Genomic DNA, 72089 nt, shown 5'->3' on the forward strand with positions numbered 1-72089 from the left:
AGGCACACACAAAATTACACAGTGGATCACCACACCCAGCAACCAGCCCCGCAGCCGGTGTTGGGGGGGGGGGGGGTTGGTGTTCCTCGAACATGGCGGGGATGAACGATTGTGCCAGGATAAATGCGTCATGTACACAAGGTACAGAAGTGCAGGATCTTCATCTGGTGGTCACAGACCACCTGAATGTTCATGGAGTAGGTCCCCTTCCTGTTCATGCACACGTCCCTGTTCTCCGCTGGTGGCCGCATGGTGACGTGCTCCCCATCAATTGCCCCCTGTACCATGGGTATCCTGGCCACGGCAGCGAATTCCACTGCCCGGCCTTCTGGTGGGCACGGACCACTGGGAACTATATGTACCAGTTCGCGATGTCATACAGGGGCGTCAGTCACTACATGGATATACCTGTGCACCAATGGCTGGGAGATGCCGGACAGGTCCAGCTCAGGGCCACCGTAACCTTGACGGCCACCGGAAGAGCATGTCCTCCCCCTGTCCCTCTGCTGCAGCCCGTCCCTCTGCTGCAGCCTGTCCCTCTGCTGGGCAGCACGGTAGCATTGTGGATAGCACAATCGCTTCACAGCTCCAGGGTCCCAGGTTCGATTCCGGCTTGGGTCACTGTCTGTGCGGAGTCTGCACATCCTTCCCGTGTGTGCGTGGGTTTCCTCCGGGTGCTCCAGTTTCCACCCACAGTCCAAAGATGTGCAGGTTAGGTGGATTGGACATGATAAATTGCCCTTAGTGTCCAAAATTTCCTTTAGTGTTGGGTGGGGTTACTGGGTTATGGGGATAGGGTGGAGGTGTTAACCTTGGGTAGGGTGCTCTTTCCAGGAGCCGGTGCAGACTCGATGGGTCGATTGGCCTCCTTCTGCACTGTAAATTCTATGATCTATGATCAGTGCCACGCGGTGCCTGGTGTGCCATCAGGTGGCAGATATGTGCGACTGTTTCCCGACTCATCCTGAGTCTTCTCCTGCATGCCCTGTCCAGAACGTCCTCAAAAGACAGGCGGCGCCGGTAGGCACGAGGCCTCATTGGACGCCTCTGGTGCCTTGGCACCACCACCACCTGCTCCTCCTCATCCTCCCCCTGCTCCTCATCCATATCAGTATCGTCATCCTGTGCATCCCCCTCATTGTTCTGGTCGTCGTTTGCCTCCTCCCGCGCCAGTCGGGCGGACGGCCCTGCAGCCTGAACGGGTCCACCTGGTCTGCTGCAGCCTGTCCCTCTGCTACAGCCCGTCCCTCTGCTGCAGCCCATCCCTCTGCTGCAGCCCGTCCCTCTGCTGCAGCCCGTCACCCTGCTGCAGCCCGTCCCTCTGCTGCAGCCCATCCCTCTGCTGAAGCCTGTCCCTCTGCTGCAGCCCGTCCCTTTGCTGCAGCCCCTCCCTCTGCTGCAGCCCCTCCCTCTGCTGCAGCCGTCGCTGCTGCAGCCCGTCCCTCTGCTGAAGCCAGTCCCTCTGCTGAAGCCCGTCCCTCTGCTGCAGCCCGTCCCTCTGTTGCAGCCCGTCCCTCTGCTGCAGCCCATCCCTCTGCTGCAGCCGTCGCTGCTGCAGCCCCTCCCTCTGCTGCAGCCCGACCCTCTGCTGCAGCTGTCGCTGCTGCAGCCCCTCGCTCTGCTGCAGCCCCTCCCTCTGCTGCAGCCGTCGCTGCTGCAGCCCGTCCCTCTGCTGCAGCCAGTCCCTCTGCTGCAGCCCGTCCCTCTGCTGCAGCCCGTCCCTCTGCTGCAGCCCATCCCTCTGCTGCAGCCGTTGCTGCTGCAGCCCATCCTTCTTCTGCAGCCCGTCCCTCTGCTGTAGCCCGTCCCTCTGCTGTAGCCTGTCCCTCTGCTGCAGCTAGTCCCTCTGCTGCAACCCGTCCCTCTGCTGCAGCCCGTCCCTCTGCTGTAGCCTGTCCCTCTGCTGCAGCCCATCCCTCTGCTGCAGCCGTCGCTGCTGCAGCCCCTCCCTCTGCTGCAGTCCCTCCCTCTGCTGCAGCCGTCGCTGCTGCAGCCCGTCCCTCTGCTGCAACCTGTCCCTCTGCTGCAGCCGTCGCTGCTGCAGCCTGTCCCTCTGCTGCTGCCTGTCCCTCTGCTGCAGCCAGTCCCTCTGCTGAAGCCCGTCCCTCTGCTGCAGCCTGTCCCTCTGCTGCAGCCCATCCCTCTGCTGAAGCCCGTCCCTCTGCTGCAGCCTGTCCCTCTGCTGCAGCCCATCCCTCTGCTGCAGCCATCGCTGCTGCAACCTGTCCCTCTGCTGCAGCCCGTCCCTCTGCTGCAGCCGTCGCTGCTGCAGCCCCTTCCTCTGCTGCAGCCGTCGCTGCTGCAGCCCGTCCCTTTGCTGCAGCCAGTCCCTCTGCTGAAGCCCGTCCCTCTGCTGCAGCCTGTCCCTCTGCTGCAGCCCGTCCCTCTGCTGAAGCCCGTCCCTCTGCTGCAGCCTGTCCCTCTGCTGCAGCCTGTCCCTCTGCTGCAGCCCGTCCCTCTGCTGCATCCCATCCCTCTGCTGCAGCCTGTCCCTCTCCTGCAGCCCGTCCCTCTGCTGCAGCCCCTCCCTCTGCTGCAGCCATCGCTGCTGCAGCCCGTCCCTCTGCTGCAGCCTGTCCCTCTGCTGAAGCCCGTCCCTCTGCTGCAGCCTATCCCTCTGCTGCAGCCCGTCCCTCTGCTGAAGCCCGTCCCTCTGCTGCAGCCTGTCCCTCTGCTGCAGCCTGTCCCTCTGCTGCAACCGTCGCTGCTGCAGCCCATCCCTCTGCTGCATCCCGCCCCTCTGCTGCAGCCTGTCCCTCTGCTGCAGCCCGTCCCTCTCCTGCAGCCCGTCCCTCTGCTGCAGGCCCTCCCTCTGCTACAGCCCCTCCCTCTGCTGCAGCCTGTCTGTGGTGAATTATAAACCTAGTAATTCACACTGTGTTGTATTATGTCCTTGTGGGCTCTGTATACGAGCTGTTGCGTGTCTCTGTCCATAGGGGGAGATGAGGAGTTTGTACTGGGCTCCGCCCATGGCTCCTCCCACTAACCAGAAGTATAAAGCTCTGCAGTCGTGAGCCTGCTGCCAGTTCATCTCGTCGCAGGCAGGTTCTGTTGTAAGACTATTAAAACCACTGTTCACTTCTAATCACGTGTCTTGTGAATTGATGGTCTCATCAATTTAATAGTCTTAGGAAACTTGAAGAAAACTACTATGGAATCAGCCCTCAAACCTGACCGACTAGAACTCGACCCGCAGGCTGCAGAGGCGAAAGAAATCTTTCTACACTGGCTCAGATATTTCAAGGCCTACCTGGCTGCATCAAGCACCTCAGAAACTACGGAGGAGCAGAAACTCAGCCTACTGCACGCAAGGGTGAGCCACCGTATCTCTACTCATCTTAAGAGTATTACCTCGTATACGGAGGCCCTGGCCATGCTCGATCGAATGTATGTGAGGCCCATCAATGAGGTCTACGCACACCACCTTTTTACGACCCGCCGCCAGCGCCCCACGGAGTCGCTGGACGAATTCCTGTGCGATTTAAAAGCTTTAGCTCGGGACTGCAATTATCAAGCTGCATCAGCCGCCCAACATATGAAGCTTGCTGTCCGAGATGTATACGTGGCAGGGCTCAGGTCCAACTATGTGCGCCAGCGGTTGCTTGAAAAAGGGACCCAAAACTCGGAGGACACTGTAGAATTAGGTACAACCATGGAGGTCTCGTTCCGCAGCCTCACCTCATTCCCCACGGGCCATGCGACCCCATCATGGGCCCCCAACCAGCGACTGCCCCAGGCCTGCGCCGCGCGGCCACCCACTACGCAGCTCCAGTGTGCCATTTTTGTGGGCAGCCCCAACACCCACGGCAGCACTGCCCGGCCCGTAACGTGACCTGTAGCAGCTGCGGTCGCAAAGGACACTATGCCCGGGTCTGCCTGGCGAAGAAAACTCCCACTCCAAACTCTCCTGCAGCCCAGAGCACTTGCTTCCCAAACTCGCATGCCCGCAGGCCCCGAAATGCTGCAGCCTGTATGCCGACTCCGCCCCCATCTGACATGTGCGACTCATGGGGGCCGCCATCTTGGCAATCCTCCTCCACGCGGCCGGCCATGTGCGACCCATGGGGGCCGCCATCTTGAACGCCATCTTCCTCGCCGCTCGCCACGTGTGATCCACGGGGGCGGCCATCTTGGGATCCATCCTCTTCAAACTCTGAAATTCACCTCGAAGACTACGACCTCAGCGGACAGTCATCAATGGGCCACTCCAGCACAGCTGATCGAGCCGCCGACTACCCGCGACTCAGCGCGGTCACGTTGGACAAGTCGCGTCCGAAACACCTCCGCAACTCTATGATGACTGTTAAAATCAACGGGTACAGTACACCGTGCCTCTTCAACTCTGGAAGCACCGATAGCTTTGTACACCCTTATCTGGTAAGATGCTGTTCACTCCCTATTTTCCCTGCACGGCAAACTATCTCCCTCGCTTCGGGCTCACACTCTGTTCACCTCCAAGGGTGCACCGTCGCGACCCTAACGATTCAAGGCGCCAGCTACTCGAACTTCCAGCTATACGTACTCCCCGAATTCTGCGCCACACTCTTACTGGGACTCGATTTCCAGTGCAACCTCAAAAGTCTCACACTCAGCTTCGGCAGACCCCTACCTCCACTCACTATCTGCAGTCTCTCAATGCTAAAAATCGACTCCCCTCCACTCTTTGCTAACCTCACTCCGGACTGCAAACCCATAGCCACTCGCAGCAGGCAGTACAGCCTGCAGGACAGGGTGTTTATCAGAACCGAGGTCCATAGGCTCCTACGTGAGGGGGTCATAGAGGCCAGTAAAAGCCCCTGGAGAGCTCAGGTGGTGGTCGTCAAGACTGGGGAAAAATTCCGAATGGTAGTGGACTATAGCCAAACCATTAATCGATTCACGCTCCTCGATGCGTACCCGCTTCCCAGGATTACAGACATGGTGAATCAGATCGCCCAGTATCGCATTTTCTCCACGGTGGATCTGACGTCTGCATACCACCAGCTCCCAATTCGCCCGGAGGACCGCCACTACACGACATTCGAGGCAGATGGCCGCCTCTTCCATTTCCTCCGGGTTCCCTTTGGCGTCACGAATGGGGTCTCGGTGTTCCAACGAGCAATGGACCGAATGGTGAACCAGTACGGGCTGCGGGCCATGTTTCCGTACTTGGATAACGTCACCATCTGCGGCCATGATCAGCAGGACCATGACGCTAATCTCCATCAATTTCTCCAAACTGCCCAGAAACTTAACCTCTCATATAGCATGGAGAAATGCGTTTTCTGCACGACCAGGCTAGCCATCCTCGGCTGTGTCGTGGAAAACGGAGTCCTGGGCCCCGACCCAGACCGTATGCGCCCCCTCTTACAACTCCCTTTCCCTCATTGTCCCAGGGCCCTCAAAAGGTGCCTAGGATTCTTCTCGTATTATGCCCAGTGGGCCACCCGGTATGTGGACAAAGCCCGCCCACTATTTAAGGCCACACTCTTTCCTCTGTCAGCTGAGGCCCGCTAGGCCTTCACCTGCATCAAGGAGGACATCGCCAAAGCGGCCATGCGGGCGGTGGATGAATCCATCGCTCTCGCAGCCACTCTAAATCAGGCAGGGAGACCAGTCGCCTTTTTCTCCCAAACCCTCTCCGCTTCGGAACTTCAACACTCCTTAGTCGAAAAGGAAGCACAAGCCATCGTGGAAGCTATACGACACTTAAGGCACTACCTTGCAGGTAGGAGGTTCACCCTCATCACCGACCAAAGATCAGTTGCCTTCATGTTTGACAACTCACATGGGGCAAAATTAAAAATGATAAAATCCTGCGGTGGAGGATCGAACTCTCCACCTGCAAGTACGATATTATGTATCGACCGGGGAAGCTCAACGAACCCCCAGATGCCCTGTCCCGCGGCACGTGCGCCAGCATGCAAGACGACCGCCTGAAAGCTATCCACAATGACCTCTGCCACCCGGGGGTCACCCGGCTCGCCAACTACATCAAAGCCCGAAATCTGCCTTTCTCCACCGAGGAGGTAAAAGCCATCACCAGGGATTGCCCGATCTGCGCGGGGTGCAAACCGCACTTCTATAGACCAGACAAGGCCCACCTGGTAAAGGCCTCCCAGCCCTTTGAACGCCTGAGCAAAGATTTCAAAGGGCCACTCCCCTCGACCAATCGGAATGTGTACTTCCTGAATGTCATCGGCGAGTTCTCCCACTTCCCCTTTGCTATCCCGTGCCCCGATATGACCTCCCACACAGTCATCAGAGCTCTGCACAGTATCGTCACCCTGTTCGGTTTCCCCAGCTACGTACACAGCGACAGGGGTTCGTCCTTTATGAGCGACGAGCTGCGTCAGTACCTGCTCAACAAGGGCATCACCTCGAGCAGGACTACCAGCTACAACCCCAGGGGCAACGGGCAAATCGAAATGCTCCAGCATCTCAACAGGGGCATCAGTGCATTCCAGAACACATGTATAGTAGACACCCTTTACATATCATTAGCGGGCTCGACCTGGTATTCTCTGGGACTTCCGTGATTCTTCATCTCCGATGGGTCGAGTTCCTGCCGGCGCGGTTCACTTGTGCTTTTAAATATCGTGACACCGGCGTGGCGGATGCTGAGGGAGAGAGAGGTGGTATGGAAAATGTCCAATATCGCCATAGTTTGCTGACAGTTGTTCCGTTTGCCAGGGGCTTCTGCCATGGCAAAACTTTATTAGAGAGGTGGAAACTTTTATTGGGAAAATGTCCACCAATTCCCTGAGATATAATGGCCTTCGGGAGCTAAAATATACCTATCTGATAGCCAGTCACCAATATGGCCATAAATGAGACCTTATCGATCTCCCTCTGAAGAAGCAGTGTTTTCCCAGATTCTCTGAGTAGCCGGGGCTGGCCAGAGGGTGGGCTGTGGGGTCGGGCTAGACGGGCATGGAACACCATTGTCGTAGCCAGCAAAGCAGCCAAGCAGCTGCGCACACTGCTAACAGCCCACTTTGAACATAGTGCCATGCATCATATAGGGTTTCCGCAGGGCACACCCCCCTTGGCTCCATCTGTGCCCAGCTGACCCATCAGCTGTATGGGTGTGCTCCAGAACAACCAGTGCCATCTTGTTAGCTGGGATAAGTGTGTGTGTAGGGATTGTGATGCGAATGTGCAGCTGCAGCTTGCCAGCCTCATTCCTTTAAAATCCATTAATATTTTGATAATGTTCAAATGGCAGAGATTGGTCCCATGGGCAGCAGGGTTGCAAACAAAAGGACACTGATTTAAAATAATTGGCAAAAGTCCAGGGCAGAGATGATGGGAAGTTTTTTAGGCAGAGCTTCGTTATGATCTGGAATTAACATCAGAACATAGGAGCAGGAGTCAGCCATTCAGCCATCAAGCCTGCTCTGCTATTCTATATGACCATGGCTAAGCATTCATGTCAATGCCTTTTTCCAAAACTATCCCCATATCTCTTTATATTATTGGCATTTAGAAATCTGTCCATTTCTGCTTTAAACATACTCAATAGCTAAGCTTCCACAGGCCTCTGGTGTGGGGAAAAAAAATTCTCCTCGTTACGTGCATGAAATAGATTCAATAAGTTAAATCTATCGGGTGGCAGGGTTTCCTGCCCTTCTCAAGAGCAACTGAGGATGGGCAACAAATGCTGGCCAACCAGCGATGCCCACTCCCCGTGAAATAATAAAAATTAAAACTAAAGAGTTGGTGCGGAACTCACCCTCGCCAATGCTGGCTGCTCCTCAGCCAATAATTGACCACTTAAGGGCCTCAAATGGGACCATCGCCACCCCCCCCCCCCCCCCCCAAAATTGTGGAAAGGTCGGGAGGGTGTTGGTAAGGCCACTGGGTTATTTAATTGCCCCATCCCACCGCTTACCACCAGCAAACCTACCGTTAGGGGAACATTAAATTCTGTCAGGTGGTTACTTTCCAAGAGGAATTCAATAAATAACTGAAGGGAAATTATTTTCAGGGCTCAGTGCAAAGAGCAAGAATGTGTCTAGTTTTAGTTCGCTAGCAAAGTGCTGGCAACATATGATGAAATGAAAATGAAATGAAAATCGCTTATTGTCACGAGTAGGCTTCAATGAAGTTACTGTGAAAATCCCCTAGTCGCCACATTCCGGCGCCTGTCCGGGGAGGCCGGTACGGGAATTAAACCGTGCTGCTGGCCTGCTTTAAAAGCCAGCGATTTAGCCTGGTGAGCTAAACCAGCCCCATGATGGCCTGAATGGCTTCATTCACTGTGGTCTCATTCTATATTGTATAAACCATCACTGGTGTCCTTTTTAATTTAGATGAAGCATGTCCCCAACACAAGTTTCCTGGATTCCAAAATGATTGGGACAATTTTGAACCTCTTAGCCACTGGTACAGACACCATCGCCATCACCCTATGCTGGGCCCTGTTCTACATGATGCTATATCCAAATCTACAGTGTAAATATAAATTAGACTCAAATACCTGCCGGGGTATGGGGGACATTAAGGACAGTGGGAGAGGGGAGGAGGGACCCGCCAGTGTGAAGACCCGCCAGTGTGAGCTGAGATGGAGGGTTTGGGCACCAGTTAGAGTTGCAGGAGGGAGGAGAATAACATTCAGAAATACATTTGGAAGCAGTGGGGTAATTGTTCATTTCCTTTATTCAGCACTGACTGGAATGATCTAATGATCACTAAGGCAGGTTTGGGATTCTCCATTTGCTATTCAATAAGGCAGATTACCTGATATTTATCTCATTGATGTTGTGGGAGCTTGCTGTGCACAAGCTGACTGTTGGGTTTCCTGCATCATAACAATGATTACACATCAAAAGTTATTTATTGGTTAGGGCTCTCTGAGACATTTCCAGGTTGCAAAAGATGTTAAGAATGCCCACATTCTCCACTTTGATTTTAGGGTGGCACAGTGGTTAGCACTGTTACCTCACAGCACCAGGGACCCAGGTTCGGTTCCAACCTCAGGTAACTGTGAAGTTTTCACGTTCTCCCCATGTCTGCGTAGGTTTCCTCCGGGTGCTCTGGTTTCCTCCCACAGTGCAAAGATGTGCAGGTTAGGTGGATTGGTCATGCTAAATTGCCCCTTCGGGTGGAGTTGCAGGAATAGGGTGGGGAATTGAGAGTTGTTATCTCTGGGTTGTTACCCGTGCCACGTGCTAGCGAAGTGAGAAATAAGGAGGAGTTGAACACGTGGCTACAGGGATGGTGCAGGAGGGAGGGTTTTGGTTTCCTGGATAATTGGGGCTCATTCTGGGGTAGGTGGGACCTCTACAAACAGGATGGTCTTCACCTGAACCAGAGGGGTACCAATATCCTGGGGGTAGATTTGCTAGTGCTCTTCGGGGGGGTTTAAACTAATTCAGCAGGGGGATGGGAACCTAAATTGTAGTCCCAGTGTACAGGATGTTGAGAGTAGTGCGGTCAGGGATAGGGTTAAAAGTTCGAAAGAGGGCACCGGCAAGCAAGATGCTGGTTTGAAGTGTGTCTACTTCAACGCCAGGAGCATCCGGAAAAGGTGGGTGAGCTTGCAGCATGGGTTGGTACCTGGGATCTCGATGTTGTGGCGATTTCGGAGACATGGGTAGAGCAGGGACAGGAATGGTTGTTGTAGGTTCCAGGATTTAGATGTTTCTGTAAGAACAGAGAAGATGGTAAAAGAGGGGGGGGTGTGGCATTGTTAATCAAGGAAAGTATTACGGTGGCAGAAAGGACGTTTGAGGACTCGTCTACTGAGGTAGTATGGGCCGAGGTTAGGAACAGGAAAGGAGAGGTCACCCTGTTGGGAGTTGTCTATAGACCTCCGAATAGTGCCAGAGATGTAGAGGAAAGGATTGCAAAGATGATTCTCGACAGGAGCGAGAGTAACAGGGTAGTTGTTATGGGGGACTTTAACTTTCCAAATATTGAATGGAAATACTATAGTTCGAGTACTATAGATAGGTCAGTTTTTGTGCAGTGTGTGCAGGAGGGTTTTCTGACACAGTATGTAGATAGGCCAACGAGAGGCGAGGCCCTATTGGATTTGGTACTGGGTAATGAACCCGGCCAGGTGTTAGATTTAGATGTAGGTGAGCACTTTGGTGATAGTGATCACAATTCGGTTATGTTTACTTTAGCGATGGGCAGGGATAGGTATATACCGCAAGGCAAGAATTATAGCTGGGGGAAAGGCAATTATGATTCTATTCGGCAAGATTTAGGATGTATAGGATGGGGAAGGAAACTGCAAGGGATGGGTACAATCGAAATGTGGAGCTTTTTCAAGGAACAGCTACTGCGTGTCCTTGATAAGTATGTACCTGTCAGGCAGGGAGGAAGTTGTCGAGCAAGGGAACCGTGGTTTACTAAGGAAGTTGAAGCACTTGTCAAGAGGAAGAAGAAGGCTTATGTTAGGATGAGACATGAAGGCTCAGTTAGGGCACTTGAGAGTTACAAGTTAGCCAGGAAGGACCTAAAGGGAGAGTTAAGAAGAGCGAGGAGAGGACACGAAAAGTCGTTGGCGTATAGGATCAAGGAAAACCCTAAGGCTTTCTATAGGTATATCAGGAACAAAAGAATGACTCGAGTAAGATTAGGGCCAATCAAGGATAGTAGTGGAAAGTTGTGTGTGGAATCAGAGGAGATAGGGGAAGCGTTAAATGGATATTTTTCGTCAGTGTTTGCACTGGAGAAAGACAATGTTGTCGAGGAGAATACTCAGGTTCAGTCGACCAGGCTAGATGTGATTGAAGTTCACAAGGAGGCGGTGTTAGCAATTTTGGAAAGTGTAAAAATAGATAAGTCCCCTGGGCCAGATGGGATTTATCCTAGGATTCTCTGGGAAGCCAGGGAGGAGATTGCAGAGCCTTTGTCCTTGATCTTTATGTCGTCTTTGTCGACAGGAATAGTGCCGGAAGACTGGAGGATAGCAAATGTTGTCCCCTTGTTCAAGAAGGGGAGTAGAGACAACCCTGGTAATTATAGACCTGTGAGCCTTACTTCGGTTGTGGTAAAATGTTGGAAAAGGTTATAAGAGATAGGGTTTATAATCATCTTGAAAAGAACAAGTTGATTAGCGATAGTCAACACGGTTTTCTGAAGGGTAGGTCATGCCTCACAAACCTTATTGAGTTTTTTGAGAAGGTGACCAAACAGGTGGATGAGGGTAAAGCGGTTGATGTGGTGTATATGGATTTAAGTAAGGCGTTTGATAAGGTTCCCCACGGTAGGCTATTGCAGAAAATACGGAAGTATGGGATTGAAGGTGATTTAGCGGTTTGGATCAGTAATTGGCTAGCTGAAAGATGGCAAATGTTCATCCTGGAGTTCAGTTACTAGTGGTGTACCGCAAGGATCTGTTTTGGGGCCACTGCTGTTTGTCATTTTTATAAATGACCTGGAGGAGGGTGTAGAAGGGTGGGTTAGTAAATTTGCAGATGACACGAAGGTCGGTGGAGTTGTGGATAGTGCTGAAGGATGTTATACGTTACAGAGGGACATAGGTAAACTGCAGAGCTGGGCTGAGAGGTGGCAGATGGAGTTTAATGAGGAAAAGTGTGAGGTGGTTCACTTTGGAAGGAGTAACAGGAATGCAGAGTACTGGGCTAATGGCAAAATTCTTGGTAGTGTAGATGAACAGAGATCTCGGCATCCAGGTACATAAATCCCTGAAAGTTGCCACCCAGGTTAATAGGGCTGTTAAGAAGGCATATGGTGTGCTAGCCTTTATCAGTAGGGGAATTGAGTTTCGGAGCCACGAGGTCATGCTGCAGCTGTACAAAACTCTGGTGCGGCCGCATCTGGAGTACTGTGTGCAGTTCTGGTCACCACATTATAGGAAGGATGTGGAAGCTTTGGAAAGGGTTCAGAGGAGATTTACTAGGATGTTGCCTGGTATGGAGGGAAGGTCTTACGAAAGGCTCAGGGACTTGAGTTTGTTTTCGTTAGAGAGGAGAAGGCTGAGAGGTGACTTAATAGAGACATATAAGATAGTCAGAGGGTTAGATAGGGTGGACAGTAAGAGTCTTTTTCCTCGGATGGTGATGACCAACACGAAGGGACATAGTTTTAAATTGAGGGGTGGTACATATAAGACAGATGTCAGAGGTAGTTTCTTTACTCAGAGAGTAGTAGGGGTGTGGAACGCCCTGCCTGCAACAGTAGTAGACTCGCCAAATTTAAGGGCATTTAAGTGGTCACTGGATAGACATATGGATGAAAATGGAATAGTGTAGGTCAGATAGGCTTCAGATGGTTTCACGGGTCGGCGCAACATCGAGGGCCGAAGGGCCCGTACTGCGCTGTAATGTTCTATGTTCTAAGTCTTTTGAAAGGTTAGTGTAGACTTGATGGGCCGAATGACCTCCTCCTGCACTGTGGGGATTCTATGATAAGTACAATTTATTTATTTCAGTGACTACTCAAAATTTGTCCCTCTCTTGTTTCTGTAGCTAAAGTCCATGAAGAGATTGACAAATTGGGAAGGAGAGAAAGCCAACGTTGGAAGACCGTGAGGAAATGCCGTACACCAGTGCTGTTATCCATGAAACTCAACGGTTCGGGAATATTGTTCCAATTTCACTTCCTCATCAAACATACAGAGATACGGAAGTTATGGGATACACAATCCCTAAGGTGCAGTCTGGAATTGATCCTGAATATATAGTTAACTCCACCACCCTGAAGACCTGTCCCTCTCTGAAAGCTCAACTGCTCCCCAACTGTAATTGTTATTTCTACACATTGACTGTTGTGCTGAGAGTTTAATAACAGGAAAGATGGATATTCGGAGTTCGCAGAACTACCCTCTATTGGTTAACGGTCTGAGTTTCCCTGAACGCAATACTGTTACTGGGGTAAATGGCCAGCTCCTGGCACAAGGATGCCTCAACCTCTTCTAGTTATCCTAATGATCTCCCATGGTTTTGGTCATGGTCTGCAGGAAACAGGGTAGATGTGATGGTGATAAGAGGCCTCTTGGTGTAAGAATGGGCTTCTGGTAGCACTTCTGAGCTGGACACACAAAGCTTAATGTTGAGGAATCTGAGGTGTCAGCAGCAGTCTTGAACTTAAAGTGGGTGGTTTAAGGCCATCTGTCCATGACAGGAGTGACAAGCATCTTGGACAGGGATTATGGTCCTCAACCCAGAAGGACCAATATCCCCCTGTCTGAGTACAAGTATTGGAATCTTCTTATTGCTCTGTTGGCTATTTACAAATATATTCTTGGCGACCATAACATGACAGATTTTTTCATCAAGATGAAGAGTGATTTAGATGATTCTGAGAATAGGTTCCTGAATCTTAAAAAAGGAAACTGCAATGATATGAGGCGTATGTTGGCTATGATAGATTGGGAAATGTTACTAAAAGGGACGACGGTGGATAGGCAATGGCAAAATTCAAGGAGAATTCAAGAAAATCAATAATTATTCATTCTTGTCTGGCACTAAAGTAAAACAGGAAAGGTGGCCAAGCCATGGCTCACTAGGGAAATTAGAGATAGTATTACATCCAAGGAATATATTGGAGGGTAGCTAATGTAAGCCCTCAATTTAAAAAAGGAGGTAGGGAGGAAACAAGAAATTATAGATCAATAAGCCTGACTTCGGTAGTGGGGAAAATGCAAGAGTCCATTTGAAAGATTTAATAGTGGAGCACTTGGAAAACAGTGGCAGAATCGGACAGTCAGCACGGATTTATGAAAGGGAAATCATGCTTGACAAATCTACTGGAATTCTTCAAGTAGAGTTGATGAGAGGAAGCCAGTGGAAATGGTTTATTTGGACTTTCAGAAGGTTTTCGACGAGGTTCCACATAAGAGATTAGCCTGTGAAACTGAAGTGCATGGGATTAGGGGTAGTGTATTGAGATGGATAGAAAATAGGTTGGCAGACAGGAAACAAAGAGTCGGATACACGAGTCTATTTCCAAGTGGCAGGAAGTGAATAGTGGGATACTGCAGGGATCAGTGTGAGGACCCCAGCTATTCACAATGTATATTCACAATTTCGAACTAAATACAATGGATGGGATTCTCCATCCGCCAGCCTCGTTTTCCTGGGCTGTGTGCCCTTGCCGGCAACAGGATTCTGCGTTCCAACCACCAGCCAATCGGATTTCCCATTGTGGTCACCCCACACCATCGGGAAACCGCGGGTATGGGTGCACTGGAATATCTCCAGATTTGTAGATGACACAAAACTGGGTGGGAGAGTGAGGAGGATACAAAGTTCCTTCAGTGTGATTTGGACAAGTTGAGTAAGTGGGCAAATGAATGGCAGGTGCAGTATAATGTGGATACATGTAAGGCTGTGAACTCTTGTGCCATAAACTGGAAGACAGGTTATTATCTGAATAGCCATAAATTAGGATAGGGGAATGTGCAATAAGACCTGGGTGTCCTCGTACATCAGATGCTGTAGGTAAGCATGTAGATGCAGCAGGTGGTGAAGAAGACAAATGGGATGTTGGCCTTCATAGTGAGAGGATTCAAGTACAGGAGCAAGGATGTCTTGCTGCAATTATACAGGGTCTTGGTGAGGCCACACCTGGAACATTGTGTGCAGTTTTGGTCTTCTTATCTGAGGAAGGATATTGTTGATCTAGAGGGTGTTCAGCAAAGGTTTACCAGACAGATTCCTGGGATGACAGGACTGACGTACGAGGGCAGATTGAGTCGGTTATGACTGTGTTCACTGGAATTCAGAGGAATGAGGGGGGATCTCACAGAGACCTATAAAATTCAAACAGGACTAGCCGAGGTAGATGCAGGAAGATTGTTCCTGATGGTGAGGGTGTCCAGAACCAGGGGTCACAATCTGAGATATTGGGGAGACCGTTTTGGACAGAGATAAGGAGAAATTCATCACCGAGGGAATGATGAGCCTGTGGAATTCACTACCACAGAAGGTAGTTGAGGCCATAGCATTGTCGGCGGAAATCTCAGCGCCAGAAACTAGATGCTGCCGCCGAGACTGAATCGGTGGTTTTCAACAACAGCAAAATCACCGGTGTTCCCAGATCAATTCACCGATCGTTCAGGCGCTAGCACCGGTGCCACGTAGAACGATACCGATTCCAAACAGTGTCTGATTCGCCGGATTTAGCTTTGGCACTCGAGAGACTGACAAGCTGCAGCCGCATATAAGCACTCCACACCCCGCATCAATCATACCAGCCAACGAGATGGCAGCAAGTAGAGCTGCACCCCGGTTCACCGACACAGAACTGGAGATCCTACTAGACGCAGTGGAGGAGAGGTGGGCCAACCTGTACCCTAGGGTGGGAAGGCAGTTACCGCCTGCCGCCGTGCACCCATCTCACTAGGGGCAGCACAGTGGGTAGCACTGTTGCTTCACAGCTCCAGGGTCCCAGGTTCGATTTCCAGATTGGGATACTGTCTCTGTGGAGTCTGCACGTTCTCCCCGTGTCTGCGTGGGTTTCCTCTGGGTGCTCCGGTTTCCTCCCACAGTCCAAAAGATGTGCAGGTGAGGTGAAGTGGCTATGCTAAATCCACGATGCATTCTCCCTGCTTTTGCCGCCTCTGTTGCCCCTAGGACCGAAAATGCCGTTCCCGAACGGGTGCCTTCCAATGTGCGGCTGCCTCCTGCCCGTCGTCACCGGAAGTCATTATCTTAGCATGGTTAACTGGTACCTTCTGATGTCCACTCCAAGTATCATGTGATGTTCTTTGCTTTCTGAATGAGGATGGCTTCGAAGTTTAGTGTCTCACAAAGAACATCAAGCTTTGAGAACATAAAAACATAAGAACTAGGAGCAGGAGTAGGCCATCTGGCCCTTCGAGCCTGCTCCGCCATTCAATGAGGTCATGACTAGTCTTTTGTGGACTCAGCTCCATTTTCCCGTCCGAACACCATAACCCTTTATTCCTTTATTCTTCAAAAAATTATCTATCTTTATCTTGAAAACATTTAATAAAGGAGCCACAACTGCTTCACTGGGCAAGGAATTCCATAGATTCACAACCCTTCGGGTGAAGAAGTTCCTCCTAAGCTCAGTCCTAAATCTACTTCCCCTTATTTTGAGGCTATGTTTTGAACAAATCTAATTCATTAACATTACAACTAAATAGATCTGACTTGCTTGCTAAGATATAAAAGATAACGGATTAACTAAAACTTGATTCTAATTACAGAGCTCCTGATAACACGACTAATCTCTACCTCGCCTAACAACCTTCTCTCCGAATCAAGAGTATCACATGTTCCACGTGTATGCGCTTGATCGGATTCTAGTGGTTGGATGTTGTTATAGCAAATTGTTAACCCTTCATTATACCTACATTATACATATTGTCAGAGCGTCTACGGTGAATGCCTTGGGGATGAAGTTTTCGGCCATGGGTGAAGATGTCCATGGCTTGGGGCACTCTGTGTGGGAGGTGGCCAAGGCCCAGGACAGGCTGCCCTTTCACAGGCAGCCATTTGCTAGGGTGAGGCCTAGTCACAGTGGGCCAAGGCTGAGAGTGTCGGTGGCATTGCCCAGACTCTGGCCGACGTGGTACAGAGCCAGAGGGAGGTGACGCAGGTGCTGGCTGATGTGGCACAGACCCAGAAGGTGGTGTCACAGTCGCAACATGATGTGGCACAGTCCCAGACAGAGGTTGTCCACTCCCTGTGCTCCATGGCCGCGAACTTCGGGACCCTGGTCGGGGCGGGCGTGGGCCTCCAGGACTGGCAGCTTCAGCTGGCGGGGGAGCCTCGGAGGTTAATTCCATTTGCACCCCATCCCATGGCGTCACCCAGGATTAGGAACTGATGGAGCCTGTGCCGGTGACACCTGCAGGGGAGGTGTCGGAATGACACGGTGCCACAGACTCCCCTCCCCCCGCCGTCCCTGGCGCATCTGATGAGCAGCGGGCAGAACAGGGCAGCACTACACCACCTGGGAGACACAAGCATCAGCCGGGCCCATCCAGGCCGAGTCGCCCCGGAAGATGACCGTCAAAGGGGACCCAGGTCATAGTGCGGTAATCGCAGCATCTGAGGCTGGGGATCCACCTCTGCATAGTGTTAGGGCCCGTAAAGCGAAAAAAGTAGACACCAGGTAAGTTGACACGAGTGCAGGACACACTATAGAGATAGTGGGCGGGTTTCTCCGTTGGCCGGCGCTGAAATCGCAAAACACGATTGGGCGGGGTATCTTGTCTGACGGCGAAATCGAGGCAGGCGGCAATTTGACAGCAACTTGGAATTCTCCTTCACCTCGACAGTGGCGTCAATATGCTCCGGAATGCATATACAGTAGACACCGTTTGCGTGTCATTAGCAGCCTGGCCCGGTATTCTCCATGATGCTCCTCCTCCGATGGTAGTGTTACGGACGATGCGGTTCAGGTGCGCTTTCAAAAATCATGAAACCAGCGTCATGGCTGCTGAGGGAGAGGGAGAGGTGGATGGTCATGGAGAGGAATGACCGTGTGCTTCTGGGCACTGAAGTGAGACTGAAGGCTCTGGGACCTCGGCATCGTGAGGCAGCAGTGCTAACCCACTGTGCCACCGTACTGCCCTGTGTCTGTGTCTCTGAACGGGAGAAATCGTCACTGCAGTCTGAGAAGGTAAGTGGGGCATGATTCTCCAAAATGGAGACTAAGTGTTCGCGCCGTCGTGAACGCTGTCGCGGCTCACGATGGCGGGAAACTGGCGCGAGGACAACCAATTATGGCCAACACAGGGGGCCAGCGTGGCGCCAAATGGGAGCCGTGCCAAATCGCGCATGCGCAGTTGGGCCACGCCAACCCACGCATGCGCGGGAGACTTCTTCAGTGTGCCGGCCTCAATGCCACATGGCGTGGGGGTTCAGAGGCTGGCCGCGCAACAAAGTAGGCCCAGAGGCTGGCCCGCCGATAGGTGGGCCGCGATCGTGGGCCACACCCCATTGGAGAGCCCCCTTCCAGGGATGGAGCGCCCCTCCCCCCCACAGACAGCCCCCCGACCCTTCGCGCAGAGTTCCTGCCGGCAGCAACCAGGGGTGAACGGCGCCGGTAGGAGCCTGCCGTTTCCGTGAGGCTGCTTGGCCCATCCGGGCCAGAGAATCGGCGGTCCGGCTGCGGACGGCGGCCCACGACCGGCGCCGTGCCAAACGCGCCGGCGCAAATGGCACTGATTCTCCGCACCTCGCCGAATCGCGCGCCGGCGTCGGGGCGGCATGGAATGGTTGTAGCAATGCTCCGGCCCGGGTCTGGGAGAAGCACGCCCGTGTTATTTGTGCCTGTGTCACTGAGCGGGAGAAATCGGGATTGCAGTCTGAGGAGGTAAGTGGTATTTGTGTCTGTGTCTCTGAGTGGGAGAAATCAGGACTACAGCCTGAGGGGCTGGTTTAGCTCACTCAGCTAAATCGCTGGCTTTTAAAGCAGACCAAGCAGGTCGATTCCCGGACCAGCCTCCCCGGACAGGCGCCGGAATATGGCGACTAGGGGCTTTTCACAGTAACTTCATTGAAGCCTACTCGTGACAATAAGCGATTTTCATTTCATTTCAAGTGGTATTTGTGCCTGTGTCTCTGTGTTTTCAAATTGTGGGGAGAAAAACAAAGTGACATCACAGTAAAACTGTCACCTGATTGGCTGGTCAGGAATCTGTGTTAAATTTGAAATAAGAACTAATTAAAACTAATTACTTAACTAAGTAGAGGAATAACTAAAGCAGACAGCAGAGATTAATATTTAACTTTTAGTTGCGATTAAATGCTTTTATAATATTTAAACATATCACAAATATATAAATTTTAAAATAGTAATCATGTTTGTTCGCAAACATTAATATTTTGGAAGGAAGGGGGATGTGGTGATATGCCTGTAGATAATATTCCATGTATATGTGTGACCTCCCACCAGCAGGTGGCATCAGATATAAATCTGGGGAGATCCGGTGATCCTCAGAAGATTGTAGGGCGTACACGAGGACAATTGTGCATTGGGGTAGTTCCAGGGGAGTCTAAAGAAACTCGGTGATAACTTGCTCTGTAAGTGATCGTTACCGTACCACGTGTGCATTAATAAACCCCCCCCCCCCCGCCCCTCCAGCCACAACCCGTCTGCAACTCCCTCCATGATACACACCTGCCGCACTACGGGTGGGGAACCCGAATTGGCCGTAACACCAGGTCTGGTCCATGAGATGAAGGATGATGACAACCCACTTTGCAATAAGCTTAGGTGCTCCAAATCGTTTGACAATGTCTGACTCCTGCACCCGGTAATCATCCACCTGGGTGATCCCTGCATGCGAGCTGGCCATTCCATCACACGGTCCGATTGGATCCCTGGAGTGGCAGTGGTGGGGATGGTCGGGGGAGGGGGGGGAGGGGAGGTGGGGAGTCCATTCCCTCCCCAACGTCCACCCATTTCCCCCTCACAGCCAGCCCATACCAGCCCACGTCTCACCCATCAGACAGAGCACCGAGGCAGTTTGTAATGGTGGGAACAGGTGTTTAATGTGAACAAGTATATACAGATTTTTGCCCTGGCCAATATAACTGAATTGTGCCTTGCGCCCGTGCCATCTGAACTGGTGTCTAGCTTCCTGGCCTTCCGGGCCCTAACGGTCCACATAGGTGGATCCTCAGATGGTACAGCAGGAGTGGAGGCGTCCTGCTACAAGGGGCCGTTGGCGGGCGCCTTCTTGGGCGACAGGGCCTGGATGGGCTCAGCTGCTGCTCGGGTGTCCCGGGTGGCATGGTGCCACCCCATTCTGCCCGCCTCCCACCAGATGCACCTGGGACAGGAGGAGGGGGCGGGGGGGGGGGGGGGGGGGGGGGGAATCTGAGGTGCTGCAATGTTCAGTCGCTTTCCTTGCGGGTGTCACCGGCAGGGTTCCCATCGCCTCCTCCTCCCTTGGGGTGCTTGATGGCCCCTGGGCTATTCTATGGGACAGACTTGCGAGGGGATCTATCCCCTGAGGCTCCCCCGCCTCCTGGCACTGCCATTCCTAGAGGTCCGCTCTGATGTCGAGCAGGATCTGCATGCTCATGGCCATGGAGCAAAGAGAGTGAACCATCTCCATCTGGGACTGCACCACATCATGCTGCGACTGTGCCACCACCTTCTGGGACTGTACCACGTTAGTCAGTGATTGCGCCATCTCACTCTGGGACTGGGCCGCCTCCTTCTGTGTCTGCCCCACGTTGGCCAGCACCTGGGCAATGCCGCACACATTTCCAGCAATGGCCTGCTGTGACTGAGCCATACTCAGGAACGCCGCTGTAATTTCCAGTTTGTGCGTGGACATGGTCGCCTGTGAGGTGTCAACCCTGTCCTGGGCCTCGGCTAGCGCCTGCAGAGAATGCCCCACACCTTGGACATGCTGATCCATGGCTGACACTGTCGCCCCCTAATGCCTCCACCGCGGATGCCACCCGTGCAGTGTTGGCCCGGGTGGCACGCATTGTCGGCATCACCTCCTGCTCCTGCACGATTGGTCTCCTCGTTCTGCGCCTGCAGGTGCTGGATGCCCGCCGACAGCTCCTCATGCAGTCCCTGGCTCTGCGATTGCATCTCCACTATAGAGGGGGGCGGGGGGGATCAAGTACAGGGGGAGGCCTTACGGGCGGCTGGGGCGGTCATCGAGCGGTTTAGATGGAGTGGTGCGGGGCAGATCTTTGGGACCTTGTTTGTTGGTCCAGGTCCGCCGGCTGAGTCTGCCATTGCATGCGGCTTGGCCACTGGAGGCTGCCGCCGTACTCACGCGCAGACTTGGAACCGGAAGTGCGGGGGCCCGTTTCCACAGCTAAAGCTGTGAGAAGCACTCCAGGGCCCTGCCAGCCACCTGCAGGTGAATAACTCTTAATTTTTTAAAGGAAAGTCTGAAATAAAACGCCAACGTGTCTACGCCGGCATGGGGACATAGCCCCAAATTTGGAGAATCCAGCCCCAGGTCTCATGCCGCACCACCTTTGCACCTCCTTATCCTCGACCTGTTGAGCGGCCGGCTCCCCATCCTCACTGGCTGCCTCCTGTTCCTCTGGGGCAGGCTCCCCTGCTGCAGCGAGAAGCTCCAGCTTGTACAGCCTCAGTGCCTCTCTCAGGGCTGTGGTGATTAGGATGAAGGCCACCATTCCTGGTTGGATTCCGAAGTCCATTATCTGCAGTGGGGTGAAAGGCCGACATATTAAAATTGTACATACCCCCATACCCAACCAGGTCCATCGGGCTATACGGTGGTCCCCGCATGTTCCTCTTCCCCATCCCCACATCCTCCCCCAGCCATTCCCTGACACTCTGCCCACCGCACTCCTGGCCTGTCAGTATCCGACACCATGAAGGCCCTGGCCCATGTGCCCGTCCCTGTTGCCAGGGGTACCGGTGGCTGGCACTACCCATGTCAGCGGTACGCACTGCGGCTCCCGTCCAGTGCCATACTAAGAGGCTACTGTGAGAGTTGCCCTTGGTGGGCCACATGCAACCCTGCCATCGGGTGATGGCCAGTTGGGAGGTTGATTGGTAGGGACTGGGGTGCAGGAGGTGGTGTCTGTGGTTCCTCCCACTTAAAGCGATAATGTCCCACAAAATCTCGACGCTGTCTCCAGAGTGGCAAGCTTACAACGCAGCCCTGTGCAGATCTGCTCAACTGCCCACCTCACATCGGTCCCAGCAGCAGCGCAGGAACGTCCGGTCCGTGCAGCAGCCCGTTGCAAATTCCGACATGGTTCCAGATCCCGACACCGAGGATCTCACATCCCCATTCCGGGTAGGCATCATCACCAAGCATACAATGCTTTCCTGAAGAAAGGACAAGCCCCTCCCAGTGCTGAGCATTGATCCGGACGACGAGTGGTGTGCCACCCTTACGGTCAATCAGAATTTGTCGCTGGCCACAGAGACTGAATTTACAGACTGAATGTTTTGTTGTCTTGTTCTTCGTTTACTCGCCTGTACATATTGTTCTTTAGAATTTGTTATATGCACTCTCTCTGCACTAGACACCTTCCCATGTAAATACGTTCATATTTCTTGTATATAGTCAGGTTCCTCGCCATGTAAATACGCTCACAAACTTTGTACATAGTCAGGCACATTCACATGCACATTTTTTAAAAGGGAGAGATGTCATAGTATACACACAAGTATATGATGGTGCACAGACAGACATTGATTGACACACAGGATGACCAATTAACACACAGAACACCGCAGCCAATCACCTGACAGGACACGGCCACTATAAAGCCAGAGGGCACTAGTTTTCCCGCTCTCTTGGGATGCAGCCTCTGAGACAGCCAGAGCCTATGAGCAACAACTCGAACATCCACCATGTGGTAGTAAGATAGTCTGGTCAGGTTAGCCTCAGGTCTCCAATCAACTCAGTATAGTGTCAACCCATAGTCTAAGTATGTTTAACAATTGGTAGTTCAATAAAATAGAGTTGCATCTCTCCAGGTTTTGGAAGCCTGTCTCTCTCACTACTATGGTAAACATAGTCCTCGTAGACCCAGCATACCCAACACATCAGTGTCCTGCTGGGGTGGGGGCACCCTTGTGGCTAGTGTCAATCCACACGACCAGTGGCCACGGTGGGCAGTCAGTGGGATGCACAGTAAGATGGCTGCCTTGCAGGACGCGCCAATGACGGTTTATGCCTGGACAACCAAACTGCATGGGGGGTTACCTCGACCCATCCCCTCGTAACTCCCGTCACCCCCGCGCTGCCTCCCTGGGCTTGGAAGAATCCCTCCAGTCCGCCTTCTCCAGCAGGACCGGCATCCTCTGTGTGTTCCACCTCCACTCTCTCCCTCATTAACCATGGGGCATGTTTCCGAATTTTTAAAAGCTGAAGTGACACTCAGCATTGGGAATTCCCCCCAGCGGTGGCAGACCATCATGGAGGCGCCAGGGAATACATGGTCGTTGCCTTAATGATATGCAAACGGAATTTACTGTACACGAGGAGTAGAACGCATTGACATTGCTGTTGAGGCACCGGGGCATTGACACGTGCCACGATTTTGACTTCACTGCCGATTCTCTGCCCAATCACCTTTGCTGATTTCTTTGTCGGCCGACGGAGAATCCCGCCCTGTATGTTTTCAAGAAGCAGTTAGATATAGCACTTGGGGCGAAGGGGATCAAAGGATAGAGAGGCAGGCGAGATTAGTCTATTGAGTTGGATGATCAGCCATAATGATAATGAATGCAGGGCCGGGTCGAAGGGGTGAATGGCCTCCTCCTGCTCCTATTTTCTATGTTTCTAATGCGTCTTATTATTCAAATGCCTTACAGGGAACAATTATCATTCCAAACCTTACCTCCACCATGTTTGATGAGAACATTTGGTCGACTCCACATCAGTTTAATCCGGGTCACTTCCTCAACCCGGAGGGGAAGTTTGTGAAACCGGAAGCCTTCATCCCATTCTCTGCAGGTAATGTAAGATTCAAGGTATCATAAAATGTACTGCAATATGCAACCCTGCATTAATAATGGATGTCCAGCCACGTCCGTGTACCTCAAAGAGGATGTGTAACATTCCTGAAATTACAATCTAAATTAATGTCTGCTCTCAAAGCCTCTATGGTCAACCCAGTTTCTAAAGAGTTAATTTTGCAATTGTCAAAGTGACATGTCGAGTGACGTGAGTGACCGTTGTCTCCCAAATGTTCCGATCATAGCAGTAGTGGATAACCTGGTTGTTGGTGTTCAGGTTATGTTACGGTCCCCTGGGCTAGTGTGTGGTCAATTCCAACCCCACTTGACCCAGAGTCAAAACAGTTCAGGGATAATGCAGGTGTTGCAGTTGGCAATAACAGTCAGATTTTCAGTTCCTCGTACTCCTGTTATTTCAATAACCACTTTGTTATTTCATCCAGTCCTGGTTGCTTGCCCTATTCTTTATCATCTCCACTGCGGGGTCCCACGTACTCTTGTGAAATTTCCGGGCCAGTGTCTTTATTTTTAATTTCTGGTTTAAAAAAAAAGATTGGTTCATTTTATATCGATTGAAAAAAGATAACAACAATTGCTTAACTTTAAAAGCAGTTGAAAGCGATAATGTGCAAGATTGGAAAATAGTGAACGTGACTCCTCTATTCAAGAAGAGAGACAGAAAGCAGAGAACTACTGGTCAATTAGCCCAACACCTATCAAAAGGAAAATGCTGGAATTTATGGGGCACTTGGAACAGCTCAATGCAACCAGGCAGAGTGATCATGGATTTGTGAAAGCGCAATCATGTTTGGGGTTCTTTGAGGAAGTAACAGGCAACATGGATACAGGGGAGCTGTGGATATGCCATACTTAGATTTCCAGAAAACATGTGACACGGTGTGAATTGTGCAGGGAGCAACATGTTCACATGGACAGAGGATCTAACAGGAAACTAAGAGTTGGCTTAAATGGGTCATTTACTGGTTGGCAAGATGTGACAAGTGGAGTGCCACAGGGACCTGTGCTGGGGCTTCAACTGTTTACAATTTATATCAATTACTTGGATGAAGGGACCAAATGTATGGTTGCTACATTTGCTGATGTAAGGAAGTTCTGCAAAGGACATAAGTAGGCTGCAAAAGGGCAGAGTTAGGTAAAGTGAGGGGGAAAATATTTGACAGAGGGAATATAATGTGGAAAAACGGGACTTGTAGGATATTCTTCAAATGGAGAGAGACTGCAGAACTCTTGTGGTCCACAGGGATCTGGATGTTCTGGTACATAGAACATACAACATAGAACAGTACAGCACAGCACAGGCCCTTCAGCCCACAATGTTGTGTCGACCATTTATCCTAATCTAAGGTCAACCAAACCTACACCCCTTCAATTTACTGCTGTCCATGTGCCTGTCCAAGAGTCGCTTAAATGTTCCTAATGACTCTGACTCCACCACCTCTGCTGGCAGTGCATTCCACGCACCCACCACTCTCTGTGAAAAGAACCTACCTCTGACATCTCCCCTATAACTTCCTCCAAACACCTTAAAACTATGTCCCCTCATGACACCCATTTCTGCCCTGGGGAAAAGTCTCTGGCTAACCACTCTATCCATGCCTCTCATCACCTTGTACACCTCTATCAAGTCACCTCTTCGCTCCAGTGAGAAAATCCCGAGCTCCCCCAATCTTTCTTCATAAGTCATGCCCTCCAGTCCAGGTAGCATCCTGGTAAATCTCCTATGTACCCTCTCCAAAGCATCCACATTCTTCCTATAATGAGGCGACCAGTACTGGACACAATATTCCAAGTGTGGTCTAACTAGGGTTTTATAAAGCTGCAGCAAAACCTTGCGGCTCTTAAACTCAGTCCCCCTGTTAATGAAAGCCAACACACCATACGCCTTCTTAACAACTCTATCAACCTGGGTCGAATTTGAATACTGAATGCAGTTAAAGGCAGGATTCTTGGAAGTGTGGAGGAACAGAGAGATCTATGAACGTGGACCCCAAGATCCCGCTGTTCCTCCACACTTCCAAGAATCCTGCCTTTAACTCTGTATTCAGCTTTCAAATTTGACCTTCCAAAATGAATCACTTCACATTTATCTTGGTTGAACTCCATCTGCCACTTGTCAGCCCAGCTCTGCATCCTGTCAATGTCCTGTTTTAACCTGCAACAGCCCTCAACACTGCAACTCCCCCAACCTTCGTGTCATCGGCAAACTTACTAACCCACCCTTCCACTTCCTCATCCAAGTCATTTATAAAAACCACAAAGAGCAGAGGTCCCAGAACAGATCCCTGCGGCATACCACTGGTCACCGATCTCCAGGCGGAATACTTTCCATCCACTACAACTCGCTGTCTTCTTTCGGCCAGCCAATTCTGTAACCAGACAGCCAAATTTCCCTGTATCCCATGCCCCTAACTTTCTGAATGAGCCCAAAATGGGGATCTTATCAATGCAAATCAACATGATGAGGGAAAGTTAGAATCTGGGTAATGCAAGTGGTCAGGAAGACAAAATTGAATGTCATCATTTAGTGCAATGGGACGTGAAATAAAGAATAAAGGATTTTGCTACAGTCGTACAGAGTGTTAGTAAGACCGCATCTGGAGGCGCAGTGCCTAGTTTTGATCTCCTCATTTAAGAATGGATACAAATGTGTTAGAAACAACTCAGAGACGATTCATACCACTGGACCCTGGGATGGGGGAGTCCTTATGGGGAAAGGTTGGACCTGTATCCCACTGCAGATTGGAGATTGAGAGGTGATTTTATTGAAACATGTAAGATCCTGAGGGGACTTGACAGTGTGGATGCTGAAAGGATGTTTCCCCTTTTGGGAGAAACTAGAACTAAGGAGCTTTAAAAAGGGGCTGGATTCTCCATTTCTGAGACGAAGTGTTGACACCGGCGCAGGATTTGTTGAGTTCCACGACAGCAAAATTGGCACTGCACCTAGTCCGATTCAGCGACTGTTGAGGGGCTAGCACCAGCACCACATGGAACACAATCAATTCCAATGAGAAACGGTGCGGGATTCGCTGAATTCATAATTTATACTCAGATGTCTGACAGGCTGGAGCCACATATACATTCTCCACTCCCCACACACACCATCCCAGCCAACAAGATGGCAGTAAGATGCACGACACCACGCTACACTGACTCTGAGCTGGAGACACTCTTGGACGCGGTGGAGGAGAGGCGGTTGACCCTGTATACCTGACCGGGAAGAAGGCTGCCACTGGACGCCACTCGCTGAATTTGTGCAGATGGCAGAGGTGGTGAGCGCCATGAGCAACACCATCCAGACTGGACAGCAGTGCTGGAAAAAACTGAGCAACCTCCTCAGGGCAGCCAGGGTGAGTAGGCAGCATTGTACCTCTTGCACTACCCCCTGTCCCACATACCCGTAACCCAATCTACCTCCTCCCCACCCAGAGGGCAGCAGAACCCTCACCCTGCACCACATGCTGGCACCCATACCGGCCACCATGGCCGGGTGCCGTGGCCACTGAAGCCACCAGCTACCCACCCCCTGGGCTGCATGCGTCGGACTGTCTAACACTGTGCGTTTTCTGTTCCCCCCGGAGAAGACTGCCCATAACCGCTGGGTGTGGGAGAAAACTGGAGAGGGACCGCTGGATCTGCGGCCGCTCACCAGAGGGCCCTGAACATGGTCGGCGGCCGGTGGAAAGGGAGGTGAGCTGTGGGCAAGTGAGACCCCGCTTAATTGCGGTTCCCGTGACAAGCGTGTCAACACCCCCTTCCCGCAACACACCCTCACCACCCTCTCCCCCATGCCACCCTCACCCCAACACCACCCTCACCCTTAGCATCGCCCTCACCCCACACTCTCACCCTCACACTTACCCCCACACCAACCTCACACCCACTAACCCCAGACTGCAGCCTAATCATGCATCATGTCTTGGGTCTTGCAGGACTTGATGGTGATGGGGTGTGTCCTTCTGTTGTCCCCCGCTCCCAGCCAGTGCCACAGCTGGAGCCCCGGGTGCCGAGAGGCGATGAGGAGAGCAGCACAGACACAGACCATGGATCTGAAACCCAAGACATCCCCAAGTGTGAGTCCGAGGATGACACAGATTTCCCGTCACAACTGTCTCCAACACCCTCCACCACCCTAGAGATTCATCTTGGATGGACACTTTAGTGGAGAAGCTCCTGGGACATATCTGGCCAGCACCACACAGTTGATCCGGTACATCATGTGGAGGTAGGAACTTCCGAGGGGTCGGACGGTCGAAGGGCGGGACTAATTGCCGTCCAGACGGCTTTCGGGTTCTGGAATGGTCAATCCCATCGATGGTGGCGATGCAGTCATAGATCCAGGATCTATATGAGGGGTTGTTGGTAAACATCCTGCAGGTGCAGTTAGAGGAGTCCAAGCGAATGCAGTGGCAGGAAGTGATGCCGACAATGCATGTCACCCAGGCCAACACTGTTCTGGTGGCATCCGAAGTGGAGGCCAGGATTGTGCCGATGATTCAACATGTCCAAGGCCTGGTGCATTCTGTGCAGGCGCTTGCTGAGGCCCAGGACAGGGTTGCTGCCTCACAGGCAGCCATGTCCCAGAGTCACCTGGGAAATTGCAGCGGCGCTTCTGAGCGTGGCCCAGTCACAGCAGGCCATGGCTGAGAACGTTGGTGGTATTCCCAGGCGCTCGCTGATGTGGTGCTGAAACAGAGGGAAGTGGCCCAGTCCCAGAGGGAGCTGGCACAGTCACTGGCTGATGTGACACAGACCCAGAAGGTAGTGGCACAGTCACCGGCTGATGTAACACAGACCCAGAATGTGGTGGCACAGTCAATTGGTGATGTGGCGCAGTTCCACACAGTGATGGTCCATTCCCTGTGCTCCATGGCCGTGAGCATGCAAACCCTGATCGAGTCTAGAGTGGGCCTCCAGGACTGGCAGCGCAAGGTCGTGGAGAAGCCTCAGGGGATAGCTCAGTTCACACCCCGTTCCATGAAGCAGCCTGGGAGCCACCGGGCATCTCAAGGGAGGAGGAGGCGATGGGGACCTGCTGCTGACTCCAGCAGGGGAAGTGCCGGAACACCGCAGCATCTTGGACTCCCCCCCCCCCTCCTGTCCCTGGCATATCTGGTGGGCATTGGACAGAACACGGTGGCACACACCACCTGGGACATCAGGTCAGGAGCCAGGCCGTTCCAGGCTTGGACACCCCAGAAAATGGCCGTCAGAGGGGACCCAGGAATCGCAACAGGCTGCGTCCACCCCTGATGTACCGTTTGGGGATCCACGTAAATGTTGCATTAGGGCCCGTAAGGCCAGAAAGTTGGAAACTAGTTAAGTCGCCTTGGTTATAGGGGTAGGGCACGTATCTGTAAATAGTTGTGCACATTAAACACCTGCTAACACTGCTACAACTTACCTTGGTTCTCTGTCAGATGGGTGTGGGGTGGGCTGGCCAGAGAGGGGGTGCGGGGTTGGTGGGTGCAAAAGGGCGGATGTTGTGGGTGACCTGGGCTTCCCTTTCTCACTCTTCCCCCCCCCCCCCCCCCCCCCCCCGACCGTCGCATGACTGTCACCCCAGGGATCTGGTGGTTCCATGTGGTGGAATGGCCAGCTCTCATGCAGGGATCACCCAGATGGATGCTGCAAATTGCTACCTTCAGTAGGAGTCAGACGTTGCCATAGGATGCGGAGCACCAGAGCTCATCGCAGCGTGGATTGTCATCATCCTCCATACCATGTACCAGATTTGGTGTTACTGCCAACCCAGGCCCACACCCTTTAGTGCAGTAAGTATGTATAATGGAGGGGGTTGCAGGCCGGGGGGGGGAGGGGGGGGGGGGGGGGGGTGGATGGTGGGATGCAGTGTCCGTGCCCCTGGCCAATTTCCCAAGATGCTGGTTGAAATCCAATATGAATTGCTTGCAGGGGGTGACAGGCCGACATGTTAGCATGCTGCATTCCCCCATGCTCAACCAGGTCCAACAGACTACATGGTGGCTCCAGTTGGCACGAAGGGCTCTGCCCCCGCATGACCCCCTCCATCTTCGCACCCCTCGCCCCGTTGGTGCCCAGCACCACGGGGGCCTCTGGCCCTGGCACCCGTCCCATCGGCTGGCACTGCACTTGCCAGCGGTACGCTCTGCGGCACCGTCCGGCACCTCGTAGGGGCTACAATGGGTGTTGCCCTTGAATTGGCCGTGTGATATCCTGCCTGTGAGTGGTGGCTGGTTGTGTGGTGGTGGTTGTGGTGGAGGGTGCGGAGCGGGGATGGGAGCTGGGGTGCGGGGGTGGGGGGGTGTGCACCCATACTGCCGGTGTCACACTGCAGAACCAGGGGTCAAGGTTGATGTTAAGTGGGGTGCACAGCAAGATGGCTGCTTTGCAGGCTGCGGCAATGGAGGCCCATGCCTGGACACTCCGGCCCTGTAGTGGGGTCTTCCCGGACACTCAGCCTGTTCCCCCCTTCACTTCCCCGGCCCGGCAGCCCACAGTCGCACCTCCGCCGATTTCATGATTTTTAAAAGCACAAGTGCACCAAGCCATTAGGAATTCGACCAATCGGAGGTAGGGAATTGCAGAGGCCACAGAGAATACCAGGTTGGGCACGTTAATGATGTGTAAATTATGTTCTGGAATGCATTGACGCCGTTGTTGAGGTGATGGAGAATTGAGATTTGGTGTCAAATCGGGGCCCGCAGCGATTTTGCCGTAAGAACTGATTCTCCGCCCAATCGTGTTTCCCGATTCCGATGTCAGAGGGTTGAGAGTCTTTGGAACTATCTCTCCCAGGGAGCAGTGGAGTATGGGCTTTAAATATTTTTAAGGTCGAGGTACTGAGATTCTCAGTGGGCAAATGAGCCAAAGGTCACTGGGGGTAGTCGGGAATTTGGAGCTGAGGTCAGATTCAGATTAGTCATCATTGTGTTGAATGGCGGAGTAGGTTCCATGGGCCAATGGGCTCACCCCTGCTCCTAATTCATATATTACATATTGTGAGGTGCTGTCAGAGAGAGATTTGGTATTTAAGACTGTGAGGGAACCAGCCACTGTACAATCAGTTTGACCCCAGAAGGAACATCCGGCCTCTCTCCTGCAGTATCTAACTACTCTCGTTCCTCGTCTGGCAGGTCGTGGGTGTCCAGGGGAGCAGCTGGCAAAGGCCGAACTCTTCCTATTCTTCACGTCCATGTTCCAACGCTTCACATTCTACCTCCCGGAAAACGAACCAACACCAAGCTACACAGACGCCAAATATGGAATTTCCCTGAGCCCACTTCCTTATCGACTGTGTGCTAAACTCCGATAAGGTGTAAGGGAGTTGAGGAGCAGTGAGGAGAGATATACCCTCTTTAATTTGAAACTAATCCACTGACTAATTGTTTAACTGTTCTCTATGTGTGAAATTCTAACAGATGGTGTAGGGATTTAGGAAAAGCTCCGATCTATTGGGGGAAAGCTGATCTATTGGGGGAAACTGACAGCCGGGAAAGCACAAAAGAATAGACTAATATGACAATACAGAGTAGTTTAGTGAGAACAGGATTAATTACTGAATGAAACTATGCAGCAATCATAGAACATATAAACATAGCCTAAATTGCAGAACCTATATGCACTGTAATTCAATAGAAATGCATTTTTAAGTCAGAATAATACTGAAATATATATTTAGTCACTTCTAAAAGGTTCACAAGGCATAATGGGATACTTGACCACATTATTGAGAGTGATGGGAAAATACAAAATGCACATACACATAGAAACACTGAAAACAGCCAGGCATGCAGGAATTCTTATCAGTGAAACAGCCTTACTGCAGATAATGGAACCAGTTAATAATAATAATAATAATCTTTATTGTCAAAAGTAGGCTTACATTAACACTGTAATTAAGTGACTGTGAAAAGCCCCTAGTCGCCACACTCCGGCGCCTGTTCGGGCACACGGCGAGAGAATTCAGAATATCCAAATTACCTAAAAACACGTCTTTCAAGACTTGTAGGAGGAAACTGTAGCACCTGGAGGAACCCCATGCTGGCGCAGGCAGAATGTGCAAACTGCATCCAGACAGTGACTCAAGCCAGGAATCGCACCTGTGACCTTGACCCTGTGAAGCAACAGTGCAAGCCACTATGCTACCGTGCCGCCCGATAGACTAGAATGTATACAGCGCATCAAGGACAGACAGATAAGAAATGTCTGAAAACCATCTGTGAACCATGAATAAGGCATTAGAAAATTATGAGGTGATCACACTGGCAGAAAAATAAATTTTATTGGTTGAATTATGTGGTTGCAACCCAGTCAACATGTGGTGGACCACTAACTTTTCGAAAATGTATAATTACTGTACCAAAACTCTGTAAATTCAGAAACATTTTGAGACTGCCTCAAATCTCTCTCCCTTGTATGTTGATCAAGCTTGAAAATAAAGAATGTCTTCTTACCAGAGTAGCACTCTATGAGTCTTTGTGCTGACTGAGCTGTAAATAAAGGGAAAGTCCCCCACGCAAAAATCAGTCCAATACATCGTCTCTGAAAAAGTTCCCCTTCAGATGGTATTATGTTACGGAGCGTACTTCTCACAGGAACATGTCTAGTGTGTCTGCGGCATGGCCCACTTTACTTCTCCGAATATTGTGGCCGAGAACCGTTCGTTGGCAGTGGGATTCTATTCTCACGTTGCTTGTCAATGGGATTTCCCATTGAAACCGCCCCACACCGCCGCAAAACTCACTGGTGAGGGTGTGCTGCCAATGGAAAAAGTGAATCTTGACGATTGGAGAATTCTGACCCATTTCTTCTCAGTCTCTCTGTCGAAGTGTTCATTAATTTACAGATTTAAACCTGCACAAACATCAGGCACAAGTCACGCCCCAATTGTTTGATAGGTACTAGCCATTTAAGAGAAATATTAAATTAATTGATTCACTTGGGTATTGTTTATTTTGGAACAATCATTCTCATGGTCACATTAATCAGTCTCTCTCTACACTGTCATGAGAATGCGGTATGTACTGCCGAAAGGTACAATGGATCAGTGTACCAATGTTGTAACGATGTCTCAAACATTTATTTAATTAAGAACAGAAAATTCTTGAAATTTTATGCAGTTCCGCCAGTGTCTAAACTTTCAGACTGCAACCAGTTCAAATTGCAGCTTCACTCAAAACAAATCTCCACACAAACACATTACGAATGGAATGGTAAATGAGTTCCATTTACCATTGGGGGGGGGGGGGGGCATGGTGGCCTGGCCCACGATCGGGATCGGGGCCCACTGAGCCACGGGCGGGTCTGTGCTGTGGGGGCACTCTTTCCCGCCCCTGAGATGGATTCCCACAATTTACAAAATGTACAGAACGGATCACAGGCATCAAGAATTAGGAACAAAGGGTCAAATTTTAAGGCTTTGTCAAATATCCTCTCCAGCTCATTCACTACAACAGATCAAATAGGATTAAATCGGATTTAATCATGACACAGGTCCATGCACAGTATATATAATCACCCTCGACTACTAGGCACTTTAGGCACATAGGGGATATAGCAGGATCAAACTTTGTCTTAGACTCGGTGTGATATGCAAACAGTTCAATATTGTGAACTGAGTCTGCTTCATTCTATTGCATACCAAAATTTTATTGGCGTAATCCGATATTCTACCCCATGTCTCCTCATCCATATTAGGTGCAAATTTTTTTTCCAAGACTGCAAGGTACCTAATGTACTTACACAGGATCTAGAGCATAATATATCATAAAACTTACAAATTAGCTGTTTTGGCTCCGCAGAAATCAGGATTTGTGTCCACCAGGGAAATTTACTGCCATTGCACAGACCACCAGGAGAAAAATCGGATCGGAATTTTGCGCCACATTTGGGTGTTTGCCAATACATACTTTCCCTATTTCAAGTCACACTAGGGCAACCAGAATGTTCTTTTCTCAAATAAAAGTCCTGTCTGTACCATTACAGGTTTTAGTCAACAACACACAAATCCCAACACACATCCACATTAGTTCTGAGTGGACTTTCCTCAATACACGTGAGGACCGTAAGACAAACCCTATGGTCGTACTATCATTACCATTGGGGCACCTGGAAGGAGGTCAACGGGTTTGGTCCCCATGTTGCCTATATCCTGATGGTTCCCCTCCAGGGGTTTTGGCCATGGAATGCAGGGCCAAACACAAATTCAGCAGGACCTGCTGTCCCAAGGTCTCCATGGTGATTGCCAACCTTTTCATGGTGGCCACGATGTTCACACATCAGAACCACAACATCAGACAGAACGCAGGGGGCTCCTCCATCTTTCACTCTTGTCTGCTGAGAGACTCTGGAACTTCTGCCTGATGTTCTGCTTCCTGCCATTGTAGCTCCACCAGTGAGCTGGGAGAAGCGTCCAGGGGCTCATTATCTGACTGGGCCTGAGCAGGTGTCTGGGCTCCAGCAGCCCTCCGAGTGCCGGAGGCCTGGGCTGCCCCTGCCTCCGGCTACTGTGGGGACGTGTCTGTGAAATGTTCCCCAGAAAATGACCCCACGTCTAAACAACAACTGCGCCCCCACAGGACACAATGTGTTACTTTCATAGACATTTAAATAAAGCGCCGGCACCTTCGGACCTGCCAGCTGACGGCAGACAAATCAGTTCCTGACCCGCCAGGTGATTCGGAGAGATACTCGGTCATGCATAATTAATGAAGTTCCAGGCATGTGGAATCACCGCGACTTCACAACCTTCCGATAACGAGAACTTCCCACCATCGCATTTGGATTAAAAAATGGAGAATTGCACCTCCAGTAACAGAAGGTACCGAGAGGGTTAAATGTGATCCACAGAATGGGGGCCCTCACCTCCAGCCAGCCCCACTCACTCTCTCTTATCTCACTGTTTGGATTTACCTTTGCAAACGACAGGTGAGGGTTGTTCAAGTCTACCTGATGAACGTTCCCAATGAAAGGCAAAGAACAAAAACCATCAAACTAAGTAAATGAACAAAACTGATGTATTTACACTACTTAAGTAAGATTCGAACAAGTCACAAGGTATAAGTTATTAAATTAAACTGTGCGATATTTCTAACTACAGATCTCCACACTCTGCAACTAATCTCTCTCACGCCTAAACATAATCTCAGGAGTCACATGATATTTATATCACTTCACCTTATTTCCATCTGGTGGTGAAAGCATTAACATCAAATTGTTAACCCTTTGTATTCTTTACAATATACATACTGTTACACCCACTGCCTCCCTGCCTCCCACCTCTGAGCTCATGGCCAAAATCAGCAGTCTGCCCGCCATGTGTAAATAAATAATGAGGGCTCAATTGAGCTTGTTAACATGCCAAATGGCGGCGGAGTGTGGTGACTCTCTGTGAGCTCTCCCCCACAGATCCACTTCCTGCATCGCTTATAACCTGACTAACCTTCGAAAACGTAATTGTAACAATAATATTTGGCATGATTCTCCGGTCTCGTTGCGCTCTCACGTAACAGGGTTGGTGAATAGAGGGAGAGGCTGAAAATGAGAACCACGCCAAGTACCAACCAGTTTGTAATGCAACCCACCTGCTCCTGTAGGCGGAATCGGGATCCTGTCCAATTATCACCACTTAAGCCCTATTTCCATACAATTAACAGGAGTGACTACATATCCAAAAGCCTCCCATGATTCAGCGGCCTCTCAGCAAATGGTCATGCGGTTGCCGATTAGCACTCCTGTTTAAAAACGTGAACCAGGTGAAAGAGCTTCTGAGGGGAGCCGAGGAGGTGAGTAGCCACCTTTCCGCACAAGCAAAGAGCCCCGGGGCGCTGGGCTTACTGCCCCAGTGCTCGGCGGGTGGTGGGGCACCCTCGAGTTGGGGGGGGCACTCTCCACAGGGGTGGTCTGCCATGGGGGGCCTGTTATGGGCCAGGGTTTAGAGAACACCAAAGTGTATTAGATTGTAATTCTGTGCAATATACATACTGTTACACCCACTGCCCCCCTGCCTCCCACCTCCGAGCTCATGCCCAAAATCAGCAGTCTGCCCGCCATGTGTAAATAAATAATGCGGGCTCAATTGGGCTTGTTAACATGCCACAATAGATTGTGGTATGGGGAGCACACAACCCACTCTACAGGTGTGGTACAGCAAAAATGGAAAAGTAGTTTTTAAAGCAAAACAATGTTTATTCTATGAACTCAAGTTAACCTTTTTAAAACATAAAGTGAACATCTTAGCAACCATTAACTCAAACATAATCCCCAAAGAATACAACACTAAGTAATCCTTAAACTGTCTTTTTAACATCCATAAGACTTTTAAAAAAACTTTCAACAGAAGCACATCAGGTTAAAGACACGACTGACAGCAGTTATTAGTTTTAAATCACAAAAGGATTGATTTACAGTTTTTAGATTACAGAGAGAGAGACTAATACCCCTTCTGGCTGTGACTGCAGCTATCCAGCTCTGAAAACTAGAGGGCAGCACGGTAGCATTGTGGATAGCACAATGGCTTCACAGCTCCAGGATCCCAGGTTCGATTCCTGCTTGGGTCACTGTCTGTGCGGAGTCTCCAAATCCTCCCCGTGTGTGCGTGGGTTTCCTCCGGGTGCTCCGGTTTCCTCCCACAGTCCAAAGATGTGCAGGTTAGGTGGATTGGCCATGATAAATTGCCCTTAGTGTCCAAAATTGCCCTTAGCATTGAGTGGGGTTACTGGGTTATGGGGATAGGGTGGAGGTGTTAACCTTGGGTAGGGTGCTCTTTCCAGGAGCCGGTACAGACTCGATGGGCCGAATGGCTTCCTTCTGTACTGTAAATTCTATGAAAACGAAACTAAAACACACTCTGCAGCAAACAGCCTAAAGCGAAAGTAAAAAGCTGACAGACAGCCCAGCTCCACCCATACTCTGACATCACTGATAAGCAGCTATTTCTTAAAGGGACATTTCTTAAACGCGCATTTCTTAATGGTACTCTCATATGACAGAGCAGCTGTGGGGGCGGGGGGGGGGGGGGGGGGGGGGGGTGGGCAACCGCTCATGGCTCCACCATGCCAACTCTTGGATTGTGTGCACCTATTTCCAGTGGCAACCCTAGCCCCTGTCTGTCCACCGACCACCCATAACCCCTATCGACTGCTGAGGTCTCTGGCTGTGCAGGTGAAGACTATTGCGAATAGTGAATTGGTAATCGTTATTAAGTGAACACTTCACACAATGTGGGATGGCATGACAGCAAAGTGGTTAACAGAGGTGTGGACTTAAGTAGGGTGTGCTCTTTTCAAGGGCTGGTGCAGTCTCAATGGGCCGAATGGCCTCCTGCACTGTGATTGTATGATTCTAACCCAAGTGGATTTCCATGGGTAAGCGTGCCAGGTAGCAAATGGGAGTCATTGCCCAGTGTCCCAATCAGACCACAATGCCTGGACACTGCGTGAACACTGGGGTAGGCAACACCACGCCAATGTCCGAACACCCAAGGACTGAGATGCAGCTCCAGGGACATGTCCATGGCCGGAGGATAGGTGAGTGCAACGGGGAGCGCCCGGTCCAAGTGATATTATGTACGAGTGTCTGGGGTACAGGGTCTAGGGATCTTTGAGAGTACCCCTTGTGGCCAGGAGTGCTTGGGCAGTGTGTTCGGGGTGTGGGGGTGGTGGCGGAGGTGGGGGGGGGGGGCAGTGGGGCTGGGGTGATCAATGGGGAGTCACTGCTGTTTGCCAGTCTAACACTCCTAATGCTTACAGATATTAAACGCTATTGACGGTGGCAGGTGGCCCCCCGTTCCTTCCTGGTTCGGTTACCAGACGGATCCATTCGGCGCCACAATCGGCGTACTATTCACCTTGTTCCGCAGTCATCACGGGATCCTCCGAGCAGCTCCTCTGCTGACCCTGCCATGGACTGTGCAGAGCTTCCAGTCACTCTGCCTCCGCCTGACTGTGTTGCAGCCCACCCAGCTCCTGACCTGGCGGCTATCGACCTACCCTTGAGGCGGTCAACCAGAATTCGTTGCAAACCTCAGAGACTGAATTTATGAACTTTGCTAATTTATGGACCCGCTGAGATGTTTCCTTCTTTGTTAGATCGTTTTCTATTGGTTTGTATATAGCACTATTCTTGTTCAATTTGTTGCATACTAATTATCTGCACCAGGTACCTTCTCTTGTATATAGCTTTATTTTCCTGTATATAGATTTGTTCATATGTCTTCGCACCTCACATGTAGTTAGGAACATTCTTCACACACCCACACTATTTATTGTCACACATTCACATCAATTTTTCTTTTTAGGGGGGGATGTCATAATATACACCAGTATATCATGGTGCAGATACATACTGATGGACATACACTAGGACCAATCAACATGCACAAACACCGCAGCCAATCACCAGTTAGAATACACGCACTATAAAGACAGAGGGCATCACGTTTCCCGCTCATTCAGGATGCTACCTCTCAGAAGCACAAGAGCTCATCAAGTTTAGTACAGACTCACACCATGTGCTGAGAGATTCAACTGGTTCGGACAGGCACAGGTCTCTAGTTAAACTAGCATCATGTAAACCCACAGTTATAGTATGTCTAGTATTTTATAAGAGTTAATAAAATAGTGTTGAACCTTCTTCAGTGTTGGTGGCATATGTCTGCTTCACAAGTCCACAGTGCCCAACACTTCATTGCTGAAGATCAGGATTAGCTAGTTGTAAACATGGAAGAGTTATACGCAATGACCTATTCATTAACAACTGAGCAGGTGATAAAACAGTTGAGAAAGGAGTAGCTCCATATTTGAGCCAGACTCAAGTGTTTTCTTGAAAAATTTGTTTCACAATGTGAACGCCTTTTTCAACGTTGCCATTAGAATTGCGGATAAAGAAGACTAGATATGATATGAGTAAAATCATAGTTACGAGCAAATTCTGTCCAATCATTATTATCAAAGCAAGGTACATTGTCTGTCATAACTCTGCAAGGTATCCCATGACAAGCAAATATTTCTTTAGTCCCTTGATCACGGATTTCAAAGTAGAATCAGACAATTTCATTACATCCGGGTAGTTTGAATTTTGTCAATGATCAATACATAATCAAGACTATGAAAATGAAAAAGATCAATACCAACTTTCGACCACAGAGTCTTCTCCAGATTATGAGTTGTGAGTTTCTCTTTTCTCTGTATCAACTGATTTCACTGGCATATCTCACATTCTAGCACAAAATTGGCTATGTCAGTATTTATTCCAGGACAATATACTGCGTGTCTCGCTCGGCATTTACACTTTTCTATACCTAAATAACTGTCATGAACCTTCTGGAGGATCATGTGTCTTAGCATTGTAGAAATTACAAGACGATGGAGAAGAAGTAGAAATTCACCTACGACAGTGAAATCAGATCTCACCTTTCTGAAATTTGAACAGCTTACTTTTAGCCAACCATTTTTCATATGGCTGATTACCCGTTGTAACATTGCATCTTTTTCAGTTTCTCCTCCGATGAGCTTGAGTTTTTCATCAGAGACAGGAAGAGTTTCAGCTAAAAGTTCTGCTTGAGCCTTGACAAATTGAATTATCTCAGGTTGCTGCTCATTTGTTTCTGTAGCACGAGATAATGCCTCGGTAAGGATAAAACCTTTCCATGGAGTGTAGACCAGATGAAAGTCGCACCTTTGTAGTTTCATAATAATTTGTTGCAGTCTTGGAGTCATATCATTCAAATCTTTCTTGATTACATGAACTAGTGGTCGGTGATCTGTTTCAACTGTGAACATTGGAAGTCCATACGCATAGTCATGGAATTTCTGTATTCCTGTAAGCAAGTCTAAACACTCTTTCTCGATCTGAGCGTAAAGTTGCTCTGTGGTGGTCATAGACCTGGATGTATATGCAATGGGTCTCCAAAAAGCATCATCATTCTTTTGAAGGAGGACTGCCCCATCCCATTTTGACTTGCATCTGTGGAAATCTTTGTTTCTCACCCAGGGTCAAAGAAGGCAAGGGCAGGTGCGGTGGTCAGTGCTGACTTGAGATCAGACCATTCTTTTGTGTGCTCTGCAGTCCATGAGAAGAATATGTTCTTCCTTATGGGGTGACGCAAGGCAGTTGTTCGTGAAGCAAAGTTGGGATGCATTTTCCTAAGAAATTCACTGCAACAAGGAATCTCAAAACAACCTTTTTATCTTCTGCAATGGACATCTTCTGGATAACAGCAATCTTATAATTATCTGGTTGCACACCATGTTCCGAGTTTTGGTCACCCAGAAATGTTAACGTTGAGCTGCCAAAGTTGTACTTGGCCCGATTAAGTTTCAATCCATATTTGTGAATTCTCTGTAACACTTGCAGGAGTCTTACATTGTGTTCTTCGCGAGTAGATAACCAAATGAAAAAGTCATCAGCATTCAGACAAACTCCATCTATGCCTTCTGTCATCTGTTCCATGGCACAATGGAATATCTCAGATGCTGAGATTATGCCAAATGGCATTCTGTTAAAGAAGTAATGACCATACAGTGTGTTGAATGTACACAATGTTTTGCTTGTGTCATCCAGTTCCTTACGCCAAAAACCTCTAGAAGCATTTAGTTTGGAGAATATCTTGGCATTAGCCATTTCACTAGTTATTTCCTCTTGTTTCGGTATTGGATAGTGTTCATGTCTGTTGTTCACATTCAGATCCTTCGGGTCAATACAAATCCTGAGGTCACCATTGTGTTTTACCTGAGCTCAGGGTATCTTCAAGTTACTCAGTGAAATCTCCCATCCCCTTTTTGAAATTTGAAACTCCCTTTTCCTTTCTCTTTTACTTTCCAGGAATTATCTCTCTTCTCTCCATTCCCTTTCCTGCTCCCTCTCTCTCTCTCTCTGTTTACCATTCCTGCAATTCTCACTCATTCCCTCTATCTGTTCATTTGATGCAGGTAGATGGTTTAGGGGTTGGTTTAGCTCACCAGGCTAAATCGCTGGCTTTTAAAGCAGACCAAGCAGGCCAGCAGCACGGTTCGATTCCCGTACCAGCCTCCCCGGACAGGCGCCGGAATGTGGCGACTAGGGGCTTTTCACAGTAACTTCATTGAAGCCTACTCGTGACAATAAGCGATTTTCATTTTCATTTCATTTCATATTATTCCAATTCCCGCCACTTCCATTTTAATTTCGCTGCTGCTAATTGATCCGTTTCGGTGTCTTCAATTTTCACCTCGAGATATTTGGCCACTCCTTTCAAAATTCTGCTTTTTCTGGCTTTTGGACAAAATTCTAGAAATGAGTGCCGTTTAACTCTGCAAGAGGCAGGCGTTTTATATCCTCAAATGTAACTTCCCTCGCTTCTCGAATGGCACTGGCATTAAATGTGGACATTTTTTCCACTTTGGTATTTATAAACCCAAAAACACCCTTTGAAGTTTTTGATTGCTTTTGAAGGAACAATTTACTTTCCTCCCTCTAACTAAAGACACAGGGCTGGATTCTCCGATTTTGAGACTAAGTGCTGAAGCCGGCATGGGAACAATGGTGTTTTACGACAGGAGAAACAGCGCAACAGGTGCACCTATTGAGCAACTCTAAATGGGCTACCACATCGCCATGTGGAATGCAACCAGTTCCATGTGAAATGGTGCCAGATTCGCCAGTCCAATTGGCCACTCACACACCACAGCTGCACTTAAATGATCCATCTGCTGCTCTTTATATGATGTTATGTCCCAACAGCGTCGCCAATACTGTGGGTATTCCTATTAATCTGAGTGAACCACAAGCCTTCCCTTATATCAGTCAAATGACCATACAACCAGTTAGTTAGTTCAAAAGATGGTTTATTTCCATACACAAGGGTTACTTCGACATGCAAACACAATATCTACTACGAGTTAAACTACACTTATCAGCTACAATGACCTGTACTTAACTTCAGGGCGACTGGCACTGTGAAAATGGATAAGGGCATTTACATGGATTTCACTTGGCTGGTTTGAAGAAAGTGGCTCTGTCTCTGCTAGGCTCAAACATCAGGTAGCGATCGTTGGTCTTGAACTTGGCTGGCTGTTCCTGCTACAGTTGGCTGGCACAGGCCGGATTCAAAGGAGGCTAAACATATGGCTGCGTTCCCTTTTATCCCTCTGGGATTTTGCGCTCTTTGGGGCAGTCCTTGATCTTTGACTCAATAGTTCGACAGGGCTCTGGTCACTGTCTTTGATTTCGGCCAATAAAGGGGCAAGTGCCTTGTTAGCTGGGCAGGTCCTTAGCGGCCATTGACCTTTGAGTAAAGGGAGTGGCGCCGATCAGTCTGTGGCTGTACCGGTTTCTTGATTGGAGTCCTATTGTTCTGAGGAACGGGCCATTAAAATGCAAACAAGCGGGGATTTCAATCGGGTCTAGCTACCTGCGTTTCAAATACACAGAAGCTCTCTATCTGTCTGAGTCCTGGGTTGGCCATAATTCCCCTGGTCCTTTGCAGGTGGCCATCTCGGATGGCTACACATACCCCCCACACACACCGTCCCAGTCAACAAGATGGCTGCAGGGGAATAGTGCCATGGTTCAGGGAAACTGAGCTGTATACCTTCCTGGACGCTGTCGAGCAGAGACGGATGATCCTGTACCCTGGCCCGAGAGGAAGGGCACTAGGGGCCGCCATTTGACGTGCCAGCGCGCAGGTGACAGATGCGGTCAGCGGGTGTGGGCAACGACTTCTGGACTGGCATCCCGTGCAGGAAGAAACTGCACAACCTTCTCAGTGCGGCCAGGGTGGATAGGCAGCGCTGTGCCCATGGCACCGACCGTACCTCCCCTCCCCCATACATGCAAGCTGAACCCCCAGCCTGCCCCACATGCCAGCCGCAATGGCCGGGTGCCCTAGCCACTGATCCCATAATCAACCTAACTTTGGGGCTACATGTATCGGACTGTCTAACAGTGCTGATGTTTGTGTTTCCCCCCACCCCCGCAGGAGAAGGCCGTGCATACCGCCGGGAGTGGGAGAAGACCGGAGGGGGACCACCAGACCTGCGGTCCCTCACCGTGCCCGAGCAGAGGGCACTGGATGTGGTCGGCAGCCCGGAGGAAAGGGAGGTCACCGCGTGGAGGTTCGGCCTCAGGCGAGCAAGTGAGACCCCGCTTAGTAGTGGATTCCCATGGCACATGTGTGGACTCCAACCCCCCCCCCCCCCACAGCCCTCAGCCCACACCCCCCTCAGCCCACACCTCCCTCACCCCCCACACACCCTCCACCGCCCTCACCGCACACCCCCACTGCCCTCACTCCACACTCCCACCGCCCTCACCCCACACCCGCCCTCATCCCCACCCCCCTCAGCCCACACACCCACCGCCCTCACCCTACCACCCTCACCACACATCCCCCTCAGCCCACACCCCCTCACCCCACATCCCCCTCAGCCCACACCCTCCCCACACCCCACTGCCCTCACCCCACACCACCACCGCCCTCATCCCCACCCCTCAACCCCCTCAGCCCACACCCACACCGCCGTCACCCCACACCCCCCTCAGCCCACAACCCCCAAAACCCTCCCCACACACCCACCGTCCTCACCCCTACCACCCTCATCCCACACCCCCCTCAGCCCACACCCCCACCGCCCTCACCCCACACTTCCACCGCCCTCACCCCACACCCCCACAGCCCTCACCCTACCCCCCTCAGCCCACACCCCCTCACCCCACTCAGCCCACACCCTCCCCACACCCCCACCTCACACTTCCACCGCCCTCACCACACACCCCCACAGCCCTCACCCCACCCACCTCAGCCCACACCCTCACCCCATGGCCTCCTTAGCCCACACCCCCCCCACTCTCCCCTCCCACACCCCAACCGCCCTCAACCCCCTCAGCCCACACCCCCTTCAGCCCACATCCCCCTCTGCCCCTTCACCCTTTCCCCACTCCCCCTGGCCCGCTGTCTGACCATACATGTCGTCTTGTGTCTCATAGGACCAACCAGGGATGGGGCCAGTCCATCTGGAGACCCCCGCCCCCAGCGAGTGCCAGAGCCGGGGCCCCCCAGACAACTGAGCATTGATGGGGAGAGCAGCCTGAACACCAGCCCTCAGCCGAGACCGAGGAGACCCCGGAGCCCAGATCGGAGGAGGACAGTGACTTTCCATCACAGCTGTCTACAAACCCTCCACCATCTCAGACTATTACATCAGTTGGGCACATTAGTGAAGAGGCTCCTGGGACACTATCTGGTGCGCACCACACATTGCATCCGGTACAGCAGGTGGAGGTAGGCGCAGCCGAGGGGCCGGATGGTCGGAGGGCAGCCCGGCCCCAGCAACCAGCTGCCACCCAGACGGGTCCCAGGCTCCGGGAACATCCAGTCCCACCCACAGTGGAGATGCAGTCAGAGACCCAGGGACCACAGGAGGGGATGATGGCCGGTTTCCAGCGCCTGCAGGTGGAGGAGTCCATCCACGTGCAGGAGCAGGGAGTGGTGCCTGTCATGCGTTCCACCCAGGCCGACACTGCACGGGTGCCGAGACAATGGGGGCGACGGTGTCGGCTACTGGTCAGAGTGTTCAGGGCCTGGAGCATTCTGTGCAGGTGGGGGACGAGGCCCAGGACAGGGCTGCCCTCTCATAGGCAGCCATGTGCCAGAGCCACTCGAGCATTGTAGCGGCGCTCCTCAGGATGGCCCAGTCACAGCAGGCCATGGCTGAGCATGTCGGTGGCATTGCCCAGGCGCTGGCTGGCATAGCGCTGACACTGGGCGGGGTGTCCCAGTCCCAGAGCGAGGTGTCCCAGTCTCAGAGGGAGGTGGCCCAGTCCCAGAGGGAGGTGTCCCAGTCTCAGAGGGAGGTAGCCAATCCAAGAGGGAGGTGGCCCAATCCCAGAGCGAGGTGGCCAATCCCAGAGGGAGGTGACCCAGTCCCAGAGAGAGGTGACCCACACCCAGATGAACGTGGCCCAGACTCTGGCTGATGTGCCACAGACCCTCAGGGTGCTGGCAGTCGGAAACAAAGAGGGTCACTCCCCGTGCTCCATGGCCGCGAACGTGCAGACCATGGTGTAGACCAGAGTGGACCTCCAGGACGGCCAGCACCAGGTGGCGGGGGGGTGCCTCAGGGGATGGCTCCGCATGCACCCCCGTCTAATAGAACATAGAACATTACAGCGCAGTACAGGCCCTTCGGCCCACGATGTTGCACCGTCCTGTGAAACCCTTCTAAAGTCCCTCTACACTATTCCCTTATCGTCCATATGCCTATCCAATGACCATTTGAATGCATTTAGTATTGGCGAGTCCACCACTGTTGCAGGCAGGGCATTCCACGCCCTTACTACTCTCTGAGTAAAGAACCTACCTCTGACATCTGTCCTATATCTATCTCCCCTCAATTTAAAGCTATGTCCCCTCGTGCTGGACATCACCATCCGAGGAAAAAGGCTCTCGATGTCCACCCTATCTAATCCTCTGATCATCTTGTATGCCTCAATTAAGTCCCCTCTTAACCTTCTTCTCTCTAACGAAAACAGCCTCAAGTCCCTCAGCCTTTCCTCTTATGATCTTCCCTCCATACCAGGCAACATTCTTGTAAATCCCCTCTGTACCCTTTCCAATGCTTCCACATCCTTCCTATAATGTGGCGACCAGCACTGCACACAATACTCCAAATGCGGCCGCACCAGAGTTTTGTACAACTGCAACATGACCTCATGGCTCCGAAACACAATTCCTCTACCAATAAAAGCGAACACATCGTACGCCTTAACAACCCTCTCAACCTGGGTGGCAACTTTCAGGGATCTATGGACATGGACACCGAGATCTCTCTGCTCATCCACACTACCAAGAATGTTACCATTAGCCCAGTACTCTGCCTTTCTGTTATTCCTTCCAAAATGAATCACATCACACTTTTCTGCATTAAACTCCATTTGCCACCTGTCAGCCCAGCTCTGCAGCTTATCTATGTCCCTCTGTAACTTCTAACATCCTTCTGCACTGTCCACAACTCCACCGACTTTAATGTCATCTGCAAATTTACTCACCCATCCTTCTACGCTCTCCTCCAGGTCATTTATAAAAATGACAAACAGCAACGGCCCCAAAACAGATCCTTGTGGCACACCACTAGTCAGACACCAGTGGACACCAGTCAGAGCATTTCCCATCAACCACCACTCTTTGTCTTCTATCAGCTAGCCAATTTCTGATCCAAACTGCTAAATCACCCTGAATCCCACGCCTCTGTATTTTCTGCAATAGCCTACCGTGGGGAACCTTATCAAACGCTTTACTGAAATCCATGTACACCACATCAACTGATTTACCCTCATCCACCTGTTTGGTCACCTTCTCGAATAACTCAATGAGGTTTGTGAGGCACGGCCTACCCTTCACAAAACCATATTGACTATCTCTAATCAAATTATTCCTTTCCAGATGATTATACATCCTATCTCTTATAAACCTTTCCAAGACTTTTCCCACAACAGAAGTAAGGCTCACTGGTCTATAGTTACCGGGGTTATCTCTACTCCCCTTCTTGTACAAGGGGACAACATTTGCTATCCTCCAGTCCTCTGGCACTATTCCTGTAGAGAAAAATGACTTAAAGATCAAAGCCAAAGGCTCAGCAATCTCCTCCCTAGCTTCCCAGAGAATCCTAGGATAAATCCCATCCGGCCCAGGGGACTTATCTATTTTCACACTTTCCAGAATCGCTAACACCTCCACCTTATGAACCTCAAGCCCTTCTAGTCTAGTAGCCTGTATCTCAGTATTCTCCTCGACAACTTTGTCTTTTTCCTGTGTGAATACTGACGAAAAATACTCATTTAGCACCTCTCCTATCTCCTCGGACTCCACGCACAACTTCCCACTACTGTCCTTGACTGGCCCTACTCTTACCTTAGTCATTCTTTTATTCCTGACATACCTATAGAAAGCTTTACGGTTATCCTTGATCCTACCTGCCAAAGACTTCTCATGTCCTCGCTTGGCTCTTCTTAGCTCTCTCTTTAGAGGCTTCCTAGCTAACTTGTAACTCTCAAGCGACCCAACTGAACCTTCACGTCTCATCTTCACATAAGCCTCCTTCTTCCTCTTGACAAGTGATTCAACTGCTTTCGTAACCCATGGTTCCCTCACTCGACCACTTCCTCCCTGCCTAACAGGTACATACTTATCAAGGACACGCAGTAGCTGTTCCTTGAACATGTTCCACATATCCATTGTGTCCATCCCCTGTAGTTTTCCTCTCCAGGCGATGCACCCTAATTCTTGCCTCATCGCATCATAATTGCCTTTCCCCCAGCAACAACTCTTGCCCTGCGGTTTATACCTGTCCCTTTCCATCGCTAAAGTAAACGTAATCGAATTGTGGTCACTATCACCAAAATGCTCACCTACCTCCAAATCTAACACCTGTCCTGGTTCATTACCCAGTACCAAATCCAAAACGGCATCGCCTCTTGTTGGCCTATCTACATACTGCATCAGGAAACCCTCCTGCACACATTGGACAAAAACGGATCCATCTAAAGTACTCGAACTATAGTGTTTCCAGTCAATATTTGGAAAGTTAAAGTCCCCCATAACAACTACCCTGTTACTTTCGCTCCTATCCAGGATCATCTTTGCAATCCTTTCCTCTACATCTCTGGCCTATAGAAAAGCCCTAACAGGGTGACCTCTCCTTTCCTGTTTCTTAACTCAGCCCATACTACCTCAGTATTCGAGTCCTCATCAAATATCCTCTCAGCCACCGTAATACTGTCCTTGACTAACAATGCCACCCCTCCCCCTCTCTTACCACCTTCCCTGAACTTACTGAAATATCCTGCAACAACCATTCCTCGCCCTGCTCTATCCATGTCTCCGAAATGGCCACAACATCGAAGTCCCAGGTACTAACCCATGCCGCAAGCTCACTCACCTTATTCCGGATGCTCCTGGCATTGAAGTAGACGCACTTTACACCACCTTCCTTCCTGCCGGTACTCTCCTGCAACTTTTAAACCTTACTCATGACCTCACTACTCTCAACTTCTTGTGTACTGGAGCTACAATTCAGTTTCTCAATCCCCTGCTGAACTAGTTTAAACCCGCCCGAAGAGCATTAGCAAACCTCCCCCCGAGGATATTAGTACCCCTCTGGTCCAGGTGTAGACCATCCCGTTTGTAGAGGTCCCACCTACCCCAGAATGAGCCCCAATTGTCCAGGAATCTGAAACCCTACTCCCTGCACCATCCCTGCAGCCACATGTTCAACTGCTCTCTCTCCCTGTTCCTCGACTCGCTAGTACGTGGCACGGGTAACAACCCAGAGATAATAACTCTGTTTCCTCTAGCTCTAAGTTTCCACCCTAGCTCCCTGAATTCCTGCCTCACATCCCTATCCCTTTTCCTACCTATGTCGTTGCTACCTATGTGGACCACGACTTGGGGCTGCTCCCCCTCCCCCTTAAGAATCCCGAAAACACAATCTGAGACATCGCGGACCCTGACACCTGGGAGGCAACACACCAACCGCGAGTCTCTCTCGTTCCCACAGAATCTCCTATCTATCCCCCTAACTATGGAGTCTCCAATGACTAATGTTCTACTCCTTTCCCCCTTCCCTTTAATTGTCACTTGACAACAGCCCCTCCACAAACCACATTCAAATTAGGCTGACAGCACTGCACGTATGCAAATTTCCCTGGAACAGCCAATCAGTAGCTCTGCTCTGCTGCCCTCTGCTGGATGCTTGCCTTCACTCGAACTCCTCGGGTCTCTTTCGAATGTACACCTTCAAATTAGGCTGACAGCACTGCACGTATGCAAATTTCCCCAGAACAGCCAATCAGTAGCTCTGCTCTGCTGCCCTCTGCTGGATGCTTGCTTTCACTCGAACTCCTCGGGCCTCTTTCGCAGGTACACATTCAAATTAGGCTGACAGCACTGCACGTATGCAAATTTCCCCGGAACAGCCAATCAGTAGCTCTGCTGTGCTGCCCTCTGCTGGATGCTTGCCTTCACTCGAACTCCTCGGGTCTCTTTCGCAGGTACACCTTCAAATTAGGTTGACAGCACTGAACGTATGCAAATTTCCCCGGAACAGCCAATCAGTAGCTCTGCTCTGCTGCCCTCTGCTGGATGCTTTCCTTCACTCGAACTCTTCGGGTCTCTTTCGCAGGTACACCTTCAAATTAGGCTGACAGCACTGCACGTATGCAAATTTCCCCGGAACAGCCAATCAGTAGCTCTGCTCTGCTGCCCTCTGCTGGATGCCTGCCTTCACTCAAACTCCTCGGGTCTCTTTCGCAGGTACACCTTCAAATTAGGCTGACAGCACTGCACGTATGCAAATTTCCCCGGAACAGCCAATCAGTAGCTCTGCTCTGCTGCCCTCTGCTGGATGCTTACCTTCACTCGAACTTCTCGGGTCTCTTTCACAGGTACACCTTCAAATTAGGCTGACCGCACTGCACGTATGCAAATTTCCCCGGAACAGCCAATCAGTAGCTCTGCTCTGCTGCCCTCTGCTGGATGCTTGCCTTCACTCGAACTCCTCGGGTCTCTTTCGCAGGTACACCTTCAAATTAGGCTGACAGCACTGCACGTATGCAAATTTCCCCAGAACAGCCAATCAGTAGCTCTGCTCTGCTGCCCTCTGCTGGATGCTTGCCTTCACTCGAACTCCTCAGGTCTCTTTCGCAGGTACACCATCAAATTAGGCTGACCGCACTGCACGTATGAAAATTTCCCCGGAACAGCCAATCAGTAGCTCTGCTCTGCTGCCCTCTGCTGGATGCTTGCCTTCACTCGAACTCCTCGGTCTCTTTCGCAGGTACACCTTCAAATTAGGCTGACAGCACTGCACGTATGCAAATTTCCCCAGAACAGCCAATCAGTAGCTCTGCTCTGCTGCCCTCTGCTGGATGCTTGCCTTCACTCGAACTCCTCAGGTCTCTTTCGCAGGTACACCTTCAAATTAGGCTGACCGCACTGCACGTATGAAAATTTCCCCGGAACAGCCAATCAGTAGCTCTGCTCTGCTGCCCTCTGCTGGATGCTTGCCTTCACTCGAACTCCTCGGGTCTCTTTCGCAGGTACACCTTCAAATTAGGCTGACCGCAGTGCTCGTATGCAAATTTCCCCGGAACAGCCAATCAGTAGCTCTGCTCTGCTGCCCTCTGCTGCATGCTTGCCTTCACCCGAACTCCTCGGGTCTCTTTCGCAGGTACACCTTCAAATTAGGCTGACCGCACGGCACGTATGCAAATTTCCACGGAACAGCCAATCAGTAGCTCTGCTCTGCTGCGCTCTGCTGGATGCTTGCCTTCACTCGAACTCCTCGGGTCTCTTTCGCAGGTGCACCTTCAAATTAGGCTGACCTCATTGCACGTATGCAAATTTCCCCGGAACAACCAATCAGTAGCTCTGCTCTGCTGCCCTCTACTGTAATGGAGTAGCCCGGGGGCCATCGGGCACCCCAAGGGAGAAAGTTAGACACCAGTTATGTTGACACAGGTGCAGGGCACAGTTGAGTTATAGGGGTGAGAGCTCAGACTGTATACATTTCTCCACAATAAACACCTGTTAACACCGTTGAAACCTGCTCTCGGTACTCTGTCTAATGGGTGTGGGGATGGGCTGGTCGGTGCTGGCCGGGGGTAGTTGAGGGTGGGGGACCAGTGCAGTCCCCGTGGGTGGACTGTGTTCCCCACCCTCCCTCCCACACCCCCAACCCAGGGATTCGACGGGACTGTGTGATGGACTGGCCAGCTCGCACGCAATGATCACCCAGGTGGAAGATGCTACTGTGGGCCTGAGTCAGATATTGCCATATGATGTGGAGCACACAAGCTCATTGCAGAGCGGGTTGTCATCTTCCTCCATCCCATTGACCTAACTTGTTATCACTGCCAACCCAATGCCCCCAGTTTACCGCACCGCAGGTATGTGTCATGGAGGATGTATGGATGGAGGCGGTTTGGTGATGTGGGTCTGAGATGGTGGTGTCCATGTCCCTGGCCAGCAACCCCCTCCTCGTCGGTGAATCATGTTGTGATGAGGACATCTCGAGCGCACTGGCCCTGGTGATGGCATTGTGCGGTTTCCCGTGCCTACTTGGGCCCATGTCCCGCTCATTGTACCTCTCCCCCGCATCCTCCTCGTCGGACGAGGACTGCCCTTCCTCATCGCCTCCTCCTCCAGCATATCGCCCCTCTGCTGAGCTATATTGTGGAGGACGCAGCAGGCCACCATGATGAGGGAGACCCTTTCAGGCCCGTACAGGAGAGCCCTCCAGAATGGTTCAGGAACGCACCTGAAGCACATCTTTAGCAAGTCGAAGCGCAGCTCGACCACACCTCTGATCGATGTAAGGGCATCATTATAACGGGTCTCTGCGGCTGACAGTGGCCTCCGGATCGGCGTCATCAGCCACGACCGCAGTGGGTAAACGCTGTCGCCCAGCAGCCAACCCCACAGCCGGCCGTGGTGCCCCTCAAACATGCAAAGGATCACCGAGTGTGCCAATATGAATGAGTCGTGCCGGGCACAGACGTGCATCTGTTGCTCACAGACCAGCTGGATGTTCATGGAGTGGAACCCCTTTCTGTTAGTGTATAATGGCCTGTTATCCGCAGGTGCCCTCAGGGCGACATGCATGCCATCTATCACCCCTGGATCCGGGGCATCTTGGAGATGGCAGCGAACCCAGCTGCCCGGCATCCTGGTGGGCTCGGTCCACATGGAACAGGGTTTACTGGTCCGCCTGTCCATATAGGGCGTCCGTGATGGCACGGATGCACCTGTGCACCTAGGTCTGTAAAATCCGGACAGATCCCCATTCGGCGACTGTAACGGCCCTGTTGCATCGAAGTTGAGGGTGTCTGGTCACTGGGAGCGGGTGGTCTCCCCCATATCCCCACGGTGATAGGTGTGCCATCATCTGGCAGATGTGTCTCACAGTCCCTCTGCTCATCCACAGTCTTCGTCTTCCTGACCGGTCCGGCAGGTCCTCGAATCGCATGCGGTAAAGGTACACACAGGGCCTCATGTGGTGCCTCCGTGGCATCTCCTCCTCCTCCTTGGCCTGTTCAACGGCCAGCCGTCCAGGCTGTGTGGCCGCCACCTGCCACTCTGCAGCCCGTTCCTCTGCTGCTGCCTCTGCCTCCTCTCTGAGCCGATCCCACTCACATGGCCGCAGGGCATCTTGCAGAGCTGCGGCTATCAGCACAGCGTCCAGCATCGCGGATTGGTGTCCTACAGCCATTCTCTTCAGGGCGTGAAAGGCCAACACGCTCGCATGACACATACTCCCATGCTCATCCAGCTTCCATGGGCTACATGGTAGCCCCGGTTGGCACTGCAGGCCCTGGTTGGCTCCCCTGCCCCGTCGGTATCCGGCCCCGTCGGTGCCCCCGGTCCTGGTGTCCATCCTGCTGCCAGGACACCGATAGCTGGACTGCCCTCATTGGCGGCTACCCTGGGTGTGGCCTTGGGTGGTCCCTCAGTGGGTGGCTGCCAGTTGCACGGGGTGCTCTGTGCTGAGGGGAGCGCGCAGTTTGCTGTGGAGGGGGGCACACCTGTCATGATATGTATATTTACTGGGATGCAAAGGGTTAACAGGTTAATGATAATGATTCATACCACTAGAAAGAATCACAGAACAATCATATATGTATCATGGATTTGGGATTCAGGGATTAGAAGAAGATGGTAAGATTAGCTAGTGAGAGGATTGGATAGTGGGGTGTGAGAGAGAGCAGTTGTCTATTTGATTTTGATTTGATTTCATTTGATTTTTGTCACATGTTCCGAAGTCCAGTGAAAAGTATTTTTCTGCGGCCGAGGGAACATACACCGTACATACATAGTAGACAAAGAGAATAATCAACAGAGAACACTGACAAATGGTACATCGACAAACAGTGATTGATTACAGTGTGGAACAAGGGGCCAAACAAAGCAAATACATGAGCAAGAGCGGCATCGGACATCATGAATAGTGTTCTTACAGGGAACAGATCAGTCCAAGGGGGTGTCTTTGAGGAGTCTTGTAGCTGTGTGGAAGAAGGTGTTCCTATGTCTGGATGTGCGGGTCTTCAGACTTCTATACCTTCTGCCTGATGGAAGGGTCTGGAAGAAGGCAATGCCTGGATGTGAGAGGTCTCTAACAATGCTGTCTGCGTTCCTGAGGCAGCGGGAGGTGTAGACAGAATCAATTTGCGGGTGGCAAGCTTGTGTGATGCGTTGGGCTGAGTTCACCACACTCTGCAGTTTCTTGCCGAGCAGTTGCCATACCAGGCTGTGAGAGTTCTGTATGTTAGAGGTAGCATAATTTGATATAACAACTTTTTATGGGGCTTTTAAGGGGCTGATTTAGCTCACTGGGCTAAATTGCTGGCTTTTAAAGCAGACCAAGCAGTACAGTTTGATTCCCGTATCAGCCTCCCCGGACAGGCGCCGGAATGTGGCGACTAGGGGCTTTTCACAGTAACTTCATTGAAGCCTACTCGTGACAATAAGCAGTTTTTTTTTTACTTTAGGAATGTGAACAAATCTTAGCTAGTAGTGTAAATAAATGTATAATTTTGTTTGTTCGCAAAGCTTTATTCAACACTACGCATCCGAGCCATCCAGGTAAAGCAGAATAGAGAATACAACATGGTACAAGGGTAGGAAAACTTTAAATAGTAAGGTACCACAATACAACATGGTACCATAAGTGATCCTTGAGTAGATTAGTACGGTTTAGCTCAAAAGAATCTCAGCTCGAAGAAAGAAGAAAAAAATGTGCAAAGAAAACATCTTAACTAGACTCCAGCAACAACCATATGCATCACAGAAAGAAGTAGCCAGCCGCAGAGTCATGGAAGGTCTACAGTTTCCAAAGGCATTCAGCATATTGGGTAATATAGATGTAAACTGTAAAATATTCGAACAAGTGTTTGAACTGTACCTCTCATCCTCCAACCTGCCAGTGATCAGCGTAAAACTGCTTTCTTGCTGCTAATGGCTGGGCAACAGGCTATGGAAGTGTATAACTCATTTCACTTTGAGAATGAAGTTGAAAAAAATAACTTTGAAGTGGTCATTAAAAAAATGTGATCATTATTGTGAGCTTAAAAGAAATGAATAGCTCAGGAAACAACTGCACAAGAAACAAATAATGATGCCGGAAAATTCAATTAAAATGTCTCATGCGAGGAAAGATCTAAAAATAGAAGTGCCGAAACGTTGAATCTTCAGAGTTAAAACATTTTTGACTCCGTGAAAACTATGTCGCGGTTAAAAATTAATTGAGCTGAAAAAGACCAATCTGCGGAAGCGCACCGGAAAATAACAGACTCTTCAAAAGTCGGACATTTCATACGTGGGCAGTTAAAGAAAAAAAAGTGCGATTCAGAATTTGAACATTTGGCGCATGTGCGGGACCAGTTCGCACATGCGCACATTAAAACCGACAAGATCAGGGAAAATAGTGTTCTACGCATGCGCACTCTGGGCGAAGATTGATTTGCGCACGTGCAATGCATGTTTGCGCATGACGTCACGGATGTGATGACGTCAGAACATTGTGCACATGCCCACTGAAAGAATAACAAGTTCTAAAGGCACAGAACAGTTTTTTTTATCTCGCAAGGCAGAACATTGCCTAATTTGAACAAAGAGCTGAAGACTTTTCCAGCACCATGGAAGAAAAGGTTTGCAGCATGCAACAAGAAGAAAATGTTAACAAATCTAAAACTAAAGAAGATAAATCCTGCATTGAAGACTATTACTCAGATATGGCCGAGATATTTGGGTTTGATGATTATTCTGTTAATAACAAGATTCAAAATCTAAATAGCATCCAATACATTGATGGAATTGTATACTGTTGCTACATCGGATAGCAGTAACCTGACAAATTAACAACCAGAAGAAAAAGACTCCAGAGAGAGAGCACTGAAAAATTCCAGACAGAGAGCAATGAAAGAAGACTATGAAGGTTGCAAAAGATTGTACCGCCTGATCAAGAGATAGACATAGACATAGAACAGTACAGCACAGAACAGGCCCTTCAGCCCTCGATGTTGTGCCGAGCCCTGATCACCCTACTCAAACCCACGTATCCACCCTATACCCGTAACCCAACAACCCCCCCCCCCCCCCCTTAACCTTACTTTTTAGGACACTACGGGCAATTTAGCATGGCCAATCCACCTAACCCGCACATCTTTGGTTTGTGGGAGGAAACCGGAGCACCCGGAGGAAACCCACGCACACACGGGGAGGACGTGCAGACTCCGCACAGACAGTGACCCAGCCGGGAATCGAACCTGGGACCCTGGAGCTGTGAAGCATTTATGCTAACCACCATGCTACCGTGCTGCCCCTAAGATGATTGATAAGAAGCAGCCAGATCTCTAAAAGAATTTACTTGTGTGGGTAAAGTTTACTCATGTGTATCAGGAGGAGCAGGTAAATAAGTCACAATTTTAAGAGATACAAGAGCTAGTCAATCTTTAATGGTAAGAGGTGAGGAGTTATGTAGCCTGGGAAGAATATTGCCAGACAAGGTGGGAATATGTGGAATTCAGGATGAGACAAGTAGTGTTCCATTATATAAGGTAAGGTTAGAAAGTCCAGTGAAGAGTGGTGAAGTGGTAGTAGGAGTAATAGAGAAACTATCTTGTCCAGGAATACAGTTTATTTTGGGAAATGATATAGCTGGATCGCAGGTGGGAGTGATGCCTACTGTGGTGGACAAGCCAGTGGCAAATCAGTTGAAGGATGAATATCCTGGGATTTTTCCAGATTGTGTAGTAACAAGGTCGCAAAGACACAGGTTAAGACAAGAGGCAAAATCAAGGAGTGAAGATGAAGTTGAAGTGCAATTATCAGAAACAATTTTTGATCAGATGGTTTAAAATGAACAAGAACAGGTGGAGGATGAGACGGATATTTTTAGTTCAGGAAAATTGGTGGAGTTACAACAAAAAGATATAGAAATAAAATGGATGTATCAGAAAGCACACATGGAAGATGACAATCCCCAAAGAATACAACACTAAGTAATTCTTACTTTCCTTTCAACATCCATAAGACTTAAAAATAAAACCTTTCAACAGAAGCACATCAGGTTAAAGTCACTACTGAGAGCAGTTATTAGTTTTAAATCGCCAAAGGATCGATTTACATTCTTTAGATTACAGGAAGAGACACTAATACACCTTCTGGCTGTGACTGCAGCTATCCAGCTCTGAAAGCGAAACTAAAACCCACCCTGCAGCAAACAGCCTAAAACAAAAGTAAAAAGCTGACAGACAGCCCTGCTCCACCCACACTCTGACATCACTGCAGTAATAAACACACATTTCTTCAAGGTACTCTCACGACAGATATTTATATACACACCCATTTATAATCACCCATTTCTTAAAGATACTCTCACATGACAAGGTCCATCCACTTTATTTGTGAATAGTGACAAAGTGATCACAAGTAGGATACAAGCTGTGCAGGACAAAAGCAAGACTGACAGATTTCAACTGGACTGTAGAACAAAAGTGGCATTACAGGGAGAGGGTTGAGGTGTGGACTTAGTAGGGTGCTCTTTCCAATGGCCGGTGCAGACTCGATAGACAGAATGGCCTCCTTCAGAACTGTAAATTCTGTGATTCTGTGAAAAGAACATGAGAATCAGAGTGCAACAATGAACAAATCAATTGAGAACACATCAATTGTGAACAACACACAAGAAAATTACATCTTGGAGAGGTTGATGCCAGTTGAGAATCACCGAGATATCCCAAAGCTCAACGCTATATCAGATCATCCAGAAGGGACTGACGTCTCAAAGCTCAACGATGCATCAAATCATCCACAGGAAGATAAAGTGCAGTGAAATATCAGATAATACAAAGGACACTGACACTAAAAAGTTTGAAAATGAATCAAACAATCCAGAAGGAGCAGATCCTGAACACAAAAAGAGAAACTACAGAACAACAGACTGTACACAATGATACGACTCTGAAACTGAAGGGCAACTGAACAGCACAGTTCAATGCAATGGCAAGAAAGTGTTGCAATTTGCAGTCACACGTGACAGACCATGCAGGATGGGAAGAAATCCAGAAGGCAACCGAGCAAGGGTCTGCAGGACGGTGTGTGAAACACATCTACAGATCGAGGTCAAACATACAAATGTGTGTGTAGACAATACAAAATTCACGCATAATGGAACCAATATCAGGAAGTACAGAACATTGTTTAGACAAAAAGATGTCATGCCAACAAATTTAATGAGTTCGTATTTGCTCAAAGACCAAAAAGCAAGCCAGTTTTTAAGGAAAACGACACACAAACTCAACACCACAAACACAGAAAAAAGACCTGGGGCGGGATTCTCCGACCCCCCGCCGGGTCGGAGAATTGCCGGGGGCCGGCGTCAATCCCGCCCCCGCCGTGTCCCGAATTCTCCGGCACCGGAGATTCGGCGGGGGCGGTAATCGCTCCGTGTCAGTCGGCATGCCTCCCCATGGCGATTCTCCGGCCCGCGATGGGCTGAAGTTCCGCCGCTGTCATGCTTCTCCCGCCGGCGTGGATCAAACCACCAACCTTACCGGCGGGAGCAGGCGGTGCGGGCGGGGTCTGGGGTGCTGGGGGGGGGGGGGGATGCCCAGGATGATCTGGTCCCGGGGGGTGCCTCCACGGTGGCCTGGCCCGCGATCAGGGCCCACTGATCGGCGGGCAAGCCTGTGCCGTGGGGGCACTCTTTTCCTTCCGCCTTCGCCATGGTCTTCACCATGGCGGAGGTGGAAGTGACCCACTCCCCTGCACATGCGTGGGGATGACGTCAGCAGCTGCTGACGCTCCGGTGCATGCGCGGACATCCTCCAGCCGCCGAAGTCCCTTTGGCCCAGGCTGGTGTGTCACCAAAGGCCTTCCACACCAGCCGGCGGAGCGCCAACCACTCCGGCGCGGGCCTAGCCCCTCAATGTTAGGGCTCGGCCCCTAAAGGTGCGGAGACGTCCACACCATTGGGGCGGCCCGACGCCAGAGTGGTTCATGCCACTCCATCACGCCGGCACCCCCCGCCCCACTGGGTAGGGGAGAATCCCGGCCCAGGTTTGACAACAAAAGTGGTTCGACCAGTTGACCACCTGATCAATTTGGACTGATGATTTGTTGTTACTTCAACACACTATCCCAGTGAAGACTGAGTACAGACTCAATTTGTGGACTGTAAAAGGTTTTTAAAAATCTCCAAACATCTTTGGAAAAAAAGGGAGATATCATGATATGTATATTGACTGGGATGTAAAGGGTTAACAAGTTAATGATAATAAGACCGTAGGACATGGGAGCAGAATTAGGCCACTCAGCCCATCATGTCTGCTCCGCCATTCTATAATGGCTGATATTTTCTCATCCCCATTCTCTTGCCTTCCCCCCATAACCCCTGATCCCCTGATTAATCAAGAACCTATCTATCTCTGTCTTGAAGTCACTCAGTGATTTGGCCTCCACAACCTTCTGCGGCAAAGAGTTCCACAGATTCACCACAGAGGAAGAAATTCCTCCTCATCTCTGTTCTAAAGGATCATCCTTTTAGCCTGAGATGGTGTCCTCTGGTTCTAGTTTTTCCTACAAGTGGAAACATCCTCCCCACATCCACTCTATCCAGGCCTCGCAGTATCCTGTAAGTTTCAGTAAGATCTCCCCTCATCTTTCTAAACTCGAACAAGTACAGACCCAGCGTCTTCAACTGTTCCTCATACGACAAGTTCTTTATTCCAGGGATCATTCTTGTGAACCTCCTCCGGACCCTTTCCAAGGCCAGCACATACTTCCTTAGATACGGGACCCTAAACTGCTCACAATACTCCAAATGGGGTCTAACCAGAGCCTTATATGGCCTCAGAAGTACATCCCTGGTCTTGCATTCTAGTCCTCTTGACATGAATGCTAACATTGCATTTGCCTTCCTAACTGCCGACTGAACCTGCACGTTAACCTTAAGAGAATTGTGAACAAGGACTCCCAAGTCCCTTTGTGCTTCTGATTTCCTAAGCATTTCCCCCATTTCGAAAATAGTTTGTGCCTGAATTCCTCCTTCCAAAATGCATAACGTCACACTTTTCCACATTGTATTTCAGTTGCCACTTCACTGCCCACTCTCCTGGCTTGTCCAAATCCTTCTGCAGCTCCCTTGCTTCCTCAATACTATCTCTCCCTCATATATAATTTACAGTGCAGAAGGAGGCCATTCAGCACATCGAGTCTGCACTGACTCTTGGAAAGAGCACCCCACCCAAGCCCACACCTCCACCCTATCCCCATAACCCAGTAACCCCACCTGACACTAATGGCAATTTTGGAAACTAAGGGCAATTGAGCATGGCCAGTCCACCTAACCTGCACATCTTTGGACTGTGGAAGGAAACCGGAGCACCCGGAGGAAACCCACGCACACACGGGGAGAACGTGCAGACTCCGCACAGACAGTGACCCAAGCCGGGAATCAAACCTGGGACCCTGGAGCTGTTAAGTATTTGTGCTAACCACTATGCTACCATGCTATGCTCACCTCTACAGATCTTTGTATTATCTGCAAACCTAGCAACAGTGCCTTCAGTCCCTTCTTCCAAATCATTAATGTATATTGTTAAAAGTTGTGGTTCCAGCACAACCCCTGAGGCACACCACTAATCACCAGCTGTCATCCTGAAAAAGACCCCTTTATCACAAGGCTGCCTTCTGCCAGTCAGCCAATCCTCTATCCATGCCAGGATCTTACCCTTAACATCATGGGATCTTAACTTATTTAACAGTCTCTTATGCGGAACCTTGTCAAAGGCCTTCTAGAAATCTAAATAAATCACGTCCACTGGTTCTCCTTTGTCTAACTTCCTTGTTACCTCCTCAAAGAACTACAACAGATTTGTCAGACATTACCTCCCTTTGACAAAGCCGTGCTTACTCAGTCTTATTTTACCATGCACTTCACAATCTCATCTTTAATAACAGACTCTAAAATTTTACCAATGACCGAAGTCAGGCTAATCGGCCGATAATTTTCCATCTTCTGCCTCCCTCCCTTCTTAAACAGCGGGATTACATTAGCCACTTTCCAGTCCCCTGGGACCCCTTCTGCCTCCAGTGATTCCTGAAAGATCACCACCAATGCCTCCACAATTTCCTCAGCTATCTCTTTTGGACCCCTGGGGTGTTGTCCATCCAGTCCAGGTCACTTATCCACCTTCAGAATTTTCAGTTTCCCCAGAACCTTCTCCTTAGTGATGGCCACCACACTTACCTCTGCCCCCTGATTCTCCTGGAGCTCTGGCATCCCACTGGTGTCTTCCACCGTGAAGACTGATGCAAAGTAACTATTCAGTTCTTCTGCTATTTCTTTGTTTCCTATTATTACTTCTCTAGCCAAGTTTTCCAGTGGACCAATGTCTATTTTTACCACTCTCTTACCTTTTATATGTTGAAAGAAACTCTTCCTATCTTCTTTTATATTACTCGCTAACTTGCACTCATATTTCATCTTCTCGCCCCTTACTGCTTTTTTAGTTGACCTCTGCTGGCTTTTAAATGATTCCCAATCCTTTGGATTCCCACTAATCTTTGCCACTTTGTATGCTTTACCTTTGGTTTTATGCTGTCCTTGACTTCTCTCGTCAACCATGGATGCCTTGTCCTTCCCTTTACATGTTTCCTCCGCCTTAGGATGAATTTCTGCTATACACTTGAGAGATCTGTAGACTAGAGGTAGCATAGATTTATATCATAACCTTCTACTTTAGGAATGTGAACAAGTTTTTGTCCGTAGTGTAAATAAATTCATGGTTTTGTTTGTTCACAAAGCTTTATTCAACACCAAGCATCTGAACCATCCAGGTAAAGCAGAATAGAGAACATAACAGGCCAGCGTCGTGGGTTGGTGTTTGAATGCCATTCTCTGCAGGGGGCGAAAGGCCAACATGTTAGCATGGCACATACGCCCGTGCCCATCCAGGGTCCATGGGATACATGGTGGTCCCGGTTGGCACTGCATGACCCGCCTATGCTCGGCCAATCCCCCTCTCACCTTCCTCCGGCCCTCTAATGAAATGCCTACTGTGCTTTCACCCCACATGGCGAGCGACGCACTTACGACATTTTCTGGGTGCCAGAGCATACTTGATTTGGTGTCAAACTGCCACCTACCACGAGTGCAGCGTTGGAAGCTATTCTCCGCCCAATTGTGTTTTGTGATTTTGGCGTCGGTAAATGAAAAATCCTGCCCATTGTGTCACACACAGATCTCAGAAGAAAGAAATGTTAGAGTCCGAATAACAGTTAAAAGTATTAAGTCCTTTGCTTGCCCTCGAAGCATAGTTTAGGAGGCCACAAAAGAATCTGAACCAAGCTGGTCAAAAGAAAACTTGACTTGTTGCAAAGCAATTATATTTACCATATAAATCAGATCCCATCCCTGGCCGACTTTATACAGATCTCAATCATGAATATCCTCGGGCTCCCCACCCTCTTAGTAGGGGATCTCGTATTCAGTGAGATTCATGGTGAGACTGATTGCTCCAACCCCCTAGGTCTCGTGCGGGTTTTAACACAGAGATTGTTGAACGTTGTGGTCATTTGCAATTAGCTCTTTCCTTTAAAATATTGGAGTTGATTAACGTTCAGGTAACTGCACTTTGCTGGAGTCAAGATTAGCTTCTGAGAGAGAGTAAAAGAAATTCCTTACCATCTCTTTCATCAGATTTTTCCAGATGACTTTGATGACTTCGCTCCGTTTCTGGCTTGGCGAAATCAGTTCTGAAACCTACTGTCTGGATATTCCATGAATGAATTTGATCAACATGTCTTATAGTCTTTGCTGTAGTGCAAGTGATCACACTTGATCTTTTATCTCTGAAACCTTTAACATATTTCAAGGTATTATAAACGAACAGGGCTATTTTGTCCCCCACAAGGGGTTTTGTGTGTCTGGTTGGTTAGCAGTGCCCATCATCTTCAAGAATTATAATTACTAAGGTCCAGACTTTGCATTCTAATGCCTTCTAATGCCTTCCTTTCAAGAGTTCCTGTTTTGACACACCCTAGTTAAAAAATGCCATCCATCCTGTCAGCGCAGGTCTGTAGTGCAATCCAGATGAGAACTTTCCATAAAAGTGGTTAACTTAAACCACAAGACATCAGGTGACTGGTTGTAGCCACCTTTTGCAGGTGTCTTCTGCTTTAAAAAAAAAGAAAACAAGTCCTCTTTAAATGGTTTACTATGTTTTTGGTTAGATGGGGAAGTTATAGGTGGCTCTTGCTCAGTCAGCATATCCTATTGTAGCGACGATTATTATTTGTTAAGTTATAAGTTTGGACCCGGGGGAAATAATTCCACTTTGTGTTGCTTTCATGATAAATATAATGGGATGAATTGTTGTGTTTACTATTTTCAACAATATAAATGTTTTGTAAAAAGATGTACTTAATTTCAAACCCTACATTATTTTGCAGCTGTTGAATGCGTTCCCCTTTATTTGTCACTTCTCGGTTCCACACAATAAGATATTTGAAAATCAAAAGAAAATAATTAATTTTGTTCAGGAAACAGTCATGGAGCATAAAGAATCATGGGATCCAAATGAGCCCAGAGATTTCATCGATGCTTTTTTGGCAGAGCAGTAGAAGGTATGTTATGCATCATATTCTAGCGTTGTGGGAATGTGTTTTAAGTTCACTTTCTGAAAATGTTGAATAAAAATATATTTTTTTAAAAATCACTTTCTGTTGCACTATGTAATGGATGTTGTCTTTTGAGCGGAGAAAGGGAAGGGGAAATTGGAGCATATCAAAGGCAGAAGCTTTTATATCGGATGTAGCCTCCCTTTCCCTGTTTCAAATGTATTTTCTGATTCTCTTATAGATTCATAGAATTTACAGTGCAGAAGGAGGCCATTTGGCCCATCGAGTCTGCACCAGCTCCTGGAAAGAGCACCCTACACAAGGTCAACACCTCCACCCTATCCTGATAACCCCAGTAATCCCACCCAACACTAAGGGCAATTTTGGACACTAAGGGCAATTTATCAATTTGTGGGCAGCACGGTAGCATGGTGGTTAGCATAAATGCTTCACAGCTCCAGGGTCCCAGGTTCGATTCCTGGCTGGGTCACTGTCTGTGTGGAGTCTGCACGTCCTCCCCGTGTGTGCGTGGGTTTCCTCCGGGTGCTCCGGTTTCCTCCCACAGTCATAGAACATAGAATGATACAGCGCAGTACAGGCCCTTCGGCCCTCGATGTTGCACCGACATGGAAAAAAAAACTAAAGGCCATCTAACCTACACTATGCCCTTATCATCCATATGCTTATCCAATAAACTTTTAAAAGCCCTCAATGTTGGCAAGTTCACTACTGTTGCAGGTAGGGCATTCCACGGCCTCACCACTCTTTGCGTATAAAACCCACCTCTGACCTCTGTCCTATATCTATTACCCCTCAATTTAAGGCTATGTCCCCTCATGCTAGCCACCCCCATCCGCGGGAGAAGGCTCTCGCTGTCCACCCTATCTAACCCTCTGATCATTTTGTATGCCTCTATTAAGTCACCTCTTAACCTTCTTCTCTCTAACGAAAACAACCTCAAGTCCATCAGCCTTTCCTCATAAGATTTTCCCTCCATACCAGGCAACATCCTGGTAAATCTCCTCTGCACCCGTTCCAAAGCTTCCACGTCCTTCCTATAATGAGGCGACCAGAACTGTACGCAATACTCCAAATGCGGCCGTACTAGAGTTTTGTACAACTGCAACATGACCTCATGGCTCCGGAACTCAATCCCTCTACCAATAAAGGCCAACACACCATAGGCCTTCTTCACAACCCTATCAACCTGGGTGGCAACTTTCAGGGATCTATGTACATGGACACCGAGATCCCTCTGCTCATCCACACTACCAAGAATTTTACCATTAGCCAAATATTCCGCATTCCTGTTATTCTTTCCAAAGTGAATCACCTCACACTTCTCCACATTAAACTTCATTTGCCACCTCTCAGCCCAGCTCTGCAACTTATCTATGTCCCTCTGTAACCTGCAATATCCTTCCGCACTGTCTACAACTCCACCGACTTTAGTGTTGTCTGCAAATTTACTCACCCATCCTTCTGCGCCCTCCTCTAGGTCATTTATAAAAATGACAAACAGCAACGGCCCCAGAACAGATCCTTGTGGTACGCCACTCGTAACTGAACTCCATTCTGAACATTTCCCATCAACTACCACTCTCTGTCTTCTTTCAACTAGCCAATTTCTGATCCACATCTCTAAATCACCCTCAATCCCCAGCCTCCGTATTTTCTGCAATAGCCGACCGTGGGGAGCCTTATCAAACGCTTTACTGAAATTCATATACACCACATCAACTGCTCTACCCTCGTCTACCTGTTCAGTCACCTTCTCAAAGAACTCGATAAGGTTTGTGAGGCATGACCTACCCTTCACAAAACCATGCTGACTATCCCTAATCATATTATTCCTATCTAGATGATTATAAATCGTATCTTTTATAATCCTCTCCAAGACCTTACCCACCACAGACGTTAGGCTCACCGGCCTATAGTTACCGGGGTTATCTCTACTCCCCTTCTTGAACAAAGGGACCACATTTGCTATCCTCCAGTCCTCTGGCACTATTCCTGTAGCCAATGATGACCTAAAAATCAAAGCCAAAGGCTCAGCAATCTCTTCCCTGGCTTCCCAGAGAATCCTAGGATAAATCCCATCCGGCCCCGGGGACTTATCTATTTTCACCTTGTCCAGAATTGCCAACACTTCTTCCCTACGCACCTCAATGCCATCTATTCTAATAGCCTGGGTCTCAGCATTCTCCTCCACAATATTATCTTTTTCTTGAGTGAATACTGACGAAAAGTATTCATTTAGTATCCCGCTTATCTCCTCAGCCTCCACACACAACTTCCCACCACTGTCCTTGACTGGCCCTACTCTTACCCTAGTCATTCTTTTGTTCCTGACATACCTATAGAAAGCTTTTGGGTTTTCCTTGATCCTACCTGCCAAAGACTTCTCATGTCCCCTCCTTGCTCGTCTCAGCTCTCTCTTTAGATCCTTCCTCGCTTCCTTGTAACTATCAAGCGCCCCAACTGAAACTTCACGCCTCATCTTCACATAGGCCTCCTTCTTCCTCTTAACAAGAGATTCCACTTCTTTGGTAAACCACGGTTCCCTCGCTCGACCCCTTCCTCCCTGCCTGACTGGTACGTACTTATCAAGAACATGCAATAGCTGTTCCTTGAACAAGCTCCACATATCCAGTGTGCCCAACCCTTGCAGCCTACTTCTCCAACCAACACATCCTAAGTCATGTCTAATGGCATCATAATTGCCCTTCCCCCAGCTATAACTCTTGCCCTGCGGGGTATACTTATCCCTTTCCATCACTAACGTAAAGGTCACCGAATTGTGGTCACTGTTTCCAAAGTGCTCACCTACCTCCAGATCTAACACCTGGCCTGTTTCATTACCCAAAACCAAATCCAATGTGGCCTCGCCTCTTGTTGGCCTGTCAACATATTGTGTCAGGAAACCCTCCTGCACACATTGTACAAAGAATGACCCATCTAATGTACTCGAACTATATCTTTTCCAGTCAATATTTGGAAAGTTAAAGTCTCCCATAACAACTACCCTGTTACTTTCGCTCTTTTCCAGAATCATCTTCGCCATCCTTTCCTCTACATCCCTAGAACTATTAGGTGGCCTATAGAAAACTCCCAACAGGGTGACCTCTCCTTTCCTGTTTCTAACCTCAGCCCATACTACCTCAGAAGAAGAGTCCCCATCTAGCATCCTTTCCGCCACCGTAATACTGTCCTTGACTAGCAGCGCCACACCTCCCCCTCTTTTGCCCCCTTCTCTGAGCTTACTAAAACACCTAAACCCCGGAACCTGCAACAACCATTCCTGTCCCTGCTCTATCCATGTCTCTGAAATGGCCACAACGTCGACGTCCCAGGTACCCACCCATGCTGCCAGTTCCCCTACCTTATTTCGTATACTCCTGGCATTGAAGTAGACACACTTCAAACCACCTACCTGAACACTGGCACCCTCCTGCGAAGTCAAATCTGTGCTCCTGACCTCTATACTCTCAATCTCCCGTACCCCAAAACTACAATCCAGGTTCCCATGCCCCTGCTGAATTAGTTTAAACCCCCCCAAAGAGCACTAACAAATCTCCCCCCCAGGATATTGGTGCCCCTCAGGTTCAGATGTAGACCATCCTGTCTGTAGAGGTCCCACCTTCCCCAGAAAGAGCCCCAGTTATCCAGAAATCTGAATCCCTCCCGCCTGCACCATCCCTGTAGCCACATGTTTAATTGCTCTCTCTCCCGATTCCTCATCTCACTATCACGTGGCACGGGCAACAACCCAGAGATAACAACTCTGTTTGTTCTCGCTCTGAGCTTCGATCCTAGCTCCCTAAAGGCCTGCCTGACATCCTTGTCCCCTTTCCTACCTATGTCGTTAGTGTCAATGTGGACTACGACTTGGGGCTGCTCCCCCTCCCCCTTAAAGACCCGGAAAACACGATCCGAGACATCACTTACCCTTGCACCTGGGAGGCAACATACCAAACGTGAGTCTCTCTCGCTCCCACAAAATCTCCTATCTGTGCCCCTGACTATTGAGTCCCCAATTACTAATGTTCTACTCCTTTGCCCCCTTCCCTTCTGAGCAACAGGGACAGACTCCGTGCCAGAGGCCCGTACCCCATGGCTTACCCCTGGTAAGTCGTCCCCCCCACAAGTATCCAAAACGGTATACTTGTTACTCAGGGGAACGACCGCAGGGGGTCCCTGCACTGACTGCTTCTTCTCAGTCCCTCTTACAGTTACCCATCTATCTCCAGTCTTTGGTGTAACTACTTCCCTGAAGCTCCTATCTATGACCCCCTCTGCCTCCCGAATGATCCGAAGTTCATCCAGCTCAAGCTCCAGGTCCCTAACACGGTTTTTGAGGAGCTGGAGTTGGGTGCACTTCCCACAGATGAAATCAGCAGGGACACTGACGGCGTCCCTCACCTCAAACATTCTGCAGGAGGAGCATTGTACTGCCTTCCCTGACATCACCTCTAGATTTAAAAAAAAACAAGAAAAAGAAAAAGAAAGGAAGAGCTTACCTGATATTACCTCAAACCCTGCTCCCGCTGAAAGTTAAGCAAATTTAAAGGCACTCACTCACCTTCACGACAGGCCCCTGCTCCCGCTTCCCAACCACCGTGGGTTGGTTAGAGGAGGAGGTAGGGTGGGAAACACTCACAAAGTGTTTCGGTTTTAACTGTCACTTGCCAACAGCCCTTCCACAAACCACCTTCAACTTAGGCTGACCGCACTGCACGTATGCAAATTCCCCCGGAACAGCTGATCAGTAGCTTTGCTCTGCTGCTCTCTGCTGGATGCTTGCTTTCACTCAAACTCCTTGGGTCTCCTTCGCCAGTTCACCTTCAACTTAGGCTGACCGCACTGCACGTATGCAAATTCCCCCGGAACAGCTGATCAGTAGCTTTGCTCTGCTGCCCTCTGCTGGATCTCTGCTGCAGTCCAAAGATGTGTGGGTTAGGTGGATTGGCCATGCTAAATTGCCCTTAGTGTCCTAAAAAATAAGGTTGGGGGGGTTGTTGGGTTACTGGTATAGGGTGGATACGTTGACTTGAGTAGGGCGATCATTGCTCGGCACAACATCGAGGGCCGAAGGGCCTGTTCTGTGCTGTACTGTTCTAATTTCTATGTTCTATGTTCTATGTTCTATCATGGCCAATCCACCTAACCTGCACATCTTTGGACTGTGGGAGGAAACCGGAGCACCCCGAGGAAACCCACGCACACACGGGGAGGATGTGCAGACTCCGCACAGACAGTGACCTAAGCCGGAATCGAACCTGGCACCCTGGAGCTGTGAAGCAATTGTGCTACCCACAATGCTACCATGCTGCCCCATGACTGCCAGTTCTTATTCTCTCTCCAATTTTCTCAGTCAATTGTTGTGGAGGCAGGAGAGCTGGCAGCCAATGTGGTGGGATAGGTATTGGAGGTCAGCCCAATATCTTACCACCACCATGGCATTTGTCAGAGAGAACCTTTGTAGCACTTTGAATCACTTCTTCGCACACATGGATATTTGGTCCACATCTGGAGGGCCTGATGTTGCGTGGGGATGTGGATGCCGGGTAAATTGTGACAACATCAGCGGCACCAGGGCACAGTGATTAGCACTGTTGCTTAACAGCACCAGGAACCCGGGTTCAATTCCCGGCTTGGGTCACTATCTGTGTGTAGTCTATAAAATATCCCCGTGTCTGCGTAGGTTTCATCCGGGTACTCCAATTTCCTCCCACAAGTCCTGAAAAATGTGCTTGTTAGGTGAATTGGACATAGTGAATTCTCCCTCAGTGTACCCGAACAAGCGCCGGAGTGTGGTGACTAGGGGCTTTTCACAGTAACTTCATTGCAGTGTTAAAGTAAGCCTACTTGTGACACTAATAAAGATTATTATTATTAAATAACGGCCCATGGAGTGGTCTGCAAACGGAATGCCTGTCCATGAACCCAAGGCAACATTTATGCTTGTTGAAACATCCCTCTACCTTTCTCCCATTGTTGGGGCCTATCGGAAATTACATTTCTGCTCTCTGTGCACTAAGGCATTTAGATGCCCTTTCCCTGATGATGTAACCTCAGTTGTGACCAGACTGTTATCAATGACGCAGGTGGGTCTTCTGATTGACTAGCAGCAGTAGGGGATCAGCCACGATCCTCAATTGGATGGTGGCCCCAGGGGAGGCCTGTTGATTGGCTGCTGTTGGAAAATGCTGATCCAAAATCAGCAATGCCTGAAAACTGGCCAATTTTTTCACCCATTTTTCGTGAGTGAAAGAGCCTTAACCCCACTTGGCTCAGTCTGCCAAATGTACCCTTCAGGACTCGAGTGATTATATTGAGCCACTCTTGCTTGTGGACATTGAACCCCCAAGCCCAGAGTTTATTTTGTGCCTCTGCTAACCACCCTGCTTTTTCCAAGTGGTGTTCAACATGGAACATTGATTCATCAACGGAGGGAGGGAAGTAACTGGTATTGTAAATTACTTAAATAACAAAACATTTATGAAACTATAAAACAGACAAAAAGAAAGGCAACAATAAAGAAAAACATTTACAATTAACTACAATGATTAGAACTCAGGCAGTATGCTTCAGTTACCCCCTTACCCTAACCATCCACGCGCAGACACGGCCTGTCAGATAGTGCCCCCTGTAACCTCTCTCACCACCTCAGACTACCCCCAACCCGTCCCCCCAGCCCCTGATGTAGACCCCCCGGCCAGCAGAACAGCTCCCTCCCCCCAACTGTGGCGATGCTGGACATAGTCCGCAGTCGCCACATGAGGTCCCCGAAAACTTTGAGCACACACACCCGACACTGTCGGGAAGTTGGTCTATCGGGGCGGAGCATCGGGGGACGGCCTCAGGTGACGTTCTGAGGCCGTCCCAATGGCATGCGGTATATTCAACGATGACACCGTTTGTGAGGGGACGATGCATCCGATAAGCGGCGCCACCCCTGATTCTGGCGTAAAAACGTAAAACCCAGCCCAATATCTTTCCTCATTATTGTTTTTATCACGGTAGCACGGTCGCACTGTGGCTTCACAGCGCCAGGGTCCCAGGTTCGATTCCCCGCTGGGTCACTGTCTGTGCGGAGTCTGCACGTTCTCCCCATGGGTTTCCTCCGGGTGCTCCGGTCTCCTCCCACTGTCCAAAGATGTGCAGGTTAGATGCATTGACCATGATAAATTGCCCTTAGTGACCAAAAAGGTTAGATGGGGTTATTGGGTTACGGGGAGAGGGTGGAAGTGAATGATTAAGTGGGCCAGTGCAGACTCGAAGGGCCGAATGGCCTCCTTGTGCACTGTATGTTCTATAGTCTATAGTCTTTAATCAGCAGTACAACCCCACCATTTCTTGTCTGCCCTTTGAAATATGGAATAACCCTGGATGTTTGGTTCCCACCTCTGGTGACTTTGCATCCATGTCTCCATAATCTCAACTACATCATGCCCATTTACATCCATATGCACGATTAATTCATCCACTTGATCATGAATGCTCTACACACAAAGACTTAAGGGTTGTCTTTTTTAAGATTCCTTGTCCCGTTCCTATTACTGCGGCCCTGTTTGATTCTGACCCCTGATTTCTCTACCTATCACTTTTCTTATTCCCCTTTCTGACTTTCATACTTATTGTTGTTTCCATCTCCTTTAACTCCTCGTATAGATTGCCATCGCCCTGTCATCTTCGTTGAAATCCTCCCCAACCACTCCATGAAATACTCTCCCTCATACATCATTCCTGGTCCTGCCCACTTCCCCCAGAACCGGTCCCAATGTCCCAGGAATCTCAAACCCTCCCTCTCATACCATCTCTTCAGATACATATTTATCCGATATATCCTGCTATTTCTGCTCTGAAGAGCACGTGGCAGTACCTTTGAGATCCTACTTTACAACTTACTTCCCAACTCCCTCTATTCTGCTTTTAGGACCGCATCCCTTATTTTATCTCTGTCATTTGTCCCAATGTGTACTGTAGCCATCTGGGATGGCCACTTACAACAAGAAACATGGACATTTGCAAAGACTAATGGGAAATATGGACAATGTAAGATTCAGGCAGGCACAGAGCCTGAATATATATTTGTGAGTAAAGAATCCAGACAGCATCGAAACCCCCAACCGATTAGCATTTTAATGGCCCATCTCCGTAAGACAAAGGATTGATACTCAGGTAACCGATACAAGTCCAGACATTTCAGCGCCACTCCCTTTACTCATCAACAACAGCGTCAATTACCACTTAGGACACGCCCAGCCATCAAGGCACCCGCCCCTTTATTGGCTCAGATCAAAGGCAGTGATCGAGCACTGCCCAATTAATTGGGTCCAAACCTATGGACCGCCCAAAAGAGCACGAAACTCCCCAAGGATACAGAGAGACACTGCCATGTGTTCGATCTCTTTTGGACCTGGCGCTCCGGCAACGTCCATCTCCAATCTTAGCACCGCCAGAAGCAAGTTCAAGTTCAACACCCGCTACTAGACGGATGAGCCCAGCTGAGCAGCAGTTACTTCTCCAGACCCCGTAGATCCAGATTTGAACAAAGGGCACCATTCCTCTGACCTAAGCCGCATGCCTGAAGTTAAGTACAGGTTATCATAGCTGTGTTTTAACTGGTAGTGATTATGTTGCATATGTAAGTTAATCTTTTGTGTAAATAAAGTACCATTGATCTTGAACTAACTAACTGGTTGTTTGGCTCTTTGATCGACACCCGGTTGATAAAGATGCATGGCATTAAGGATAAAGTAGTAGCATGGATAGAGAATTGGTTAATTAATAGAAAGCAAAGGGTGGGGATTAATGGGTGTTTCTCTGGTTGGCAATCAGCAGCTAGTGGTGTCCCTCAGGGATCAGTATTGGACACACAATTGTTCACAATTTACATAGATGATTTGGAGTTGGGGACCAAGGGCAATGTGTCCAAGTTTGCAGATGACACTGAGATGAGTGGTTAAGCAAAAAGTGCAGGGGATACTGGCAGTCTGCAGAGGGATTGGATAGGTTAAGTGAATGGGCTAGGGTCTGGCAGATGGAATACAATGTTGACAAATGTGAGGTTATCCATTTTGGTAGGAATAACAGCAAAAGGGATTATTATTTAAATGCTAAAATATTAAAACATGCTGCTGTGCAGAGAGACATGGGGGTGCAAGTGCATGAGTCACAAAAAGTTGGTTTACAGGTGCAACAGGTGATTAAGAAGGCAAATTAAATTTTGTCCTTCATTGCCAGAGGTATGGAGCTTAAGACTTGGGAGGTTATGCTGCAATTGTATAAGGTCGTAGTGCGGTCACACCTGGAGTATTGTGTTCAGTTTTGGTCTCCTTACCTGAGAAAGGACGTACTGGCGCTGGAGGGTGTGCAGAGGAGATTCACTAGGTTAATCCCAGAGCTGAAGGGGTTGGATTACAAGGAGAGGTTGAGTAGACTGGGAATGTACTCATTGGAATTTAAGAGAATGAGGGGAGAATCTTATAGAAACATATACAATTATGAAGGGAATAGATAGGATAGATGCGGACAGGTTGTTTCCACTGAAATGGCCCATCTCCGTAAGACAAAGGATTGATACTCAGGTACAAGTCCAGACATTTTAAATGGTGAAAGCAGAACTAGGGGGCATAGCCTCAAAATAAGGGGAAGCAGATTTAGGACTGAGTTTAGGAGGAACTTCTTCACCCAAAGGGTTGTGACTCTATGGAATTCCTTGTCCAGTGAAGCAGTTGAGGCTCCTTCATTAAATGTTTTTAAGATAAAGATAGATCGTTTTTTGACGAACAAAGGGATTAAGGGTTATGGTGTTCAGCCGGAAAGTGGAGCTGAGTCCACAAAAGATGAGCCATGATCTCATTGAATGTCGGAACAGGCTCGAGGGGCCAGATGGCCTACTCCTGCTCCCAGTTCTTATGTTCTTATTGAACCTTAAACATTAAAACCAAGCACTCAGTCATTTTGGTTGATTTACCCCAGACAGCAGAGCACATTTTGGGGATAGATTTTATGAGCTCACACAACCTTTCTTTCGACCTCGTAAATAAGTGCGTGTGGAAAATGGCTAGAGCAG

The 72089-nt window shown here is 49.6% G+C and overlaps 1 protein-coding gene across 1 annotated transcript; it reads left to right on the plus strand.

Moving 5' to 3' along the window:
* Window positions 1-8333: 8333 nt before the first annotated feature.
* On the plus strand, window positions 8334-30670 carry LOC119974320 (cytochrome P450 2D16-like). The gene is given in 5 exon segments (XM_038813092.1): window positions 8334-8436; window positions 12426-12446; window positions 12449-12609; window positions 23212-23353; window positions 30492-30670. Coding segments are annotated over 5 exon segments (606 nt in total).
* The last annotated feature ends 41419 nt before the right edge of the window (window positions 30671-72089 follow it).

Source organism: Scyliorhinus canicula, chromosome 12 (assembly GCF_902713615.1).
Source record: "Scyliorhinus canicula chromosome 12, sScyCan1.1, whole genome shotgun sequence".
Lineage (NCBI taxonomy): Eukaryota > Metazoa > Chordata > Chondrichthyes > Carcharhiniformes > Scyliorhinidae > Scyliorhinus > Scyliorhinus canicula.